The following is a 72,089-nucleotide window of genomic DNA, read 5'->3' as shown; positions in this document are numbered from 1 at the left end:
TTTAATGAGCTGAAATTCAGTATCGGGTTTTCAATAAACCTCCTAATCCCCTGTGCGTGATCAGTGTTATTAGAATCCCAGCCTCGCTGTAAATTAATTTCTGCTCACTTTGCTAATCCTATTGCACTTCCAAAGTTGTATGTCTTGGCGTCCTTCCATCTTCACCACAGCGTTCGTCTGCTGAGTCGGCTTGCAATAGTCTACTGCAGCCTGGCCTCCTTCGGGGTGGGCTGGAGCAATGAACTCGCCTGAACAGTGCCCGTGTTACCTGCTGGAGATGCAGATGCAAGGATCAGAAACCCTCCAGCAAACCACGGGAGCTAAAGCGTCAAGGGAACTCTAAAGGGAGAGCCGAGAATAAAACGCTGCCTGTTACGATGCTGCCCTTCAAAAACTTGTGGAGAAGTAAGTCTGGATTTATTTTCCTCCCCAATACGAGAGCGGCCATAGTTCTAGAAAGGGGGACACACTTCCTGTTACATGCGCGCTGGCCTAGCTGGACGGGCGCGACAATAACTGAGACCACACACTGTCTCGGTGTCGGCGCGACTCCCCACGCAGGGCGCGCCCCCTTTATTTGAACAACAACGTACGCCACCGTCAGGGCGTACGCATAGCGTCTCTGATTTCCGCGCTCTAGCGTCAAATGCTAGAGCGCTAACTGCAACATCCCTCTCCAACTTGGATGATAAAACACAGCTTCAGTCTCCGACAGTCACTCACTTACTTGGCATGCGAAGTCTCTGAGGCGGCTGCTCGGCGGGGGGTTCCCCCTCAGTCCATTCCTGGCGGTGGCTCGGGTGTTGGGGCCTGCCGGGCGATCACCTTCCGCCTCGCCGACCTCGGGAGCAGGGTGGTCATGCTCTGGTGCTGGCTCGTGCCTGACTGGGGATAACTGGGGTTCCATTCCAGGGATCTGGGCGTCGTCTTCCTCCTCGCCCGCACTTCCGTGGCGGTATTCGGTGGCTTCCGGGATTCGCTTGAACCTCGAGATGTTTCACGTGGCCGATTCCGTCTCCTTGCTGTTACCATTGTCCCATGTCTCCTCTCCACTGTCCAGCTCCCGGGCTCATACCGTGGCTTGAACTTCCCTCCGGGTCTTCGGTTTCTCACGAGGACATTGTCTCCAGGTCTGAGGTCGCGTTCCCGACTGCCTCTTGACCGGCTCACTTGTTGGTTTCGGTGTGCTCTTCGTTGTAGCGCTCGTTCTTCTTCGAAGGGTGGAGGGGCCCACCCAGGGGCAGTGGGTAGACCATCACGTCACGTCCCCTTTAGCATGAGGGCCCAGGGGGCTTGTTTGGTGGAGCAGTGGGGTGTGCTTCGATATTCCCCTAGGAACCGTTGAATCTCCCGTTCAGGGTCTTGATGCTCAGCGCCTGCTATTCGCAGGACTTTGTTCAACGTTCGCATAAAGCGTTCGACCTCGCCGTTGGCTGTGGGCCATTATCGCTTTTCAATTCTGAGGGGCGCCCAAACATGTTGAATATCTTCTCCAGAGCTGGCCCTACAAAAGTGAATGCTGTGGATGGTAACACCTCCACCAGGGGATATTTGGAAAAATTGTCGATGATGACTAGTGTCACTCTCCCGTCCGGGAGGCTTCCAAAGTCTATGCTGACTTTGTCCCAGGGGTGTGTTCCTGGTTCCTCCGTCACGATGGGAGCCGGAGGTTCGGGGCCGCTCGTCATCTGGCAGGCTGGGCAGCTTTTCACCACGTCCTCTACCAGGCTGTCCATCCCCGGGAACCATATTTTCGCCCTCATTCGGGCCTTCATTTTCTCTGTTCCCTGATGACCCTTGTGGGCGATAAGCGTGGCCTGGCGGCGCAGCGCTGTAGGCATGACAATCCTGGCCCCTCTCAAGATGATTCCGTCTCGGGTCGCACTGAGCTCGTTCCGTATTCGCCAGACCTGTTGCAGGTCTCTCCTCTCGTCATCCGTCCACGAGTTGGCAGACTGTATGAAATCGGCCCACGACCCCTTTTGGAGTGCTTCTCGGGTCTTGGCCATTACAGTGTCCTGCTCTGCTGCCCCCAGGATCTCCTGGATCGTCAGCACCTGGGGGCATGTCAGGGCAGCCAGGAGGTCAAGGTGTGCTTCGGCGTCATCTTCATCTTCCTTTCCTGTTGGGGTAGGCTCACATTTCTCTGGGTGCCTAGACAGGAAGTCCGCCGGATTCTTGGCGCCGGGTCGATACGTTATGTCCATTTGATATTGTTGCAACCCAATGGTCCACCGCTCAATTCGGGGTGGGGGGTGTGGTGCGGTCCCTTTGAAGAGGGGCACTAGCGGCTGGTGGTCCGTCACGACTGTGAACGGGTGTCCACAGACATACAGGTGGAAGTGCCGACAGCCCCACCTTATGGCCAGCGCTTCCCGCTCAATTTGAGAGTACCTCTGTTCAGTTGCGCTTTGCTTGCGTACGCCAGTGTCGCCCACCGCCCTGGTTCCTGTTCCTGGGTGAGGACCGCTCCAAGCCCCACTGGGCTGGCGTCGACGAGTAGCTCGGTCTTCCTTGTTGGGTCGAAGTAGACTAGTGTGGCCTGGTCGAGGAGCGCGGTTTTGATGGCTTGAAACGCGTCGTCTTCCCGATGTCCCCACTGCCACAAAGTGTCATTCTTCGTGAGGTGTCTGAGTGGCTCGGCAATCGTAGCCAAGTTCGGGATGAAGCGCCCGCAGTAGATAGCCATCCCAAGGAAACTGCGTACTTCGGAGGCGGAGGCTGGTGCAGGGGCGTCCTTGATGGACTGGGACTTTCTCGGGTCTACCTGGATGCCGTGGTTGGTGAAAGTGTAGCCAAAGAACTCGATCCGTTGCTGGAACAGCTGGCACTTGTCCCTGTGGAGTGTGACTCCGTACTCCTTGAGTCGTGTCAGCGTGGCTCGGACTCGCCGATAGTGCTCATCCACGGTTGTAGAGTGGATCAGTATATCGTCACTGACGTTCAACACTCCAGGCAGACCTTGCAATATGTCCCGGATGGTGTTTTGGAAGATCTCCGCCGCCGACGAGATTCCAAAATTGAGACTTCGGTACCTTCGCAGCCCAAGATGTGTGCTGAAAGTAGTGATATATCTACTTTCCTCGGCTAGTGTCAGCTGGTGGTAACCAGCATTTAAGTCCAACTTGGAAAACCAGCGGGCCCCGTTGAGGTCGGCAATGATGTTATCCATGGTGGGCGTGATGTGTCTCTCCCTCTTGATGGCTTTGTTGGGCAACCGCATGTCAATGCACAGCGCCGGTGTCGATCACGGCGTTCACTCTGGACCCTGCGACCATGATGTCACACCGAGGTTGTGGTCTTCTCGTGCTCTTGAGAGCTCTGGTGAACGAGATGAGATACGTCTCCTCTTCATCATCGGATCCGGAGTCGTCCTCTCGCAAGGCTTGCGCCTGTCTGTGGCCTGCATCGGTGTGGGAGGACAGGGACAGTTGGGACAGCTGTCTCACCATGTTTCTTGTGGGCCTCTTCCCTCATTGGTCTCTCCTTGTGGACCGTTTTCGGCAGACTGACGCAAAATGGTTCACGGTGCCACAGTTGGTGCACGTCTTCCCTTTCGCCGGGCATGTTCTGCCGGGGTGTTCATCATACCCGCAGTACCCACACTGGGCCTGAGCCGATCTCCTGGCGGCGGGTCGGTGAGCCTTCTCGTGCGCCTGCACTGCGTCTGTCCATTCCGTCTTGACCGTCACTCCTGACCCGGTGCCTTGTGTAAACGCTTGTTCCATTTCTTCAGCACGGGCGTCGGATAGATCATGGGACCGTGCGAGCACCAGGATGTCTGCCATCGGGATGTTTGGTTGGTGAAGGATGAGGCTTCGCAGTTTCTTGCTCCGGATACCACAAATTAGCTGTGCTCTGATCTCTTCCTTTGCCCTGTCTCCGACAAGGTGCGTGTCTGCTAGCACCCTCAGTCATGCGTGGAACGCGTCTACTGACTCCCCCTCTCTCTGCCTTGCTTGTCGCAGTTTAAAGTGCTCAAAGTCCGGTTTCATCTGGGGGTCGAAGTGCGTGTTGAGGGCCGTTACGGCCGCGTCATAGTCGTCTGTGTTCCCTGTGTTGGGGAGGTGCTTGAAAAGCAGGTAGATCTCTTCCCCTGCGTAATGAAGCAGGAGCGATCGCTTCACCGCCCCATCCGTCTCTCTAGTGCCACTAAAATAATTGTTGAGCCGGCCAATCCACGTCTGCCAGCGTGGGTCGGCTGTGGCGGGGTCAGCAGTCTCGCTGAAAGGTGGCAGGACACCGGATGGCGGATGGAGGGGCACAGCTGGCGCCGGACGGTCGTCGTCCCCCATGGCTTAGGGAAGGTGATGTGTCTGTAGGACGCTGGCACAACTAGCTGCGCGGCCCCACGGTGGGAGAGGGCGCAACAGGGCACGTGGTGGCAGGTGCGGGTGGTGGTTGAGAGCGACACAGCTGAGGAAGCGCCGAGGGCCTGGCCTGAGGACGCTGAGCAGAGGTTGGATCTAGATAGGCGGCAGGTTCAAACGGCAGGTTCAAGCAAGGGTGAGCGGGAATATTCATCCGCAGCTTATTGGCAGCAGTGTTGAGTGCACACGTGTGCTCACCGTGATGCAGCGAGGCTCGCAGACTCTTTGGCTCCGGGCAGCAGCGGAGCGAGCTTGATGGGGTCCGGAAGGACGTCAGGCGCGTGAGCGCGGGGCTGCCGCGAGCAGACTGGCGGGACACATCGCAGGTTGTTGCGCACGCAGTGGTTCATCCCACTCTCGTCGCCAGTGTTACATGCGCGCTGGCCTAGCTGGACGGGCGCGACAATAACTGAGACCACACACTGTCTCGGTGTCGGCGCGACTCCCCACGCAGGGCGCGCCCCCTTTATTTAAACAACAACGTACGCCACCGTCGTGGCGTACGCATAGCGTCTCTGATTTCCGTGCTCTAGCGTCAGACGCTAGAGCGCTAACTGCAACACTTCCCACACCAGTGTGGGCCAGTAAATCTAGTGACTGTAGCTGCCGACCTTGAATCACTGGCGCACAAAGGTTCGAATCCCGACTTCAGCTCAGCAGCATGTGATTTTGGGCAAAACACGTATTCTCTTTGTGCCCAGGAAATAATGTTAACGTAAACCGGTTCTGTTGTAAAACGTTCCAGTGCCCTAGGCTCGTGCTATAAATAAAATTATGTGACGAAAGAAAAAGATGGGGGAATAGATCACAGCAGCGATTTTCTACAAAAAAGTAGATTCATATATGCTTGTGCTCAGAAGGAAGCACACTCTTAAAAAGCGAAAACGAAATGCTTCAAGTTAGACTATTTTAAGAAATCCTACTTCGGATGTGGCACACAAGGGGAAAGTAATCCCACTTCAAGCCACAGTGGTAGAAACAATAAAATAAATGTGTAAAGAACATAACAGTAACAAGCTTCAAATTGTTTTGGGTAATGTGCACTGTAATTGACTAGCCTTCCAATGCAGAATCTTTCAAAAGCTAGGAAAGCTTATAGCAGAATACTAAATGATTTAAACAGTGTTTCAGAAATGGTTGTCAGAGGGATGCACAGTGTGGAACGGCTGCGGGGGAGCTATGAGGAATGCTTCCCCGTCACCTATCAGAAGGAATATTTTTTGCACCAGACGGCAAAACAGACATTGCTCTCCAAGAGCAGAAGCACGCATGACAGCCGCTGCATTTACTCCCCATAAAAAAGTATTTATGAATAATTAAAGGAGATGTGAATCAGGGCATTAAGGGGGAAAAGACTCTGCACTGAGCAGTCTGTTCTACCAGCAAATGTGACGTCAATAGAGGCGAGCGACACGCGGCAGTAGAAAGCGATATTGGCTTTTAATGAGGCTTTCGTCCTCAGTTCGCAGCACTATGTACTGTATTGCAGTGTGTGCACGATTTAAAAGAGCCTGACTGAGTAGTGAGGAGTGTGGGAGGGCAGGATGGAGGAAGCAGTGAGGCAGCGGGGAGAGACGGATGAAATGGAAAGCAGATAGTAATCAAGGTCAGAGGACAGACAGATTTTGAAGAAGAAAGGGGTGGGCGAAGGGGTCTGCAGCCGCCAACGGGAGTGAGTGCGCGCGAAAGTGGAGATCTGTGGTCGGGGAGGGAATTGAAGCGCGGAGAGAGGCACACAAAGAGCGCGCCGGCACACATGCACTCAAGCTCTAGGCCGGCCATGGCAGCATCTGGTAGCACTTTTTTTTACCCATTTACTAAAAGTCGAGCAAAAACAAGCGTCACGAAGGGCATGGATGGAGGAGAGAGAGAGAACAATGGAGGAAGTTTCTACAGATTTTTTTAATTAACACAGCACCCGCTACGCTCGGTCTCCGTGCAGCGGGGGAGTGGGGAGGGGGGGAGGGGCGTTGGGGGGTTGGTCGGAGCATAATTACCATATGAAATGCCCTCAAATAACCAATTATGTTTGAGCAAAAATTTTAATTTATTCACTATAAATAAAAAATACCTGACATCCATGTGAACTTTTTAGTTTAATCACATTCTGACCCACGCACCAGGGAGGTTCACGGATCCTTCATTTTCCTCCTCCCCCTTGTCCATGGACGGGCTGCGAGCCTGAAAGTGGAGAAGGCTGGTGTTGGGCAGCTGCAGGACCACTGACTGCAACCGGAGGAGAGGCAGCACCGTAAGTGCTGCAGAGACAGAGCGGACGGAGTAAGGGAGGGTGCAGATTTGCCCAATATACAAAGAACAAAAAACGCATACATCTTGAAGCAGACACCGCATCCCCTAAAAAAAAAAAAAAAAAAAAAAAAAGGGCATGGATGGGGGAGCAATGGAGGTAGCGTCGGCACATTTCTTCAATTAAAGCGCTGCTTCACTCTGCTCCCGTGCAGAGGGAGAAGGAGGGGGGAACGGATCATAATTAAAAGTTTTAGTGCAACGCCCATTAAGTGGGCGCCATGCTGAGTTACTAAAACACAACAAAACGGCAAAAAGTTTGGGAAGCTGTGCATACCCATGCAGACACCATGGTTACTGGTTAAATAAAAAGTAAACAAATTGTAAAAAAAAAAAAAAAATTATTGTGCGGTGAGCCGCAAATAAAACAAGCCGAGGTGACAAGAAGGGCTGGGCGAGAAGGGAGGGGGATATGCCAGCAACAGAGGAGCCTGATCAAAGCTGACGAAAAGGGAGGGGGAGAAGGGAGGAGGGAGTGCGACCAGCAGCTGTGTTAAACAAGCCGAGGTGACAAGAAGGGCTGGGCGAGAAGGGAGGGGGGAATGCCAGCAACAGAGGAGCCTGATCAAAGCTGACGAAAAGGGAGGGGGAGAAGGGAGGAGGGAGTGCGAGCAGCAGCTGTACACGTGCACGGCAACGTGCACTCAAGCTTTAGGCCTGCCAAATCATGTGGGTAGCACTTTTGAAAACCCACTTACAAAATGTCTCAAAGAGACAGCTTGCGCTGTCTTAGCGAGACCTAAAAATGAAGGCATCTTTATTGCTCATTCACCTTCTGAACTCCAGGGTGGTTATTTAAGAGGTGTTGTAGCACCCCTAATTCCGGCGCCTGTGAAGGCATACTGATACCATGCTGTATAATGCAGCACCCAGTCAACGTCGGCCATTACCAAAAAACACGTGCCTCGATTTAGAGTGCGCCTAGCTTTCCGCATTATGCGCGACTGCTTTTGCTTCCTTTCACCTCTAGACGTGTTCATCACTATACCATGACTCTCAGAGCAGCAGGTGAACGTGTGGCAGAAGCTTAAACGAAAACGACAAGATGCTGCCATGTCTGCACCAGGCACTTTGAAGCTTCTGATGCGACACGTTATGGGCGGAAGCAGGGATCAACTTTAAAAGTAACATCAAGTGTTGGTGTGCTGCATGTACACTGCAAAGAAGTCAACCCTGTGGCACTTGTTTACCCCTCCAGACACATACAGTAATGAAGAACAGAATACTACAGGAACTTACCACTGTTCTAAACAATAAAACAAAAATTAGCAATTTAAATAGTGACAAGATTCAAGTGAGCCATGATATCCATCGACACCCACCATCTACTATAAACAAACCAACATTCTATCGTTAATCGCGTCGTTGGCGGTGTACAGAGAAATGAAGCCAGGATGTAACTGCATCGAAGGTTTCAGGTGATTTGTATCAATTGCAAATCATGTGAGTTGCGGAACGCGTGCAATATCACAGTAACATATGCATTTCACGATTCTTTGAAGGGGTGTTTTGGGAACTTCTTTGACAAACACTGATTGTACAATTCAGATCACTAATAGGACGGGCTGATCAATTAAACATTTATCGGAATATCATGAAGCCTTTATCTTTCCCACACAAATATCAAACCTAGAACTTGATCGTTGATTAGATTTTTTGCAAATAGTATGTGTTGGATCTGTCAGCCTTAGGATCATCTCCCCCTACATTTTTGCCCTTTTGCCTCCCATTTGTACCGTACCTTTTTGTTGGACTTAGGCCTCTGGGCGCCTCACCACTGCTAAACAGTGCTGAGGTGCAGGTGCTCTCCCCTAAAACATTGTGACGCTGGCATATATGCCACAAGCCCCTGCTACTGCAGTGAGGCTTAACCCTCCATAGGCTAACATTGGGAACCCCCCTTATGGGATAATTTCTAATAGGGACCTAATAAGTCTATCATGTTTGGTCTTGTTGGACTCGGGGCGGGGAACCCTTTCCAATGATATATGGGATTTGGGCCCTACTACTTTAGAAATCCCACTTTTAGAAAGTGGACATTTTCCTGCCAACACTTAGTCTGGGCACTGTAGACTCCCCCCTCCCCACTGCATACTGATAGCCTGCCTGGGTTGGGCGGTGGGAGTGGTGATTCACACCTTCTCCCCTTGGATGGGCTGTGACCGGCTGCCCACTGTAGCCTTAACGGCCCTGTCTTTCGTCACTGTGACAGCCAGGTCAGGGCAGGCAGGGAACATCCCAGAACTCCCTGGACTCTTCTGGAAGCCCCTGCCCCCAGACCCTTCCAGAGACTTCTGCACCCTTCTAGTAACTGGACTGTAGGGTATGTAAGGGAGGGACCTGGCCTCACATCTTTGTTACACCACTGGACTAAGGAGAAACTCTGCTGGAGTAAAGACTGCTGCGCCAGGAGGATTGCCACTTGTGTGGAGGCTGACTGCTCCCAGGAACTGCTGCCCCAACTAGCTGAGCTGCCCTGCTGCCTGCTGATCTTGCCCTGCCAGAAAGACACTAGAACAAAATAACAGTACCAGGGTGTCTCCACCAAGAAGACTAACTGATCCCCTGGCCACTGGGATCACAAGACCAGCAAGGAAACTACATGGACTGCCTCTGCAACGCTGCGCACGGGTAGCTGCCTTGCCCCAAGGGGACTACAATGTTCTATTGTCCCTATAAACTGCCTCTGTAACGCTGGGTGCCAGGACCTACAACCACCCGAGGACCGTCCCTGCTTAAAGAGGACTTTGTATGCAACATCGTGACCACGTAGGGTGTCTGAGACTGGGCTTAAACGTGGGACTTCCACTGTGACTAAAACTGCCCCAAAATCACCGCCACAGCCCAGGACCTTAATGCTCTGTGTAGCGCTGTGACGGGGAGCGCTGCAGAGTCAAGACGCTGCTGAAATTACCCCCGAAGTCACCGCCGCCGGCCTGGAGTGAGTGCATTATTTAAATTACCCCCCGGGGGGCAGAGAGCGAGTGCCTGCACCCCACTGAGGATCGGACTTAACCAGCAACTGCCATCGTAAGGAATTGTCCCCGAGTGAAAGCGCATCAGAGACGCTTTTAAAAATCCCCGAGAATCACCACCGCGGGCAACGGAGCCTCGGGAATCCCGTGCGCAGCTCCTCTGACATCAGAGAGGAGCCGTGCTGGGATTGGTGTCGGCGTTGAGTGTTGCCCAGCAACGAGGAGCTCGTCCCAGAGCGAGGCCGCGCTCGGAGTACGGAAGGGCTGCCTGCTCGCAACCGGGTGACACCAGCAATAGCCTGGGACCAGCATCGGATTCCCCTTCCAAGGGAACGCTTGTGGTTGTGCGCACCGGGAGGCTGTGGGCGGCCGAGCTGAAAGGGGGCCGGCTGGGGATCGCTGCATTTGGCTCCGCTCGATACCGTCGCCTGCCCAACCCCTGCACTATGCAATCCTGAGGGCTCTAGCGCTACCCTGCTGAGGAACTAAGTTTACGAGTGTCTCTAGTCTGGCGGGACTACCCGGGACTGTGTATTCATGCCTCCGGTGAACGGGGCTGAGTGACGAGGCATTTCTCTTCAAGAGCGGGCTGCCGGGGACTGTGCACTTTGGCGGGGAAACAGGAAGCCTCCTTTTTGGGCTCAAAGCAGAGACTGTGCAAGCTGCTGGGGACTATTCCACTTCCTAACTGCGGGCTGGCCTTCGGAACTGGATCACCTCAGCCCGTGGCGGCAATTACTCCGTTGCAGGCCGGGCCAGTGTCTGGGACTTGCTTTGCTCTGGGAACTTCACTGAATCCAGGTGTTACCGTATTACCCCTAGTGGGAGCCCAGACCATGCCCAGAACTGGTTGCCTTAAATCTGGTCCCACTGAAGGACAGTCTGTGCAAACAAAAGGGACTCGGGCTCAGAAATATTGCGAACAGTGTGTAGCCTCCTACATTTGGAAACTGGTTTTGTTTTGTTGTCCCAGTACTTCCCATCTAAGAGACAGCTACTACCAGGTAATGGTGGCAATCTCCTCAGAGACATTACCCATTGGAAACGTTATTACTGTCCATGAATATTCGTGCCATATGTTTGGATCTTGCACAACTTTTAGATAAAGATAGATTTATTTGTATATAAAAACTGGAGTGGTGTCCCTTTTTGTGAGTGCTTTTACTGTGTCACTGTCACTGTGTGTTGCACAAATACTTTACACATTGCCTCTGAAGTTACGCCTTCCTGCTCTGCGCCAAGCTACCCAGTCGGAAGCGGTGGTCCCTACTTGGACTAGGGTGCATACACCTCCCAACTAGAGACCCCGGTTTTAACAGTATGTATACGAGCACATTGGAAAAGAGAGGAAGCTTTTATGAAGAATAGCTTACATATTTTACAGTATCACATTTGAAGTGGACATATAGGTCTTTGAAGAGCCGGAATGCATGCTTTACTCACGCCCAGGTGCACATTCACGTCATAGAGGTAGTCAGTCATACACAGAGGAACCCATGACAAGTTATAAGTGTACGAGCATAATCCTTAATATTGCATATGCTTATATATGGACACAACTGTCACCCACATACACGCATGTAATAACACGCACACGTGCTCCAATATCTATCCACGCCATGTAAGAAGCTCTCAGGGCCCACTGCTGTTCTCAGAGGAACCTGGGCCTGCGAGAGACCCCCTGGACTCAGATTCCGTTCAAGGCAAAATATTGCTCGGTGCACTCACTCTCGAAGGCCTGAAGGAAGAGCTTGTGGTCGGCTTGAAGCTGCTCCATCTTCGGCTTCTTCACCGACAGCACCGTGGCAAAGGCAGCGACCAAGGGGAGTACCCGGACCCACTGCCCGATTTACAGCAGGAGGAAGGCCCGCCGCAAAATCCTCCTGACCCGGGCCCCGAGCCGCTGCCACCATGCTTATGAGGTGCCATCCGCCCCTCCGCCTCTGTAACCCGACCAGGGATGCCATAGAAATGGGCTAAATCTATTTTCCGTGCTTTTATTAAAAAAAAATGTAAATATGCGGGATTACAAAAAATCTTTGTAGGTGTACTTAAAAATAAAGAGGCGGGTGGTGTCAGGAGGGAGGGCGGAGGCCGCTCTTTGTCCAAGACTATATTAAATAAGATAAATTCTACATATAGCAGAAACCCATAGATAGGGAATCAAAGGCGTTTACGCCCGGATCCATCAGGCAAAACTCCATGCGAGAACCCCCCCACCTCACTGTACAAACAACACACACGCTCCCCCGTCCCGACCGCCCACCTTCGGCCTGCACCGCCCCCTCGTGGTGACGCTAGGCAATCCGGCGATAGAGCTGTCGGATGCTCTCAATCCATTGGCTAAAGTCACCGTCATGTTGACGAGCCGCTTCTAGGAAGTTTGGTTGGTGTGGTGCGCGCTCTTACTGATCGCGCTCCTTTCCCCCTCTTTGAACTGAATTCGCGGGAACCGGTATCTGCCGAGGTGTATTCTGGGCATCCGTAAACCGAACATAGTTTCTCGTCATTTACGTCTCCTTCGATAACAATCAGTACTGCTCTGATAGTGCGCTGCCGTAATTGATTGACGTTTTTTTTATTTGCATCAAAGTCGAAGTTTACATTTTTGTGGCTAAAGGTTTGTGTTGTACAGCAGTATCCGGAAAAGTATGTTTGTTTGTTCGCAGAGTATTTCATTCTAGTTTTTAAAAAATATTTTAAAGTAGTCACGAAGGATGGCTACAAACCCAACAAGTGCGAGCGGCTCGCGCTGACGAGGAGAGGAGGAGGCAGCAGGGGGAGGGGATAGAGGAGTGGGCCTGCACCTGTTTCCCTTGCAGGAGCGAGCAGGACCCATATGGTTTCAAAGCTCGCTCCCGCAAGTGAACAGCCAAACGTGCATGCGTTGCCATTGAAAGCAATGTAATGCGTGCACGTTTTTGTGGCCAAAATTGAATCGATTACAAAAGGTCTTTTATCTATGCAGCGCATGCGCGCTGCGTAGGCGAGACCTAATTATTGTCACAAGCAGTGCTGTTGATCTTGGAACCACTGGAATTATGGGTTATGTTTAGTAAATCAAAAAGTTCGTATGGCACATTCACCACTCGGTTATCAGCTGCACCATCACCAATAGGCTGTCTCTCAGGTTCAACCGAAGCACAGTACAACTCCAAAACATGCCTAAAGTATACAGCTGCAGGTGGAATCTTAGGACTGTCAATTGAGACACTGGCTGTTTGTTCACTTTTCCATCAATCCGCCTATCAATCTAGTCATATTTCTTTTTACAGCACTTTGTCCAAAGAGGATTTTCAGCCCCGATAAGTGTAAGAGCTGAAACCACGCCTCTTTGGAAAACACTACATCACGATGAAGGAACAGCCCATTTCCACTATTACAACCAAGTTTCCTCTTCAATTACTCACTGACTGTATCTTCAATCCTTGAAGATACATGGATTGTGTCTTCAATCTTTATTGTAACAAACGTAGGCAAAGCCATTAGGTTTCACCTATGTGAATGCTATTGGCTTTGCCAATGTTGTTTAGCCATGTTGTACAGCAAAGTAGAGTGGAGAGGAGTACAGTAGAGTGAAGTGGAGTGGCATGTGTAGAGTGGTGTGAAGTAGAGTGGCGCAAAGTGCAGTGGTGTAGAGTGGACTGGCATAGAGTAGAATGACATATAGTGTAGTGTACCAGGTTTGAGTGGAGTGGCATGTAGTGGAGCAGAGTAGAGTTGAGTGACATGGTGTTGAGTGGAGTAGACTGATGTAGAGTGGAGTAAGCTAGCATACAGCAGAGTGCCATAGAGTGGAACAGAATGTCTTGGAGTGGCGCAGAGTAGTGTGGCATTGAGTGAAGTAGCGTAGAGTGAAGTGGCATAGAGTATAGTGCCATAGAGTGGAGTAGAGTGACTTGGAGTGATGTAGATTAGAGTGGCATGGAGTAAAGTAATGTAGATTGAAGTGTTATAGAGTAGAGTGGCATTGGGTGGAGTTGCATATCGTACAGTGGCATAGACTGGATTGGCATAGAGTGGAGTGTTGTACAGTGTAGTGGAGTGGCAAAGCATAGAGTGGAGTGTTGTAGAGTGCAGTGGCATAGAGGACAGTGGTGTACAGTGCAGTGGTACAGAGAGGAGTAGTGTGGCGAAGAGTGCAGTGGTGGTGCACAGCAGAGTAGAGTATTGTAGAGTGCAGTGGAATAGAGTACAATGGTGGACAGTGGAGAGGTGTAGTGCAGAGTTGCGTAGTGTAGAGTGGCATAGAGCAGAGTGGCGTAGAGTGCACAGGCGTAAAGAGTAGTAGCATGTAGTAGAGTAGAATAGAGTTTATTGGTGTTGAGTGCAATGGTATAGAGTGCAGTGGCATAAATTGCAGTGGCATAAGGTGGAGTGCTGCAGAGTAGAGTGGCGTAGAGTGCAGTAGTGCAGAATTGAGTAGAGTGGCGTTTAGTGCAGTAGTGCACAGTAGAGTAGAGTGGCAGAGTGCAGCTGTGCACAGTAGAATAAAGTGGTGTAAAGTAGAGAAGCAGAGAGTGAAGTGGCATAGAGTAGAGTGGTCAAGAGTGAAGTGGCACAGAGTAGAGTGGTCAAGACTGCAGTGGCATAGAGTAGTGTGTTCAAGAGTGCAGTGGCACAGAGTAGAGTGGTCAAGAGTGCAGTGTTCAAGAGTGTAGTGGCATAGCGTAGAGTGGTCAAGAATGCAGTGGCAAAGAGTAGAGTGGTCAAGAGTGCAGTGGCATAGAGTAGAGTGGTCAAGAGTGCAGTGGCACAGAGTAGAGTGGTCAAGAGTGCAGTGGCATAGAGTAGCAGTGGCACAGAGTAGAGTGGTCAAGAGTGCAGTGGCACAGAGTAGAGTGGTCAAGAGTGCAGTGGCATAGAGTAGAGTGGTCAAGAGTGCAGATGCACAGAGTAGAGTGGTCAAGAGTGCAGTGGCCGCATACTATAGGATTGCTCTTCATGCGACAGAGATCTCTCAGTGGATTTGGATTCATATGTGTTATACCACAGTGCTAGACTGCCAGTTTACAGGTTTCTTCAAGAGCGCAGAGTGTCAAGCTTGCAGTCCTGAAGAAGTCGTGAGGCACTCCCTCCTACGACGAAACACCTGTTGGCTGGCTATAAAAGCAAAGGAAGAAGCAAATGGACAGAAAATAAAAATAAACCTTTTTAATTGTGATTTTCCATTCTCTACAACTTTACTGATTATTGTAATAGCTAGACTCTTATCATCATTGCGTGTGCCAGAGCTGTGTATTGTGTTCAGATTGTCTACTCATCGATTAATGCTGATTCCTACTACATTTCTGGTCCTGAGGATGACCCTTTTCAAATTAATTTCTCCAGCACCAAAACATCTACAACCACACACGTGGACTGATTTCAATTACATTCATGCACACACTGTACTCTCGATGTGAGCCATGCTATGAACGTCTGCATTTATATCAACCCCTAGTTCTGCATTTGTGTTTTATTTATAGCACTGTGCACATCTGTTTCACCACTGTCACAATTTACTTGCACTGCGCTATGTTGAAAAACAAGCATTTGCAATGCAATAGGTCTCGAATTTACGCAAGTTTGAGCTATTGACATTGCAAATGGCAATGCCTATTATATATTTTTTCGTTTTAAAAACATAAATAAAAGGCATTGTCATTTACAATGCCAATAGCTTTAACTCGTGTAACTGCGAGACCTATTGCATTGCAAATGCTTGTTTAGGACTGTTGCCCTGGCTGCAGCCTTGAAGTGTGCAGACATAACAGGGTAGATTAAGAACTGTGCTGTCCACCACCACCTCTTTCTGCGCCCCTGAATTCCACCCTCATCTCCTCCCCTGCTGGAGAATTAACAAACGTGAGTGCCCTGTGGTTTTGTATTTTTCTTCCAGGGCTATCAAGTCTGTAACTGTTGCACAGGACCCAGGCGCTGGATGGTCTCAAGTTGCATAAACTTAAACATGTTGCCGACATAATATATATAAAATGGAAGAATGACAGCTCGTGATTTAAGGTATTCCTGAGGGCTGTAAACTGCAGAGTATGTGAAGCCAATGGCCCCTGACGATAACAGTAAATTACCTTGTAATCCAGGCGGGGACATAAACAACTCGGACCGAGGGCTTTATTTCTTCCCACAGTCCTGGCCTTGTGTAAATACACTTTATGAGGAAATGTGAAACACATTGAGGCTTGCTCTGTTTCTCGTCCATCGTGCTCGTTGTCAGGCCGTGTCCCTTTGTTAGACGGATGGGCGCATGCTTCAATCAGGCGGATTCCTTTGGTTTACAAGGGGAATGTTTGTTTGTGTGTGTGAGTGTGTGCGCGCGAGCGTGCGCAGACGTGAGTGTGTGTGTGTGGATATTGTTGTTCTTTTTAATGTCCATGACTTCTGGTGTGAAACAAAAAGTGAACACCATCCATTTAAAAGATATGCCAGCTAGACACAAAACGGTAGACCCAGACCTGCCCAGCTGCCCTTTGTGCTTGTCGTTGGTACTTTAAATTCCCACTCAGTACACAACTTGCGCTTTTTTTATGAGAAGATAATTAGGCCAATATGTGTGGTTTCAAATTACTCATTAAAATCAAATTATTGATTGCGTTAGACACAGATACGCTGCCACCATGGCTCAGTCACACACATACACGCGAGCGCGCACACAAGCAATGGCTAGACAAAGTAATCTTTGCAAGTGCGACGGCCTTAAGTCACAGTGCACAGGAGTAGGGTCGGATGAATGAGTGTGAGCAGAGCAGGCCTTGATGTCTGGCTGCGCAGGGCCCTTTCATGTGGCACAGAATCAACACAACATGATTTACAACAAAATAAACCCGGAGCTCTGCACCAGGACTCCAGGCCATTCCCAGCGTGTAACAACACACACACGTCCTGCTCGCCGTTTGCAGTGTTCGTTCGAGATTGATGAGAAATTCCGCATATGGCAAACACGCAACTAGAATTATCATAGCCAGAAGTTGTTTTGGAAAAAACTCACCTTTTTAATGGTTTTTATTTTTTGGGGGATCTCATTGACGTAATTCCAAGAAGCTCTTTACAGAGAATATTTGCAAGTGTTGATGTATTTATTTATAGCAACAAATAATATATCGATCAGGAATGGTGCACACCTTGTCACTTAGGACAATAAAGGGTTTGAGTGAATTACTAATACCAATGTGGTTATATCTGCTGTTAAGTGAGCTGTTTCATGAGGGTTAAAATCTAAAGGGACAAACAGAAATCTGAATGTAGTAGAACACTACCTACCTGCAACAGACCAGCGACGTGGGCAGCTGCCTCCTGCTTTGCAGTACACATACAAAATTAACATACTTACACTGTTCGGCTATTCACAAGTACCAGTGTAACACTCAAATACAGCAATAAGCCAAAGAAAGGTGTGACCAGTAAACATTTGCGAAGGGGTTTCCACAGCGCATCAACGCGTGTCGCTGCGTTTTACGTGACTTACATCCATTTGAGCTAGAAACAAAAATTGACATACGAGTAGCGGAAGCAGCATGTGACTTAACGGTCAGAGCTGCCGACATTGGACATGGGGAAGGTTCCAATATCGGGGGAAGGCTTAACGTCCTGTGATTTTGGGCAAATCACTTAATCTCCCTGCGCCTATTCAAAAATGAATGTATCCTTGTGAAACGTAACTGTTGCTCATGTAAAGCACTCCAAACTCTTCGGGTTGAGTTTGCGCTATATAAAACTGCAGCAAAAAATAGCATGCTAAAGCTGTCAGAATCCCTCCACCCCATTGATGCCATCATGACAGAATGTTACTATTACAACAGGTAGAGATGGAGGAGAAGGCGTCGCTGTTTGTAGTAGGGGCCGTCCTTTATCATCTGTTGTGTGCTCCCTTTTGCACTGGAGGTCCCATCTCCGATCTTCTAATGTTTCATCACTTCTGCCCTGTAGTGTTCAGCCAGATGAAAGTGCCCCGTGTGTTAAGTGTTTTGTGTGCTGGACCTTGGGCCTGCATCTCTCTCCGCAGGGGTGGAAGCCCGTCTCCTCACACTGTTGACACGGCGCTATTTAAAACACAGCTGTTGGAGGGCGCAGTGCCGAAGCGCCTATGGAGAGTAAAGCAGGCAAGAGGTCGTGGCTTTGAAGCGGGTTCCATACAAGTGCAAACAGTTGTTTAATTGGCTAACAGAACAGAGGAAGCTGCACAGAGCTCTCAGGTAAATGCTGACAGGCAGCTGAGGGTGCTGATAGCCCTTCCGATTGACAGCCAGCTGCCGCTGCGAGTGACGTCTGTGACCGGAAGCTGCTGAGCAACTTGTGGTAAAAATAGTACGTAGTAATACTGATGGCGTGATCAGAATTGGCAGAGTGAGGAAGAGTTTGGGAGCGGCTCCAGATAATGAAGAGGATTTAAGAGGAAGCGGAAGAGAGTAAATGTCTTACTGCAGTCGACAACACGGTGTATAAATTCAAAAGTAACAAGCCCGGCGGAGCGTGGTGCGCGCGCACTTGGGGGCGGGGGAGCGGACCCTTTGAAGTGCTCCCGCGCGCTTGGGGGCGGGGGAGCGGACCCTTTGAAGTGCTCCCAAAAGGCGGATTGCATGGCGGCACGATGCGCGTGATTGTGCGCGTGCTAGCCATGCAATCCGCTTTTTGGGAGCACTTTTCAAACTCGCTTTCTATAGTCTCGCTTGCGATCGCTTACGCGATAGCAAGGTCGAGACCTAATGAGTTACTTGTAAAATAGAAGTAAGCATACAAGGAATAAATGTAACTGTTTAAGCACAATATACTGGATGGCAAAATGAAGTTAGCCAAGGGAGTTTAATTCTTCTTCCGAGGGAGCCATCGTTGTTGTTTATATCATCATAAGCCACTACTAGCCGTGTGCCACAGAAAGGTCCACTCTCTGGAAGCCGTCCACGATGCTCAGCTCTGGACCCCATATCAGCAATCAGAAGACAGCCTCAGAAGTTGGAAGCAGAGGCAGCCGCAGGCAGGCGCCAGGGGCCCCCCACTCCCTCCCCTCTCAGGTCTTTTCAGGGTCGGCTTTAGAGATGGTGGCGCCCGGTGTGAAGATCATTTTTTGTGCCCCCGCGCCCCATGACCGCCTCCTCACATTCTTTCAGTACCACTGGCAAAAGTGCCCCTCATCTCTATAATCATAAGCTACTGCTAAACACAGCGCCCCTCAATCAGGTCGGCCCCCCCTCAACAGGTCAGCGCCCAGTGCGGCCGCACCAGTCCGTCCGTGGGTCTTTTTATATTCCATGGGAAACCCGCAGACGCTAAAAAGAGGCAGACAAGTGGAATATCCCAAGGGCTGGAGAGCTCGGGGCGCACAGGGGCGTGCACTTGAGTTCCACTCCATAACGCACGCAGACTGCGAACAGAATCTCCTCCGAGCCCCTGGTGGGACTGGTGCTCATCGAAGAGGCCAGGATGGAAGAAGCCGGAAAGTCCACCACAGCAGTGCGCGCCCCTCAAGCGCTAGGTTAGTCTGTTATCGTAAATGTTGGCGCTTAGAAGGCAATGCAGAAAGATATTATTGTGTATCAGACTACCGAGGGGACGCCCTGACGTCACAGAGACTGGGATGTCACAGAATTTTGGGGGCCCTTCTTGAAACCTATAAGTAGATTGTGCTCTGTAGTATTAGGCACAACGCCCCGCACGGATGTCGCAGAGTAAAGTTGATAGCAAAAGAGCAGCATGTGCTTGTCACACCACAGTGCACCTGATTAAACAGACATTAAATGGCAGATTTCCAAGGCCCTTGCGCCACTTTTGCATCACTTTTCCCATGTTAAAAATATAGAAGCGTCTCCCGCCCCCTCGCTGCTCCCCCCTCGCCCTCTGAATGCCAGGCTCTCGTTGGCGCTTGCAGCGGGTACAGTGCGAGCCTGCGATGAACTCTCGCCGCAGCAGTGTGTTTGTACTCTCTGTTCAAGGGCCAACGCTGCCTGTCAGAAGACAACGGGGCATTTGAAACACCGAGGCTGGAAGCTGCTGAACTACACATATACGCTCTTCCTCTCCGACGCCATTGTGTCCTGGCATCACAGCTTTATGTATTACTAAGTGCAAGTCCCTCTGGACTTATGCATTGGACAGACTGATGGTTAAATATTGCGACAGAGGATTGTAGCAAATAACCCTTGTTCTGGTGTTGTTGCCATTGCAAACTACTGGTGAGTACGTCATGCCAACTGAATCAAGTTGCCAAAAGCCAGTCAGCAGATGTGATTTCACCCGTGCCCTACAATTCTGTAATGTCTCCTTATCTTAATACAAGCTTATATGGTAAAGTTAAAGGTCGTTTGTCGAATGCTATATTTTATTAAACTTAAACTGTTCCGATTATCAAAAAGGAGAACAGTATTATAGGCCTGCGCATACATCCGATAAAACGGACACCAAGACCTCTGGCAAGGATGGCTGGAGCACACGCCCCTCTCTCCCTCCACCAACCCTTCCCTCTCTTTCGATTGTAACTAGAGATCGGCCAAATCAGCGGAAACACTTTCCACAATCGCCAAAAAAAGACATAATAAACCAGTTTCCAAACATATGTGAGAAAATCAATCTGCAAGAAAAACGTAAAATGTGCAAAGAAGTAAAGCAAATGTTTTACAGTTCACTCCACGTTGTTGTACAGCACAAAAGAAAACTGTTAGGGCTCTTTTGTACGTCACCTAAATCTCCCCACACAAATCATGCTTCAACCACATACATGTCCAACCAAGCACACATGTTGTCTGTAATTACTCTGCAGGGTCAGTGCCATGATTCAGTATTTGTGCCAGGACCGCGCAGCCTTAGGCGATAATATTGCGAAGAAGAAAAACTGTAATATTCACAATTTTCAGTGGTTCAAAGGGGGATACGTGAGAGCCTCCAGAACCATCAGCACATCCCAGAAGGGCAGCCATGCTGGAGTGTGAGGGTTTACATTATTACACCCTCTCAATCATTTCTGGACTACCCATGTTCATCTGATAGATCATCCCAGGCACATCTGAACGCCTGCCCTCTGGGCTCTCGGTGATGAACCTTTCAAGCGTAATGAAAACCCACCATCAAGAAAGAAAAGAATCTGAACAAAACCTGCCTCCAGGGGAAGCAACTCCCTTGATTGACACCATGCCTTGGAGCGCTCCAGGGCTTCCTATGTGCCATTAGTGCAGAAGCACTCCTGGAAGACTGGACAGATTAAGCTAACTCATCTACAAGACCCTTCTTCCTTTTTCAGTCCTTCACTTTCAACCTCCACAGCCTCAGTCTTTCCAAGGAATCATGATGGTGCGGAGGAAACTGCAGAGGAGATGGGGAGATTGAAGCAGAATCTCCTGCAACACCATCATTGAGATCAGAAGAGGATCCCAGCGAGAGTAGGGGCCATGCCAGAGCACCTGCGACACCATCATTGAGATCCGAGGAGGATCCCAGCGAGAGTAGGGGCCATGCCAGAGCACCTGCGACACCATCATTGAGATCCGAGGAGGATCCCAGCGAGAGTAGGGGCCATGCCAGAGCACCTGCGACACCATCATTGAGATCCGAGGAGGATCCCAGCGAGAGTAGGGGCCATGCCAGAGCACCTGCGACACCATCATTGAGATCCGAGGAGGATCCCAGCGAGAGTAGGGGCCATGCCAGAGCACCTGCGACACCATCATTGAGATCCGAGGAGGATCCCAGCGAGAGTAGGGGCCATGCCAGAGCACCTGCGACACCATCATTGAGATCCGAGGAGGATCCCAGCGAGAGTAGGGGCCATGCCAGAGCACCTGCGACACCATCATTGAGATCCGAGGAGGATCCCAGCGAGAGTAGGGGCCATGCCAGAGCACCTGCGACACCATCATTGAGATCCGAGGAGGATCCCAGCGAGAGTAGGGGCCATGCCAGAGCACCTGCGACACCATCATTGAGATCCGAGGAGGATCCCAGCGAGAGTAGGGGCCATGCCAGAGCACCTGCGACACCATCATTGAGATCCGAGGAGGATCTCAGCGAGAGTAGGGGCCATGCCAGAGCAATCAGAACCACTGAGGCCATCTGTTCCCTGACCCTGATCAAAAACCCAAGAATCAGGGAAAAGGAGGAAAGTCATGAAGAAGCCCTTGAGGTCAAGACAGGAAGGAGCATCCACTCCCCATGTCCCCTTTTCCTTCATCCTCAACAAAAAAGCATCACAAGGTGGCTCTGACGAAACACACACACAAAAAAACGGTTAGCAGATCCCCCCATGCTTGACAAATCCATGAAAAATGTATATCACCACCAATGTTCCCTCTGTGCGCGGCAGTGCAAGGTCTCTGTGCACTGCAGCCAAGGCTATGTGCGCAAGGAAGCTGACCGCACGTGTGGGTGCAGCGACAAATATCAAGTGGCGATTGTGTGAGTATTCATGTTAAACGCAGCGCCAGTCATGTGCTGCAATTAACATGAATTCTTTCTCAGAGGCACACAATGCGCCCCGCACAGGGATGGCCTTAGAGCTGGTGGCGGCCTGTGCGACAATGTTTGTTTGCGCCCATCAATGACCACCCTCGCCAGTGATTCCCTCACTATTACCCTTCAACAGTGCCCCTCAAGTCTCCATTACCACACTCTCTGCATTTAATTTGTTTATTAATGTCTCTCATACCAGTGTAGGGTGCACTTTACATTGCACACACATTAAACAGAGACAATCAATCATAGGTATGAAATCAGTGTATATGAAATGTTACATATGACAGAGGACTGCAAGGTATAGGAGTGACAAGTCATTCATACTAATAGGCAGTATAGTTCAAGAGTGTTTGTCTGGAGAAGCACAAACTCAGAATTTAAAATGTAACATCATGGTTAGGGTTTCTCTTTAATAAGAATCAGTTTGTACCCAAATGAACCCTTTTTGCAACATTTGGAAAATGAATGGCTGCGGAAAAAATCATAACCCTCTAATCTACACCTTGCAGTATGCATGCAGTTAGACTGGTGGCTAACAACTTAACTCCTGGTGTTGATGGCTTTCCAGCTGGGTTTTACTCAACATTTAGATTATCTTTCCATTTTGGCTAAAGCAAACTGTGGCATTTTACATGGAGGGAACAAATCTCAGTCCATGTGACTGGTAATAATTTCTGTAATTCCAAAAGAGACTAAGCACATTATGATATAGAGATACATGGCACATCTTACTGTGAGGCTGTAAACAATGAAATCCAAAAGGACCCACCCCTTGAAGTCATATTTCTTTAAAGGGAGACATATTTTGTTTTAAATGTTAGCGCTCTTTTGATTTGTTAAACCTCAATAAATGAAGTGCTATCTTTGACAAAGGTTTCTGATTGCAGTTCAGCACCATCACTGTTTATATGCCTTAGAAAACACTGGAGTGCATGTTGCGAGCTCAGGGCCTAGGATGCAGGCTAACAGGAGCAGGTCAAACAGTGCAGATCAAGCTTTAAGAAACAATAATCATTTGGTGATATTTTTCAAGCAACATCAAGTAGGAGTTGTTTTGAGGCATAGAACAGAGGCTTCGTTCAAGGATGGATGTAGAACAGTTTGCCTTTTCAATACATCCCCGATGCAGAGCCATGAGATATCCCACCAGGAGCCAGAGGCTCGGCAGTGGCAAATAGAGCCAGGGCTGACTTTAGCGCTATTGCCGCCTGGTGCGACAATGTTTGTTGGCCGCCCCCCAACGAACACCTTTGCCACGGATTCTGTCACTACCACCCTTTAACAGTGCCCCTCACGTCTCCATCACCACTCACTCACTGAGATGCATTTAATTAGGTTTATAGCGCCGCTCAAACCAGTGTAGGGGGTCAGAGCACTTTACATCACACACACATTACACAGAGACAATCAATCACACGTGTGTAAATCAGTGTACAGTAAATGTTACATCATCCAGAGAAATACAAAGTGTAGGAGTCACATGTCATCCATACTGGTAGACAGTATAGTTTAAGAGTGCCTGGTCTGGAGAAGCACAAACTCAGAATTTGAAACATAACACCATAGTTGGGGGTTACATTTAATAATACAAATTGATATTTAAAAAAATATTTTTTTACAGAAACAAACCTATTTTACAAGGTTAGAATAATGAAAGGCTGGGGGCATACAGCCCTTGATGTCAGTTATTAGCTCACTGTTGTATTTTAGGATTTGAACTTGTACACTGCAAGGAACAAAAGGATCTCTCTGACAAAAGCACTGACGTCTTTACTAATATTCACTTTGTGATCTGCATGGTACACATACTGTGCATCAGGCATATTAACCCACTGCGCTACTTTTGGTTGAGTTAAAACTTCCACAAAAAAAACTCTGATCTCACTCCAGGAAGAACATTAATCATCGGAGTTATCCAGACATTTTTATTGTTGTATTAAAATTGCTGGATGTAGGGAATGCCGTAGCAGGTGCTTTCAAAACAGTAACATACTTGCAAACACGGCGCCCCCAGGAGTCAGCCCTAGAGCCGGCCCTGAGTAGAACAGACCAGACTCACACCGGGTCCAGTATCCAGACAGGAGCAGGAGTGGCTCTGGCAATGGGCCCGCCCCAGAGCTCATTGCAGGTCCGGAAAGGACCTTTGCTTTCAGGGGATTCTGAAAGCACACGTGTGCTTGTAGACTTGCTGCATTTCTTTGGGTAATAGAGCCAAGGACGGACTGGCCGTAGCGGGCACTGGGCGTTTCCCCAGTGGGCCGCTAGCATGAGGGCCGGATTTGGGCCTCTGTGGGGCCGTTTTTGTTACTGGGGGTTGGCAATATTGGCCCCCTGTAACAAAATCGGTCGAAACCGGCCATCACAAACTGGTCATCTGCACCCGCCTCACCCCAGGGGGGCCAGCCGAGCAGTTTGCAGGGCCGGTTTCGGTTCCCAGTCCGGCCCTGCTGCTGAAAGCCTGATCTCTAGCAGTCACAGCCTGGTCAGGAGAGGTGGGTGAGTTAGACAGAGCGCACGAGGCCGCCTTTTAGAGAGTGTGTGTCGCACGGCGCTTTAGACCCCAGCAGTGCAACCGGACACCTGTGCCCCCCTCAGCCTCTCTGCACACGTGGATGGGAGGTGATAGTTTATTTTAATCTGGTGGAGGGGGCTGTAGAACAACCTCCAACCAGATCCGATTAAACAGTAATTTGCAAATCGCGCTCCTTGTTACCAGCTGCTTTACTCTACTTTGGACCGTGGCTTCTAGGCACTAAATATATTTTCACCTTTGATTCCTTGTTCTCCTAAAATAACAACATTCATTAAGAACAGTCTGCGGTTGCAATGAGGAGAAATCATGGAACTTTTGTGATAAAAGTGCATTTGCATAGTTACTTTAAACCCTTCCCTTTTCCGAGAATGCGTTTCCATGGATATGGTGGCCATCATGTTAAATTCGAAACATTTGCTTCTAAATCACGCTCTTGTCCGTTTCATGGCAGAGCCATCAACATTTCATTCCTCTCCCATTACACAAAAAAGAACTGCAGACCTTTTCATGAGCAGAACATTTGCATTTCATGCTATTACCGACACCGGCTGTTGCAGAAAGTACAAGACAAACTCGACCTTGCTGGAGGACTGCATGTGTATATTTTAATCAGCATTCCAAACGCGCACTGACATCAATTATCGAATGCACATTATTTTGCTGCATTGACCCAGGCCAAGTTGAGCCAGGCCTAGATAACAAACTGAAGAGGGCTCTGCATAGGACGAGGGCCTGGCACCATCGACTGGTATTACCCATGTAGGCTGTCTCCTCATTAACAAATAGGGCAGGTTTGATGAAAATCTATAAAGAATGTTTTAGCAGGAGTGGGGGCCTTTGGAAAGCAAGTGGCTTTGGGAATATGGACCCCTCTGCAACCCTCTCCCTCCCTTCTGCAGGACTGTCAGGATTGCAGGTTTGCTTGGGTATGACATTAACATGTTTGCAGTGAGCTTAAGTGTGGCCTTTCATGAATTAATAGTGACTATTTCCATGACTTATGTGTGACACTGTTAGAAGGTGGTTCTGACACTATGGGCCGCCCGGATTTTTTGATTTTTGAGCACCTAATTGTTGAGCTTTTACTGTGGGGGAGCCTCATAAGTTGGGACTCACCCACTGTGAACTCAGGATGTGAGAGACTGCATGGGGATTTTACTGGTGTTCCCCTGGCTTGACCAGGTCACTGCGCAGCAGCTGGAGTAAGGGACACCGGGCTGGTTACATGCAGACACATGTGTACATGCGTGTGTGCACGTGTACGGGCTGCGCAGGGGAGATTCCTAGCGTGCGCAGTCCAGGAGCAGCTACAAAGTGAATGGTGTGGCAGGACTTATGCAGTATTGGGTGGTGATATGGAATAGGCTTTATACGCTGGAAAGAAACATGCCAGGGAAAGTCAGTGTGTTTTACTGTGTTTTCACTTCATTATTTCCCTAAGGGAATGTGGGGCCCATGGCTAAATTAACTTCCACAAGGCCTACAGTTTCCAGACATGCACTAAAGTCCATTGTATTGGAGGTGAAAAGAAGTATTCTGCAGAGTCCAAAGTCATATTTGTACTGCTTTTGGGTCATCCAGAACTGTCATATTTCTGTGAGCCAGCCAGGACCAGACCCAGGCTGAGGGCTGACCTCAGCTGGATGGATTGATAACCTTTCTTCCACAAGCTAGGGCCTCCTCTCCACGAAGAGAAGATGGGAGGGGCTACAGGCTCATCAATTAGCAGCTGTCACTGGGTGCCAGACACCAGGCTGCACCAAGGAGGGAAGGCAGCGTGGGGGATGAGGCTTCAGACATGTGGCCAGAAACCCTGGACGACCCCATTTTGATCAAGCTCAGAGGCTGGACAAGAAGAAGGGAGCAGGGGCAGGGGCAGGGACGTGATGTGTCGCTGTTTGATAGGACCAACAGAGACTTCCTGCCAGCCCTCTACTCAACTTTTAAAAAGTGCTTGCACAGGAAGAGAAGGTCTCTCTGGGGTGTGTGCTCGGCTGAGGCTGAAGGTGCTGGAGCCTGGCGCAATGGGCAGTTGGAAGGAGAGACACCCTGACTGCCCCCAGGACCCTATCAGCACCAGAAGAAGAGCCCAGGACTGGTGCACAGAAACAGGGGCCTCTGCGCAGGGACAAGAGGGGCCCAGAAAGAGAGGCTGGCGAAAGGCTGGCGCAGGGAGCCAGTGAAGACACCACACTGCTGAATCTACCCTCTCAGAGACCCAGAGGGCAGAGGAGAGTGTTCCCAGTGGCGGGGGCTGGTAAAGAGGAGCAAGAAGCGCCCCATAATGCCTCGCCAGGAATTTGGAAATCTGCCGTTTTGGTGCTTTGTGGCCCCCAGAGGAGGGGGGTCACCCTCACTTGTGAAAAGGTGCTGGGGGAGCTGCTGGAGAGGCCCAGTCTTTCCCCGCCCAGCACGAAGAAATCTGCCATTTTGGTGCCTGGTGGCCCCCAGAGGAGGGGGGTCACCCTCATGTGTGAAAAGGGGTGCAGGGGGGCTGCAGGAGCACCGTAGCCTCCCCCAGCATAAAGAAGAACAGTCCACCCATAAGTTTCACAGGGCATCTGAAAGAATAACCCCTCAAGGGCTCAGCGCCAGCCTTTAACACCTTCTAGGCTGGAACTTATGTTCTACAGCTGAGGGTGTACTATGAAGTGCATCATGGAGTGAAGGGCTGAGTTGGGGATGTCTGGCGAAGGGCATCCCCTGGAGGTGAAGTGGTGTAATTGCACCGAAATGCATTTACTATTGGGTATTTCTTTTTAGGTGGACTGAAAGTCACATGTGTAAAGTGAAGTACCTGTGTAAGGTGATGTTAAGCTAAATGGAGTTATGTTGCTGGACCTTCCTGCTAGGGGGTCTGGCTGTATTTACGTAATCCCATGCTTTTACCTGGGATTCCTTTTAAAGTGAAGAGGCACACTGAGGAGAAGTGTAGTTGCCAGGAGTACATCTTTTGAAGGGACTGTAAGTCACATGTGTAAGGAGATGTCATAAGCCAAGTGGGGTTATGTTCCCAGACAGTCCTGCTAGGGTGTCTGGCTGTATATGCGCAATCCTGAGATTTCATCTGTGATGCCCTTAGGGGCTGTGATTGCAATGCATTCAAATGATCAACCAAGGTGATGAGTACTGTCATTCTAAAGTGTGCGTAAACATGGATTCTTGCTGCTGCGCTTAGGTGAAGACCCCAGACTGCTAGCCCTTAAGATATAGAGGTGCATACTTTATGGTCAGTAGGAGATGCTCAGTCAGGGTCATGTGTCACCAAGGCAGGTTTACCCCTTTTTAATGCTTGTTGAGGTGGTAATGGGGTGGGTCGCCACTGGGATGGTGCCAGTGCGCAGGGCCTTCGCTCCAGGTTATGTTCAACTAACTGCATTGGGGGCAAGTTGATGTGCATACATGGGAGTGGTGGTACTAGACCCCACCCCCCCCCTGCGGGAGGGGTGGAGATGTTATGCAATGTCACAAAGTAATTCCAACAGCTTATGTATATTTGTAAATTGGTGCATAGTATTGAGTGGTGTGTGGGTTTAATAAATGTACTCTTACTTTTATAAAGCAAAGTACAGACTGGACAATCAATTATTGAGTGTTATTTTTGTGCACCTGCAAATGGCGATTACTAGCCCACACCACCTCCCTTGAGTAAGCCTCAGACTGCTCTGCAACGCTACCCTCTGAGAGTCAGGCGCTACAATTGGGTGTTTGGTTCCAAGTGAAGGACAAATGTAGTCATGTTATTTGTGCAGGCCTCACAGATGCTGCCTCGTTTTCCAACATTGGTGTCTAGCGGCGGGAAACATAGTATCCCATTCTGGTGTGCATTTATAGCATTTGATAAGTCCAGTTTTGCCACACATTACCTATGCAGCAATGAGCAAATGGAAGAGTGCAAGGCTCGGAGAAAGGTTCAAAGTTTTGGTTATGTGAACTAAAGGTATGGGAAAGGAAAGCCCAGCGCCCATATGTGTCATGTGAAGTTATTATGGTTTAAATGTGAGCTGTATTGATATGACCGCGCTATGTTGATTATAATGTGCTAGCGGGATGGTTCTTTCCAGGAAATGATTGCATACAAATGTTCTAAGCCATATTGTACACCTTTGAACCCTAACACTACATACACTACACCTGCATGAGGAGGGTGTCTCCTCAAGAGATAGGGACAGCAACTGATACCTACATCACAGGTGGGGGTGTAGGGGTGGATTGACCTTCAAGGGGGACAGGAGAAGTAGGGGTCCTGGGAGGTTCCCGTGCTTTTTAAGGGCAGGGAGGGTTTCCACAGGAGGGGCCCCAGATATCCTTCCCCCACTAGAAGTTTCTTGCTAATGGCGCAGGCCAAAACCACTGGAAGGGTGGGGCAGGAGGTTTATTTACCCCGGGTAGTAGCGCCCCAGGGGTTCCCATGGTGGGGCACCCCAAGAAACTTTTCCCACTGTGGGAGGAGGGTGTGGTAGAGTTGAGAGTCCGGCAGGTCCCCCAGGTTAACTGATGGGGAGGTGAGCAACCCAGGGGTGGCCGCTGGTAGTGGGTGGCCCCCAAGGAGGGTAGTTCTTTAGTGATGGTGTGTGGTGGTAGCCCCTAGGTACCCTAGGTGGGCTAGGTAACTGACCCAGTGGAGATCTGAGTGGGGGCGATGTGCTCCCTAGTTTCCAGGGAAAGGGTTAGCAGTGGACCCTGAGGTGTCAGGGTTGGGTGGCCGGTGACCAGTCCGGTAGGTCCGGTGGGACTAGAACCCCAGGACCAGGAGCTGGTGGAGGGAACCTGAAGTGGTGGCTGGGGCGATGCCTAGCCGGTAACCAGTCAGGTAGGTCCTGTGGGACTTGGACCCAAGGACCAGGAGCATGGGGGTGTTACCTAGCTCGAGGCAGGAGGTGGACTTCTGCAAGGTAGTACCACCCTGGACACAGGTGGGGCCCAGCTTAAGTGAAGGGACCCTGTGTTTCCCCAAAGGGGTGGTGCAGGCCTAGCCGGGATCTTTAGGGTCCCTGGCTGATGGAGGTAGTACCGCCCTGAAGCCAGGTGGGGCCTATCTTAAGTGAAGGGACCCTGTGTTTCATGAAGGGGTGGTGCAGGCCTAGCCGGGATCTTTAGGGTCCCTGGCTGAGAGTGGTAGTACTACCCTGAAGGCAGGTGGGGCCTATCTTAAGTGAAGGGACCCTGCTCTTCATAAGGGGTGGTGCAGGCCATCCAGGGACCATGTAGGTCCCTGGGCGGTCTCCCAAGGCACTGCAGGGAGACCGGGGAGAGCCATGAGAGGTGGGCCTGGGTCTAGCTAACTCGGGACCCACAGGCTCTCTAAGGGTACTCCGGGAGGAGAGTGCACCTCTCGGAGGGAAGGGTACATAGGCCCTGTTCTCACAGTGGAGAACAAGGAAGGGGTCTAGGTTCCCAGGGTAGTTTCCGGGTGGAGCTACTGACGGGGGGAATGAGCTGTAGGATGTCTGATGAGGCACCCTCAGTGTTCCTCCCTGGCACTGCCAGTGTGGTTGTGAGGCCGGTCTGAGGTCCTATCAGGGAGCCAGGCCAGTGGGTGCTTTTCTGTGTGGGGAAGCACAAGTGGCTGTGCTTTCTTTAGGGAAGACAGTCATCCCGAAAGGGTGGTGGCAGCAGAATGACCTCAGCGGCAGGCTGAGGGTGAGGGTCCAGAGAGATTGCATCTTTGGGGTGCAAGGACCAAACGGAGAGAGGGTACTGGTTGGAACAAACTCTGGAAGGGAGACCAGCTAGTGACCCAGGGGATGGGATTTAGACCTATCCCAGAAGACCGCATTGGTGCTGAGGCACTGGACCCTTGTCCGGAGAAGTGGTAGGCATAGTGTTGCATGCCCAAGGGCAAAGGTGAGCATAGTTAGGCTGAGTCCATGTAGACCATGAGTGACCTAGAGGTATCTAACCTAGAGCCCGGAGGGTTCTTAGGGTAGTCTGGGATCCCTGTCATGGGTGGAGATTTCATGGATGGAAGGAGTAGGTGGTCTAAGGGGATAACTGGTCAGTAAGGGGGGTCTGGTCAGAACCCCTTATAACTAGTTATCGCTGACTACGGGAAGTGTACCCATGTAGAGTGGCTACTTCTTCCCTGTAGGAATCAGCTGGGCGCGGCGTGTGTTAGAAGGTGGTTCTGACACTATGGGCCGCCCGGATTTTTTGATTTTTGAGCACCTAATTGTTGAGCTTTTACTGTGGGGGAGCCTCATAAGTTGGGACTCACCCACAGTGAACTCAGGATGTAAGAGACTGCATGGGGATTTTACTGGTGTTCCCCTGGCTTGACCAGGCCACTGCGCAGCAGCTGGAGTAAGGGACACCGGGCTGGTTACATGCAGACACATGTGTACATGCGTGTGCACACGTGTACGGGCTGCGCAGGGGAGATTCCTAGCGTGCGCAGTCCAGGAGCAGCTACAAAGTGAATGGTGTGGCAGGACTTATGCAGTATTTGGTGGTGATATGGAATAGGCTTTATACGCTGGAAAGAAACATGCCAGGGAAAGTCAGTGTGTTTTACTGTGTTTTCACTTCATTATTTCCCTAAGGGAATGTGGGGCCCATGGCTAAATTAACATCCACAAGGCCTACAGTTTCCAGACATGCACTAAAGTCCATTGTATTGGAGGTGAAAAGAAGTATTCTGCAGAGTCCAAAGTCATATTTGTACTGCTTTTGGGTCATCCAGAACTGTCATATTTCTGTGAGCTAGCCAGGACCAGACCCAGGCTGAGGGCTGACCTCAGCTGGATGGATTGATAACCTTTCTTCCACAAGCTAGGGCCTCCTCTCTACGAAGAGAAGATGGGAGGGGCTACAGGCTCATCAATTAGCAGCTGTCACTGGGTGCCAGGCACCAGGCTGCACCAAGGAGGGAAGGCAGCGTGGGGGATGAGGCTTCAGACATGTGGCCAGAAACCCTGGACGACACCATTTTGAACAAGCTCAGAGGCTGGACAAGAAGGAGGGAGCAGGGGCAGGGACGTGATGTGTCGCTGTTTGATAGGACCAACAGAGACTTCCTGCCAGCCCCCTACTCAACTTTTAAAAAGTGCTTGCACAGGAAGAGAAGGTCTCTCTGGGGTGTGTGCTCGGCTGAGGCTGAAGGTGCTGGAGCCTGGCGCAATGGGCAGTTGGAAGGAGAGACCCCCTGACTGCCCCCAGGACCCTATCAGCACCAGAAGAAGAGCCCAGGACTGGTGCACAGAAACAGGGGCCTCTGCGCAGGGACAAGAGGGGCCCAGAAAGAGAGCCTGGCGAAAGGCTGGCGCAGGGAGCCAGTGAAGACACCACACTGCTGAATCTACCCTCTCAGAGACCCAGAGGGCAGAGGAGAGTGTTCCCAGTGGCGGGGGCTGGTAAAGAGGAGCAAGAAGCGCCCCATAATGCCTCGCCAGGAATTTGGAAATCTGCCGTTTTGGTGCTTTGTGGCCCCCAGAGGAGGGGGGTCACCCTCATGTGTGAAAAGGGGTGCAGGGGGGCTGCAGGAGCACCGAAGCCTCCCCCAGCATAAAGAAGAACAGTCCACCCATAAGTTTCACGGGGCATCTGAAAGGATAACCCCTCAAGGGCTCAGCGCCAGCCTTTAACACCTTCTAGGCTGGAACTTATGTTCTACAGCTGAGGGTGTACTATGAAGTGCATCATGGAGTGAAGGGCTGAGTTGGGGATGTCTGGCGAAGGGCATGCCCTGGAGGTGAAGTGGAGTAATTGCACCGAATTGCATTTACTATTGGTTATTTCTTTTTAGGTGGACTGAAAGTCACATGTGTAAAGTGAAGTACCTGTGTAAGGTGATGTTAAGCTAAATGGAGTTATGTTGCTGGACCTTCCTGCTAGGGGGTCTGGCTGTATTTACGTCATCCCATGCTTTTACCTGGGATTCCTTTTAAAGTGAAGAGGCACACTGAGGAGAAGTGTAGTTGCCAGGAGTACGTCTTTTGAAGGGACTGTAAGTCACATGTGTAAGGAGATGTCATAAGCCAAGTGGGGTTATGTTCCCAGACAGTCCTGCTAGGGTGTCTGGCTGTATATGCGCAATCCTGAGATTTCATCTGTGATGCCCTTAGGGGCTGTAATTGCAATGCATTCAAATGATCAACCAAGGTGATGAGTACTGTCATTCTAAAGTGTGCGTAAACATGGATTCTTGCTGCTGCGCTTAGGTGAAGACCCCAGACTGCTAGCCCTTAAGATATAGAGGTGCATACTTTATGGTCAGTAGGAGATGCTCAGTCAGGGTCATATGTCACCAAGGCAGGTTTACCCCTTTTTAATGCTTGTTGAGGTAATGGGATGGGTCGCCAATGGGATGGTGCCAGTACGCAGGGCCCTCGCTCCAGGTTATGTTCAACTAACTGCATTGGGGGCAAGTTGATGTGCATACATGGGAGTGGTGGTACTAGAACCCACCCCCCCTGCGGGAGGGGTGGAGATGTTATGCAATGTCACAAAGTAATTGCAACAGCTTATGTATATTTGTAAATTGGTGCATAGTATTGAGTGGTGTGTGGGTTTAATAAATGTACTCTTACTTTTATAAAGCAAAGTACAGACTGGACAATCAATTATTGAGTGTTATTTCTGTGCACCTGTAATGGGGATTACTAGCCAACACCACCTCCCTTGAGTAAGCCTCAGACTGCTCTGCAACGCTACCCTCCTAGTCAGGCGCTTCAATTGGGTGTTTGGTTCCCAGTGAAGGACAAATGTAGTCATGTTATTTGTGCAGGCCTCACAGATGCTGCCTCATTTTCCAACAGACACTTTACCGCAAACTGAACGAAGGAATTGGGTCTTGGTTTCATGATTACAGAAACAACATCATTTCCACGATGGTTGCGGCTCTTCCACTGGCGACAGACATGCCCTCTTTTCTGTACTCCTCAGGTGTTATCTCTCCATCACACTACTGAGGTACTTTCTTTCAAGTCTGTTTCTTGTACACTCTTCCGCATCCCAGCTCATGGACCCTGCAATCCATGCATCTGATAATCTGCCCCCGTCCCCCCCCCCCATTTGACAGCAGTTGGTCCTCTATTCTCTCACACATTCCTGCATCCAGCTCTCCTCAGGTGTTATCTCTCCATCACACTACTCAGGTACTTTCTTTCAAGTCTGTTTCTTGTACACTCTTCCGTATCCCAACTCATGGACCCTGCAATCCATGCATCTGATAATCTGCCCCCCCCCTCATTTGACAGCAGTTGATCCTCTATTCTCTCAGACATTCCTGCATCCATCTCTCCTTGGGTGTTCTCCCCTCTCCATCCCTATATAAGGAGGGACTCTGTCAGCTCTGTGACAGAATCCCTCTCAGTGGTTTCAGTAAAGTGTCTCCGGCACCCTTACATTAATCACAGATATTATCTACAGCACTCAAGTACCTTTTTTCCCTGTAAGGCACTTTACTCCATTTTTTTCCCCACAGAACCTCTCCCTACCTCTGTAACTCTTCATATGAAATATCTTTATTCATGCCATAACTACACTTTCACAATTGTCTTATAAACCTTCTTGCTTTCTCAAATGTGCTTGAAAATGTGCTGTTTTCTCACTCTCTTTCCCAAAATGTCTAGAGGGAGAATTCCCCCAAACACCCCTTCTAACGCTTGGACTCGCTCGTGGCCTTCGCTCATTACAGGTCACTCATAATAAACTTTTACGCCTCACAGCTTTCAAATGTCACCAGCCGCCACTGCTTGCCACACCTCAGCTTTCACATGCAAAAAGCTGCCTTCTGCACCAGTCACACCCGAGCTGGCCCGGTGCCCGCAGCGCCTACTGTAATTTAGCTGGGTGGACTCCGTGGAGGAGCTACGGGTGCCCCTTTCACTGGGGCGACAGGTGATTTCTCACAGTAGACATACCTCCCCGCTCTACCCCCACCTCCACCGCCCCCCTCCCGTCCCACAACTCGGGCCGTGAGCCACCCACAATGAATCACTCTTTGCCTGCAGCGAGGAAGAACAAGCATTGGCATAGCCAATAGGTCTCGCCTTTGCGACCTTATAAGTGTTTAGCCATGCAACAGTTGCCTAACTAAATACTTATAAGGTCCCAAAAGCGAGACCTATTGGCTATGCCTAGCCGCCCTGCGGCCGTGAAAGTGAACACGATCGCGACAAACATCAAAGCGGCCGCGAAAGTGAAAGTAATCGCGGTAAAGCGCCACGCGCGCGCCCGCGCACATGCACTGTAGCTCTAGGCTGGCCTGGTAGCACTTTTTGGAGCCCTCTCAAAAAGTCTCGCCAGACCAGCGCATGCTAAAAAACCACGAGCTATCATACCAGCGGGCCAATGAGAAATACCTCAGAAAGTTGGCATGGACGAGGGGGCCGGTTTAATTGCACTTTTGTTTAGATGTCCTCCTCTATGCCGACAACACCCTTTGTCGCGGGGATAAAAGGAGGGGGGCGGACTGGGAAAGGCTGCACTCCTCCTGCTCTCAGACCAGTCACGGTTGCACCGCTACTGCGCTCCAGGCCGAGCAGTCTCTGTCTTCCCGTCCTTTTATCAGCCTCGTCCACCATGTCGTCGAGCTACAGGCAGAGCAGCAGCTCCCTCAGGGGGCCACGCGTGGTCACCTTCAAGGCCCCAAGTGTCCATGGAGGCTATGGGGGGCAGGGGGTGTCTGTCTCCTCCGCTAGGCTTGTCTCCTCGGGGTATGGGGGTAGTTATGGTGGGGGATTCGGCGGCGGTGTTGGTGGTGGCTATGGTGGGGGATATGGCAGCGGTGGTGGCGCTGGCTACGGGGTAGGGTTCGGTGCCGTCAATGCTGCTGCAGGAGGCATCTTGGGGGGCAGCGAGAAGGAGACCATGCAGAACCTCAACGACCGTCTGGGTAACTACCTGGATAGGGTGTGCTCGCTGGAGGCCGCCAACAGCGACCTGGAGTTGAAGATCCGCGAGTGGTACGAGAAGCAAGGCCCAAGCCCAACCCGTGACTACAGCCACTACTACAAGACCATCGAAGACCTGCGGGACAAGGTACGGAGCGAGCTGCTGGGTGGTAGAGCTGAGCACCGCCCAGGCAGCCTCTATGCCCGCACACAAGAGGTGGCATCCCTAAATGCTTTATTCTGTATCAGGCCCGGCTCCAGGAATTTTTATTTGGGTGGGCCAAGGGTGCATTGGGGTGGGCCCTTGCGAGCCCGATTTGTCACATGTATGTCTAGCCAGGCCTGCTTCCGGGCCCTCCTTTATCTCTTCTTAGTCTTACAAGGCCCAGTAAAATGCACTCTTTTCCAAGTCTCTTTCTAAATGTTATCACTCTCAAAAAGTGTCTTTTTCCATGTGATGTCCCTTTGATGGGAAGAGGAGGTTTCTGAGGAGGGAGTACCAGGCAATTGACACTACTCAGGCTCCCTCTGTGCGAGCCTTTAGGGAGAATCCCTCTTCATTACTACCTCCACCTGACCACTGACTCTGCAGCGTGCTCCCTTACAGGCTTGATTATCAACTTTTCTACCACCCCTCGCCATTGCACCTTATCTCACAGCTGACCTTGGGCCCCAGCCCCATGTCAGCCACCATCCAGTTCCACTTTCATTGTTTCAGGGGGAAAAAAACATTAGTAAAATCACCTTCAAACTTGAAATATTGAATATAGCAGTAAATGTAATTAGCATGCACTTTGAAGTATGTTCCACAGTTGCCCTAATGACTCAACTGTTAATTAAATGACCAAAAACTGAAAGGCCATGACAGGGCCGGCTGTAGCGCTGGTGCGAAAGTCTTTTCTGGCACCCCAAGGATCTCTTGACAAAGGCAGTAACCCACTGAGCTATCCACATAAATACAGTCTATCTGCATTTAAAAACTACCAACAGACAAATGACTGCTCTCCAGCAGGATCATAAATCACCAGTTATCTGAACATTTTTTATTGTACATCGATGGCAGATTCACTGCGAGGGCCAAGGCTCATGTTTAGGTGGGCCTGACCCACCCGGCCCACCCTCTAGAACCGGGCCTGTTTCTGTCCAGGGTAATCGCAGCCCTTCAGACCGTCATGCCTACAGTTCATTCCCATTATAGTGTGCTGGTCTAACTAGTTCAATGGTAGCAAACCTAGACGGCCATAGCAAAAATGCGTTTGGTTCCCATATGAAAGCTAAGGACTGAAACTAGTGTCTCTGATCACATTGCATAGGTTGTCAGCTGAATTACCTACGACCTGCAGTGAATGCCATAAACGTCTGCACCGGGTATTCTGAGCATCACTACCTCAGGGGACATGGGGCCACATTGTGGGTGATGTTTGATGCCATAGAAGTGCCCCGTACTTAGAGCTTAACAGGCCACTCCCCACCCTGATGTATACATTTGTTGTTCCTTCATCTGTACTTAAAGTTACCAGATCACTCTGTCATTAGGAACTTTATTTCGCTGTCACAGGCCTTCCAGTATCAATCTAATGCATTCTGAGAGCTGTAATCTTGGCTGATTTCAACTGAAATAACTGAGTGAACAATAATTTACAAAAGGCAAGCCCTGGCCTGGATCTGGTGAACCTGCTGACATGTAGGCATCTGACAACCTTCAACCCCACCCTCCAATGTGCCCCCCACCCCCTTTGATTATATCCTCCCTCCATTCTGCAGTACTCCAAAGCTTCGTAGCCAGGTGTGCTTTTCATGTCCCTCACATACATGTATACATACATATATGCTTATCTAGTCATTTTTTACCGATTGGTGAAGTTGTCATCACTGGAGAATTCGACAATGCAGGAAATGGAACCTGAGCAAACTCGGCACTCCATGTAGGCGAAGTATTTGCTCCAAAATATTTTGGGGCTAATTTACAAACCGCTTGCGCCACTTTTGCGCCATTTTTCCCATGTAAAAAATGACGCACGGGTGGCGCAAGGGGCTTGTAAATAAGCCCCTTTGTTTTTCTTTGTGTCGTGTCCAATGCCTTCAGCCAGCCTTGACGTTTAATAAACAGCCCCCTGGCATGCTGGGCTTTTTGAACGGAAGACCGAGCTTTTTGAACCCATGCTTCCCATGTTAAATATCAAAACTGCATGTCCTAGAATGAAACATGCTGTTGGCTGACAGGCCAGGCGTGGCTGTTGGTGTCACGCATAACGCGGACAAACTCGGCACCTATTTGCAAGTAGTGTTTTCAGCTGCTCTCCATCTCCCATAGAGCGTGCCTGGTGTTAAATGGTTCCGAAGTTTGTAAACAGTGCGCGAGCGCAGAAGAGCTCAGAGAACAGGTACCTTCCATCCGCCGCCTCCTGCCCCAGGGGAAGGCGGCTTCTCGGCTCGGCTGCCTCGCGTTACCGTTAGCTGCGCACCTGTCGTCGCCGCTCAAGTACAGCTTAGGACTTTCCTGGCAACTATGACGTTCCAAGGCTACAAAGCGCCCCGAAGCTGCGCCACATGAATAGCCCCATTACAAAGAGTCACGCGCAGAAGCCTCGTTCGACATAAACAGCGCAGGCGCAGCAGCGCGAGCGCTCTCGTATAAGACACACCGAGCAGGGGACTGCCACGAGCTCTGTGCCGCCCGCCGCCCCTTTCCACCCATCAGAAGTTCCTTCTGTGAGTTCTGTCCTAAGCTATTTCACATAAACAGCGCAGGCGCAGCAGCGCGAGCGTGTAAGCGCTCTCGTATAAGACACCGAGCAGGGGACAGCCACGAGCTCGGTGCAGGCCGCCCCTTTCCATCCATCAGCAGTCCATCACCTGTCCCAAGTTATTTTTACCATTCTGTAGTTTTAGTGCTGTTTATTCCTGTAAAACTCCAAATTCCTGGCTTCAAAATGCAAGAAGAAAAAAACAGAAGGGGCGAAGCTACTCGCACATGGTACTGTGAAACGTGAGCGCTCCATCCGACTCTAGGCGCTTGAGAGGATACACGGTATGACTTTGCACCATCAGACTCATTGCCTTCCCTCGCTCATCCCTTAGATGCGATTGCATCAGAGAAGCCTGCGCGTGAGCAGCATTCTGAATGAGCTCCGATCTCGCCCCAGAGAGGCCAAAGAGTGAATGTGTGGCTCCATTTGCTCCAGTTATCGAGCTCCCGGTAAAATAAGTGGGGGGACGCCGTCCACCCGCGTGGTACCCCGACTCGAGCCCTTACAGTGCTTTGAGGTCTCAAACGTGTTAGTAGAAGAAAACTAGACACTGCTACCACAGAGCACAATGAAAACTCCGCTCATTCCTGCCTGCCTGTTTCCTTTGGTTTTTGGAGCCTGTTCAAGTCGTAACAATATGAATTTCTGTTTTTTCCTCCTCCTCGAACATTACACAGTTTAGCTTGGCAAGCAAACAAATGGCCTTATTAGGGCTTGGGGTTGCTGCCAGTTTGACAGCAGCCTGGCAAGTGCCAAGAATCCATTGTACCTATTCAATCAACAAGCTTTATTTCGACATTTAATATCATAAAAGCACATTACACATAAAAACACAATTCAATGAAATACATTTAAGAACAAGTCGTAAAAAAAGGTTTTGAATACAATAAATAGTTAAAAGCTATATTAAACTTAAGCAGCTTTGTGAATATTATAAAATGTTTAAATTAATCAGATAGCCTTCTGCCTGATCATCCATGCCCAGCCGAGGAATTTAGCCACCCCGCATGCTATAGTAGTATTAGCATCAGTCTTAAGAATTCTGAGTGCTACAGAGTGGTCCCTCGTCCCCAGCTGCAGGCACAGAGGTTTAAGCCATTTCAGTCTGGGTTTTAGATAAGCTGGGCATATAAAAAAGAAATGGGGTATATTCTCAATTGCGCCTGGACAATTTGGGCAGTCAGCGGAAGTTTTATACGGAGGATTCCACTTGCTAGTACGGTCACGGAGGGGAAGGGTCCCAAACCTAAACTGGACAAAAAGCGAACTATCCCTAGGCTTCGTGATAAAATCTAGATAAGGTTCCAGGCGGGGCATAACCTTGTGTTGGCGAAACTCCTCAGTGAGTCTGCCTGGGTTTAGATCCCTCTGCTCCTGGAGATTGACCCATGACCAAAAGGCTCTCTTAATAGCTTCCTTTGATAGCGGTGCCCCGGAGTCCCTAGCGGTTGTGAGGCCTTTTGCCACCAGAAGTTTCTTTATGTTAGCAAGCCAACCTATTTTGTGGGCTCCCTGGAGGTTCATGACCTCTCTTAGGCCATCAGCATATCTGGAGAGCTCAGGGGATAACCGTGCCCAATATAAAAGGGGACGCAGGGTGACTAGGTCTTTGATAGATCGCCGTCCCAAGTCACTCAATAGTGGCTTGGTTGGGGTGCCCCTAGGGAGCGACACAAGCTCCCTGAAAAACTTATTTTCTCCAGTAACAAGTGCATCAACACAACCGAAACCCCATAGTTCTGCACCGTAAAGGGCACAACCTACAGCTTTGGCAGCGTATATTTCTAAAGCTGGAGCGATGGGTTTAGTAGAGGAGGCACGAAATTCCCTCCCTATGGCTCCCATTACCCGCCTATGGTTTAGGACCATTTTGTCAATGTGAGGCTGCCATTTGAGCTTGTCAGAGATTCTAATCCCCAAATAGTCAAACTCTCTGACATGCTCCAATGGCTTCCCTTCAAGAGTCATGGTGGATCTAGATGATCTGCTCGGGTTAAAATAGAGGAGTTTAGTTTTAGCAGTGTTAATAACGAGGCCCCTCGACTTGCAAAACAAAGAGAAACGGTCCAATAGTTTCTGTAATCCTGCTGGTGTTTTCGATATAAGAAGTGTGTCGTCCTCAAAAAGTAGTGCAGGAACTTTATCCCCCGCCAGGACAGGGACATCAGCATTAACTTCAAGCAGGAAAGAGACAACACCATTCACAAAAAGTGTGAAAAGTGTAGGGGCCAATACACAGCCCTGGCGAACCCCTCTATTCACCGGGATTTTATGAGTTTTTGCTCCTGAGACCCCCATCTAATACAAGCATAGTTGCCTTCATCCATCCGAATGAAAAGATTCAGAATGTATGAAGGAATCCCCATCTCCTCCAAAATCAACCACAGGCGGTCACGAGGGACCAGGTCAAAGGCGGTCTTTAAGTCAATGAACGCCAAGTACAGGCCGCCCTTGCCAATGGTGACCACCTTCCAGTATAGGAGCACCAGCCTGAATGCCTGGTCGATCGTGCTTGTGCAAGTCCTAAAACCCGCCTGAAACTGTGAAATTATATCATTGGCATCAGCCCATGCGTGGATTCTCCAGGAGGACCCTACCAGCCAACTTTTGACCAGTGTCAATAAGACTAATTGGGCGATAGTTAGCTGGGTCCCCCCTTGGACCCCTCTTGTAAATGGGGATTACCTCGGCTCCCTTCCAAGAATTCGGTACCGGCGAGCCCTCCAGCAGGGCATTAATAAGAAGCTCAAAGAGGCCCATCCCTCGACATTGGCTTTAAATAGGTCGCCCGGGATGCCATCTGGACCCGGGGCCTTTGCAGAGACAATGTTGTTAACTGCTGCCTCGACCTCCCTTTTCTCTATCTTAATGAATGGGGCCTGAGCAGGATCAATAACTGTGGACACAACTCGGGGACATGGGTCACCCGTTTGCTCATCCCCTACATATAATTTCCTGAAGTGCTCAAACCATTCCCTATCTGTTATGTGGTTGGGAATTTGGTCCTGTTCGCAACTATTAGATCTTCTCACTGTAGACCAGAAGAGCTCAGCGTTTTTTGAATGGCACGCAATTTTTAGGCTGTCCCAGCGCAGCTCTTCCCATTCTTTCTTTGCAGCTGCGAGGGCCTGCCTATAAAGTAATCTTGCCAGCCGAACATCACCCGGATAGTTGGATTTAATGGCAAGGACCAAGCTATCTTTTTTCAATCTACAATCCCTGTTGAACCACTTCTGCGCTGGCTTGGCACTTGACTGACGCTTTTTGGTGTGGTCTAGGAATAAAGTGCCGATCGAATCAATGGTTTCCACGTAAACTTTCACTGCAGCAGCAGGGCCAACCTCATCCCTGCAAACTGGAGAAAGCTTAAGAGTCTGATCAGCAAGAATTTCTTTAAGAGTGGTTAGTTTTACGTCACTCAAAATAAATTTAGGCCATTTGAGGAACCTTTTACAGTTGGACGGTAGTACTGTCTTGGTCAGCATTCGTGTTTCAGGAATGGGGATGAGCTCTTTCCCATGCCACACGTCTAACATTTTAAGGGACAAAGCGTTGTGATCGCTATTTATTGTTGGTATAATAACCATGTCTACAACAAATTTCCATGCCCTCCTGTCAACCATAATATAATCTATTCTGCTTTGGGAGGGGACCCTGTTAAAGGTATTAGCTCCCAATGCATCAGAGATTCTGCGCCCGTTGGCAGCTCTTAACCCGAATTCTAACGATAGAGCATTTATTTGGATGACAACTGGTGACCATCTCTTCACTGGCTTGAGTGACAATGATGGAATGCCCCATCTAGCATCCTCATCATAGATTCCTAGGATATCCTCAGTCGCAAGGGGCTCAAAAGAACAATTAAAATCACCAGCAACCAGAAGAAGGGAGTCAGTGGGGCAACTGTGGAGCAGATCTGAAAGGGCTGAGATAGTACGAGATTTGGCACCCCCTTGTGTTCCTCGTGCATATACGTTAAAGAGTTCCCAGTTATAGTTGCTCTTAGAACACTTAATGGAGAGTCTCATTACATCTAATGTAGGACAAGTGTGCTGAGTGACCTTAAGATTAAGTTCTACCCTAATCCATACCATGAGTCCACCAGATGGGCGGCCTCGACCTTTCGAGGTGGCTGGGAGAAAAAAACATGAAAAGCCCGGCTTATACAGTGGCTCAAGGCTCCAGGTTTCCTGGAACATACACAGGTCATAACCATCAATAAAGGCATTCCAATCCGGAAGAGAAAGGTTGCTGCGCAAACCTGCCACATTCTACGAAGCAAGCTTAAGGTGGCTGGGAAAACCAACACAAGGAATTGGAATGCTTGGGGGATAATCCAAATGTAGAACAGTGTTATTAGTAACCCTCTTTATTGGTATAACGGGGATAGGTAGTTCTGGACCCAGAGATTTTAATGATGTTCTAGAACCAGAGGTACAGCAACCTGGGGGGGGCAAAGGACTAGTTGATGCTCCCCCTTTGCCCTGGAGTCAGTCAACAGCCTCCAAGGTGCTGAAACGATTTTGGGTGACAATAGAACCTAAAGGTGATATGGGTCTGGACCAGCCCCCTTGGGGGAACCCCCTCCCATTCCGCTGAACCAATGTCCATCCATCCATTAATGGAGTAAAGTGACCAGGGGGATAAAAATAGGTCAGAGGAAGAGGACGTATGGATGTTCCTAAACTGGGGTGTCTCCAGTTACAAATATACTCCGCTATTTTGGGGTCTTTAAAGTTGATTAAGATACAATCCCCCCTTATATTTTTAGCCAAGTGACCTACCCATGGGACCCTCCTAACCATGAGTATCTTACACACTGTGTGCATTGGGAGTGGTCTATTTTTATTGAGCCAATGCACAACCCTATTCTTTAAAATTGTAGAAGATTCAACTTCATGGTTGCCCAGTTCGGGGACCCCTGATAAGATTACCACGAAAGGAGAAACCTCCGGGGGCAGATTTGGAATGGTTTCCCTCCTAGAGATCTGGGGGGAAGTGATCCTCCCGGCCTCCTTAGGCTGGGATATGTCATGCTGGGGAGGAATAGAGGCTGGGGGCACAACTGTACCCTTAGTGGCTTCAGTAGGGGCCTGATGATCTACAAACAGTGCTGTGGGATCATTTAAAGAAGAGGGAACATTTACTGGTCTGGCAATATCCAATAATTTGGAAACCCTAGGGTGGGGAACGTACTTTAAAAAAATCAGCAATTCCCCCAAGACCTTGTTCAATCCTAGATAAGGATTGCTCGATCTTAGAAATTCTGTCCTCCATAGGACGAAGGAGAAGCCTAATTGTATCATAAATATTGGGCATCTCAGTGGCTCCCTCAACCTTATCATCTACACTGGTCCCCCCACTTGCAACTTGGTGTGCCGCTCTGGTGGATAATAGATGGTCTAAAGGTGCAACTTTATTTGCTATAGCAACAGTAGCAGGTTGCTCCTGTAAAGGAGGGGGTATTCCAGAGTTTCTAACGTGGCTTACAGCTTTCTGTTTCTTTCTGCCAGTTTTGCTCTTCCCACCATTGTTAGTAAGGGGCCCTTGCTTGTTTTTAGGAATAGCGCCAGGATTCCTCTCTCGTAATTGACTGGTGCTGGGCTCTGGCACTAAACTGGAGGCAAACAGCAGCAAACAGGGAGATATCAACAATGAGTCTGAAACCATGGAATGGTCCCCCATAGAAACAGCGGTTGTGCCACTAGGTGTTAAATCTGTGGTCGGGGAATCAAAGTGTAAGCAGGTAGCATCATCACCATTTAGGGCTTGGTGAACAGGGGACTGCACATTAGCAATATGACCCATTGAGGACCTCCTTGCCATCGCAAGGTCCTGTGAGACTCTGCGTTCCAACAACGTAATCTCTTGGTCAATGACACAGTTTACCTTAGTGATAAACTGGTCCATAGTTCCAGTGAGATGGACGTTGGCCCCTCTACCTTTAATGTCTTTGGGGGGCATAGCAGAGCCGGTAAATCAATCAAAATAATATGCTTACAAGTCAAACAGGCACCAGAATTAGAAGAAAAGTCCCGGCTTTTACTGGTCTGAGATGAGTCCGCCCTTCGCCTTAGCGGGTGACCCTGTGCGCTTATATCAGTTCCACGGCGCTGGGTGATGGCGCTATTGCCAGACGCTGTGGCTTTAAGACGTTAGGAACAATGTATTATTAAGGGGCCATTCCCATTCCCCTCGCGGTGGGCACAATACTACACCAACAGCTCTCAGTGAGTGTCAACACATAAAAAGTAGGCAGCACAGGACCAAGTACTTTCAAAAATAAGAGCCCCAACGGGTGCACAGCACAGCACTATCCCGTAAGGAATAAGCACGTCAGTACCTTGAGTCCTTTGGGCAGCGATGAGTTGTTGGGGGGGTGGCCCAGCCCAGCCAGTTCCTGTCAGTGACGGGCAAGGACGGGCCCAACCTTGGCCCGGGCAAGCCCGCGCGCGTCCCGCGCAGCGGGAGGCGCTCCTCCTATTTATGGGCCTTGGCGCCCTGTTATGACGCTCTTCGTGCGCCTCGCACAGCCCCCTGGGTAATGCAGTCCCAAGGCAAGCCGTTCCCCTCACGGCGCTGGCGCTGGCGGTTGGTTGCGAGTGACGCGAGACCCACAGCAGCAGGGCAGATCTCCAGCCGTTCCCCTCACGGCGTGTCCGGGTTCAAAATCAGGTAAGGCGCTTGTACCTATTCCAAAAGGGAGTTCCTGTAAATATTAATCTAAGCGAAAGAAACCTTCACGCTGGAGAAAAATGGAAATTCATTGATAGACATTGTTATTTTATACGTGGAGTGGGGGAGGGAGGCAATGCCACTTTTCAGGTGCCACATATATTTCTTTTAACACCCTGCAAATGAGTGTCACTCTTACTTATAAACTATATTATTCAATAGCAGTTAAAGTATGCCAAACACAAAATGTACAAGCCCGCTCTACATAGCTTCATCCTTTACCTGGTCTCGCCGTGTACTCTTGTTCCCCCATTTTCCACCAGAGCTGCTTACTGTGTCAATGACACGATAGTGACTTTCGGGCAGTCCAACATTTTTTAAGCAAGCATCTCAAAATATGCCCAGACCTATAGGCACATCCTTGTAGTGTGCAATAAGAACCTACAAGTCCCAGCATGCTTTATACTGCTCATTGCAGCACCTACCAAAGGCTGAAAGTCCCACTCTAGATTTAGGGTGAGGCGACAGCTATGCCCAGCGGTCTCACTTCTATCTGCTAGCCTGAATGGTTTCATAGACTGCTTTGGAAGATGCTGCTTTTCTGTACACGAAGCAACACATTTTGACCCACAAGCATTCAGCTCTCATATCCAGTGACCCTTACCCACCCCCAGCATATACAGTGCAACAACAAAGGCGCATCCAAACTGGACCCATGTCATGTGTGACACTTTCAGTAAGTCCTTTTTAGGTCTCGCCTGGCTATCGCGTAAGCGATCGCGCAGCGAGACTTCTGTAGGGGCTTCAGAAAATGCTCCCAAAGGCTTCCCAGGTGGATCGGGTGGCGTTTACGCACACAACCACTCGCATTCCATTTGCCACCAGCTACTTCCTGCGCGTGCGCCGCCTCACGCATTCAGAGAGATTTAGTAAGGGGCACAAGACCTTAGGAATGCGGTTTATGGCCAGTGCATGTGAGGCATTCAAGTGCGAAGCTGGCATCTGGCATTGGACTTGAAAGCAGCAGACTGCTTTCGCCAGCGCGCGCTCGGCCTCACTTCCTGCATACCCTCCTACAACAATTAACTTTCGTTATAACTCACACCCCATATGCTCGCTCCCTCCCACCCTTCCTTTGATGTCCGCTTTTCTTGCTGTTTACAAACCACGCCACACACTGCTGCACGCCGCACACTACTGCACGCCACACACTGCTGCGCACACTGCTGCATTACACACTGCTGCATTACACACTGCTGCATGCCGCACACTGCTGCACACCTCACACTGCTACACGAAGCCACACACTGCTGCATGCCACACACTGCTGCACGCCACACACTGCTGCACGCCTCACACTGCTGCACGCCTCACACTGCTGCACGCCTCACACTGCTGCACGCCACACACTGCTGCACGCCACACACTGCTGCATGCCGCTGCATGCCACACACTGCTGCATGCCACACACTGCTGCACGCAGCACACTGCTGCACGCCGCACACTGCTGCACGGCACACACTGCTGCACGGCACACACTGCTGCACGCCACACACTGATGCACGCCGCACACTGCTGCACGCCACACACTGCTGCACACTGCTGCATTACTCACTGCTGCATGCTGCACGACACACACTGCTGCACGCCTCACACTGCTGCACGCTGCACACTGCTGCACGCCGCACACTGCTGCACGCCGCACATTGCTGCACGCCGCACACTGCTGCACGCCGCACACTGCTGCACACCGCACACTGCTGCACACCACACACTGCTGCACGCCACACACTGCTGCACGCCACACACTGCTGCATGCCGCTGCACGCCACACACTGCTGCACGCAGCACACTGCTGCACGCAGCACAATGCTGCACGCCGCACACTGCTGCATGCCGCACACTGCTGCACGCCGCACACTGCTGCACTCTGCACACTGCTACACGAAACACTGCTGCACGCCACACACTGCTGCATGCCACACACTGCTGCACGCCACACACTGCTGCACGCCGCACAATGCTACGCGAAACACTGCTGCACGCCACACACTGCTGCATGGCACACACTGCTGCACGCCGCACACTGCTGCACGCCACACACTGCTGCACACTGCTGCATTACTCACTGCTGCATGCTGCACGACACTGCTGCACGCAGCACACTGCTGCACGCCGCACACTGCTGCACGTCGCTGCACGCCACACAGTGCTGCATGCCTCACACTGCTACACGAAACACTGCTGCACGCCACACACTGCTGCACGCCGCACACTGCTGCACGCCACACACTGCTGCACGCCGCACACTGCTGCACGCCTCACACTGCTGCACTCCACACACTGCTTTTATGCGAGTTTATGCTACTGACATTGTAAATGGCAATGCCTTTTATTTGTTTTAAAACCAAAACATAAATAAAAGGCATTGTAATTTTACAATGCCAATAGCTCAAACTCTTATAAATGCGAGACCTATTGCATTGCAAATGCTTGTTTATTTATTAAACAGATTGCACCCTGGGACTTGTAGTTTTAGTTTGAGCACTGTAAGTATGTAATGAATAGTTCCACAGAGAGAAGTGTCGCTGCCTAAATTTCCAGGACTGGCTGAGGGGAAACCCGTGGTATAGGGCCAGTAGGCAGCTCTGAAAAATTAGACACAGTTGGATGCGGTGTAGGTTTTTCGAGTGCTCAAACAGGCAGAGTTGTACGACCCGGCCTCTATCAGCAGCCAAACACTGTGTGCTTAAGAGGAGAGCTGCCTTTGTGCCCGTGCGTAGGTTTCCTCCGCGTTTCCCCTGTGTGCACGTGTGGGCGCACCCTGAGTACACAGAACCTGGCAAACATCCCAAATCCAAGCTTTTGTCTGCCTCCCCACTCCCACTCCCTCTCCTGCCTCGCTCTGCTGTCCTCCGATCTGATTGGCTCACTTTCTCCTGGCGGTCATTGTTTCCTTAAAAGTTCAACAAAAATCTATAGAAACGGAGCCAGCAAATATTTGATCATCTGCCTTTTGAGCAGCAGCAGAGCAGATCGGGCAGGTTGGGTGAGTAAGAAGCAGCCCAGGCCAGCCCTCTTCCTCAGAGGAGATCCGGGGCAATGAATGAATGAAGGGCAGGATGTGCGCGAGGCTGACCTGCACCTGAAGGGACTGGGATGTCCCCGATGAATGCGAGACTTAGCGGACTCCGTAGGCGGGAGGCGGGGAGGATATGTTTGTAAAGTCAGAAGCCAGAACCTCCATTCACTCTTTGACTAGGTCTTCACCATTGACCCTGTATAGTACTCCCTTTGTATAGGTTTATACTACACAAATACCACTTACACACAGTGGTCGAAGTGCATTAAAAAAAGTATGGGAACTGTGATGCTGTGCGCAAATGAGGGGAAGTGATTGAGTGTGGGGGTGGGGTCAAAGGCGTGGCTAAAAAAACAAAATATTCTGTAACTTTTTTCGGTCTTTCAGCTTCAGGTGCATTTGATACGGTCAAACATGAGAACCTGATAGATCTTCTGAAACACAGAATGAGATTATCAGAGTCAGTGCTAAATTGGTTTACCTCATTCCTCCAAAACCGGACACAACAATTCAAGGTCAACAACTCCCTGTCCAAACCCGTCCCAGTAACTTTGGGAGTCCCGCAAGGGTCCTCACTATCCACGACATTGTTCAACCGTTTCACGGAACCACTCACCGAAATTCTACACGTGTCTAACGTGCAATATCACATGTACGCTGATGACACACAACTATACCTTAAGATCCACACCTTAGAAGACATCAAATTGCTTAACGCAACTCTTGGGAATACCCAGACATGGTTGGCAGAAAACCATCTCAAATTGTATGCCCTAATAAGTGAATTCCTCCTAATAGCTCCACCCGCCCAAGTCCCCATAATACAAGACTGGATCAAACATTTTACGGCACTCAACGTTCAACCAACCATCGTGGATTCAGTGAAATCACTGGGAATAACTCTTGACAGTAACCTCAATATGCAAAAACATATCAGCAACGCAACAAAGGGAGCAAACTTCCAGATAAACACACTGAGGAAGCAGAAATCCTTCCTGCCAGACAATGACTTCAAGCAGGCAGTGCAAGCTCTAGTTATCCCTAGAGTGGAGTACAGAATTGTCTCTCTTTGTGGCCTGCCCAAAGCTACAACGGCACCTCTAAGAGCCTCAATCAATGCTGCAGCCAGACTCATCACTGGTTCTAAAAGAAGCGCCCACATCTCCCCGGACCTACAATCCTTGAATTGGCTACCTCTGGAAGCCAGAATTCATTTGAAAATAGCGTATATGACGCATAAAGTCATGCATCACAAGCCACCCACCTATCTGGCACAGAAACTGACGATCTCTGGTGGGATCAGATCCTCAAGAAGTGCGGAAAACCTACTACTGAAACCGCAAAGATTGAACAAGAAGAAAACATATACCCGATCCTTTTCGGGGATGGCGCCCAGAATCTGGAATGCCTTACCCCCAGAAACCAGACTTAACTCCTCTACTGCATCTTTCAAAAAGGAAGTAAAATCAATTCTCATTGCCAAATTCACCTGAGCATGGTCTAAAGAAATTTTGAGACCAAACGTACCCTCGTTACTAACCCTTATTTATGACAAGGGACCATCTTGGCAACCTAGACATTATATCTACCCGTTATCTGACTCACCGGGATAGTTTTGTGATGTACCTTACTACTTTGCTTTTACAGGATGTTATGTATACGAGCTTTGATTTGCATTTAACTGATGTATAAAGAACTTTACTTACTGTAAAGCGCTCTGATATCCGCAAGGGTCTTGTTCGCGCTCTATAAAACTTTCAAAATAAATAAATAAAATAAATACATATATAATAACGCACTGCTTAAATGAAAAATACGTGCTTAAATGAAAAATAAATGCAAGTTAAGTTAATCAGTGGAAAATGTGTTTGTACATTATGAAATCTCTATTTGTTAATGCACTGCAGCGGTCCATGTCTGTAACCAGACAGTCACAGAAAAGAATCCTAGTTGGTGCAGTGGAGAATGATGCCTTGTGCATGTTTAGTACTACAAGGTCCCAATCTGTGACAGATATCACTGTGAATATGTAAGTCATTATTTTAAACTTGCATTACACACGCTAGAAGATAGGCTGCTGTAAAATGAGCAAAAAGGTTTAAGATAGAAAAGGGCTTCCAAAATATAGATTTAGTAATACCCAGACTGTACATAATGCAAATCATTTATAACTGTTTTTTAAAAGAACACACTTCACCGCTCAGCTCGAAATTTGTCCCTTGCAATACTATTCAAAAAGAATACATCTCTGTCATCAGGAAGCTTGAAGTGATTCCATCAATTAAAGCCAATATCGGCTTCCAAGCAACCTTTACATTTGCAGATTAACCAGTTGCGCACATTTACATTTCTTTCAGGTAAGCCTACACCCTGGCAAGAAGGCTTGATTAGCTGTCTGCCGCACCCTTAGTTACACAGCATAAGGGACTCACTGCCTTGCGCTTCAGCTGAAGCATTTCAACTTTCAGAATTAACCGTTCCGAGACAGTTGCCTTTTTACAAAATGAATGGGAACAGTTTTTGTTAAATTACAAAAGGTATGGGCACATTGTGCCCCTCAGAAGTTGCCCAATTTTAACAATATTTCCACACAGGTTGGTGCCTCAGATAAACCCTTTGTCAGGACCAGAGTTCATTGATAGATTCTGCCCCTGCATTGCCAGCTTTTCAGAGGAGCCATCCTGGCACGGCCTATTTCAATTTTTCTGTGGATTCTTGTCATCTTGCCCAGCTGTTTGTGTGGGTTTTTTTTAGCAAAGAAATGCAAGAATTTTCACTGCTGCAGAAAAATTGTTTTTAGGTCTCGCCTTGGCAGCGCATGCGCTGCATGCGCTGTCTCTGCGAGACTTAAAGTAATCTATATGTTGGCAAGCGGACGGTAGTTTCTCCTGCCGCTTGCCATTTGCTGAATGTTTGTATAGCTTTTGTAAGCTTGGTTTTGATTGGCTGTTGATGGCAAACTGACTTCCGTGTAGTCCGGAAGCAGCGGCCACCAACTACAGTTTTCGTCTGCACTGTTAGCACTTTTTTGGTGTGTCGCGCATCTCTGCCTGACGTAAACATGGCAGCGGTGCATGCGCGTTCTACACCATATTAAGTGCTGTACTAATCGGCCCTGCGACGATGTATGTTTTAACCTGGGCCCAGCTGGTGTCTGTCACGGAGGCTGCTTTGCCTGCACCTAATTGACCCCACGGATCACCCATACGGCTTGGTGCGCTTGTTGGCGCACAGCTGTTGTCTGCCGATCACCGCTCTGGCCCGAGTTCCTGGAGGAGGACCGCGTCACTGGAGAAGCTGTGCCGTTGCTGGGTAACCAAGGACTCCTCAGCGAGGAAGCGCCGACAGCTTTGCACCCCGCCCAGCAGGACGTCAACAACAGGAAGAGGAGCTGCGCTCAAAGTTGGGATGCTACAGGCAGCGGACACTGTTGGGCGGGCAGTGGGCACAAATGCTCTTGTATAGGGATTTTTCAGTAGGCTCAAATGTTCTCACTCACCTGGAAGGAATTCACTTCACTTTGGATACTATAGAAAAACATCCGACATGCACAGTAAAAGTATTAATTAATGCATTTTTTGAGATCCATAAGATTCTGTTCATGCTAACGAGGAGTAGTTGGCAGATATGCCTATTGTGAAAGGACCCTTTTTTTACTCCTCTACTGTCCAGCTCTTGACACTTAAGGTTTCGTATCTTATGTTTCTTTACTAGATCTACAATGCCACCATTGACAACTCCAAGGTGGTTTTGCAGGTGGACAACACCCGCCTGGCAACAGATGACTTCTGAAGCAAGTGAGTATTTACCACCTGTTGGCCAGCAAGCATAGGTATGACATTAAAGGTCATCTGGGTGAAACTTTGAACTCATGCTTTCTCATTTGGATAATTAAAGGTGGGGTGGGCATTCGGACCATCACATTGACGTGCATGAGAATCTATACAAAATGTGTCCCTAGTAGGACATGTACCCAGCATGTTTTCTTGGAGGCTTTTCTTCTTGAAATCTTGCACCTTGGAGCGCTGGCGCAAAAGGATCTTAGCAAGAAAGGTTTTGTTGGTCCGACATGTCATTGTTTTCCATCCCCTTTCACAGTCCTCCATACATTTCAGAGGCAGACGACTGTCACTTAAACACTTTATGTCCCCATGGTGCTCTGTTGGCGCTCACCTAGCCGGACCTTAAACAAACGCAAGTGGTGCCTCAGTAGAAAATACAGAAGCCTGGATTTGTGAACACAGGATGATGTTCCCCATTCATGAATCTACATTTTTTTAAATCCTAAACGATAATTTTCCCCCCAAAAAATTCTTAAGTGGTCATGTCTGTTATAGTTCGGGTTTTGGTAATTGTACCTGTAGACCAGAGAGCCTACATAGACCCTCAGAAAGCAAGAATAACCTTCGATTTCTTCCCTTGTTTCTGATTTCAAATCTGTCTTTCACAAGGTTTGAGACTGAGCAGGCTCTCCGTGTCAATGTGGAGGCCGACATCAATGGACTGCGCCGGGTCTTGGATGAGCTGACCCTGTCCAGAACTGACCTGGAGCTGCAGATCGAGAGCTTGAAGGAGGAGCTGGCCTACCTCAAGAAGAACCACGAGGAGGTGAGCTCTGCCTTGCACCGCGTGTGAAGGCCTCAATGGGGAGCAGGTGCGTCAAGACTAGCCGCCGAGTTAGAGAGGATGCTGGCAATGGTAAACCCCCCCCAGAACCACCCTATTTAGAGTTCCTTGTATGGCAACTATCTCACGGTAGAGGCTCTTCAGCTTCTATCAGTATGCCAAGGTAACTCTGCCACAAATCACATCTCTGTTGACAATTCAAAAACGGACCCATAGCAAGACCCTCTTGCGGTATCTCTTTTCCCAATCCTTTTAAGCTTGTTCAGATATTATCTTGCATTGTTAACTACAGCCCACTGCTATGCATGTCTTCATGCTCTTTGTTTCATGTGATGCATCATAATACCATCTTGTCCAAGCGTGCTATATAAGAGTATTAAATAAATAAATATTGGTAGGCACACAGCCCCATATAGATGGCTGATCTACTTCCAAATCTGGCAGACTGACCTTTGTGAAAGACTCCACAGGACAGGATGACAAATGTTCTTATCACAGTTGTGTTGGGCAACTGGTCTCCACATAATACAGAAGCTAAATATGTGGGCACTGACAAAGTACTCTCGCTATGTGGGTACATTTTCAATGCCTATATTTATGATGAAAATTCTACCAGTACCTGACAAGGAATTGGAGGATTAGACACCAGAGGTTTCAGTCAAAGTGGCACATTCAGTGGTGGATGCAGCCGTGGTATGGAAGAAACCCCGAGCACACTGAGACAGAGAGTTCTAAATCTGCGTGGATCTTGCTAGAGGAGGTAAAACCTCTGTCATTGAGACTGAAAATCAGTCGTCCCTTAGCTTCTTCTACTGTGATCAAGATGATATGACGGGGGCCTGTTTGCTGAATACGCCAATCCATTTTTTAGCCAGTGGTAAATTCAGCCACATCACTCAGCAGAGCTACCCCATCTGCCCTGAAGTGGAGATTCAATAAGAATACCATATTTCCCTCTGATACATTGGCAGAAGTGGCCAATCTGCACATATGATAGATAGAAACTCCGATGCCGAAACCGTGGTTGAGACAGAGCCCATGAAAGACTGGGGACAAGATGTGGCCTAATGGCTAGGGGGCCAACCTTAAATCTGGGGAACCAGGGTCGAACTTTGGCAATGACCGTCAACATCCTGTGATTCTGGGCAAATCACTTAATCTCCCCATGCCTAGCAAAAATGTTTCCTTATACAACGCAACTGGTGCTCATGTAAAGCGCTCAGATACCTGGTACCTTCAGGTCAAGCTCATGCTATATAACCTCCCCCTCCAAAAGAAGGCTATAGGATAATATTATTTTCCTGGCTACTGCCAGGATTAGCCAGGATACCTGTATAGGTTCTCTAGTGTCAGAGTTGGAAAGTTTGAGAACCACTCAGAAAACACCCAAGGTATTCCATATAATCTAAGGGCGAGCCCACCCAACGTGGCCCGCTAGAAGGCCCTGCCTTGCACATAATCCACCTATCGGAGTAGGGCCCCTTAACACAACTTAGATTCCCTGTCTTGGGGGCTAAACATTGGGCTGTATCTTTCATCAGTAATGTATCTGAGGCATCTTTAAATATGTTCCACTTTATTTGCAGGAGCTCATGGCTCTGAAGGGACAAGTCGGCGGCCAGGTCAGTGTTGAAGTGGATGCTGCTCCAGCTGTGGACCTGGGCCGTATTCTTACGGAAATGAGGGACCAGTACGAACAATTGGCCCATAAGAACCGCCTGGACGCTGAGGCCAGGTTCATGAGTACGGTAAGGTACCACCAGTCATCTGCCAGAGCAAGCGAGACTTGTCGATTCACATCTAACGTAACTTCTTCTTCTCTTTCCCAATATCCTACTTTATCCCAAGACGGACGAGTTGAACAAGGAGGTGGCCACCCACACGCAGGAGGTGCAGTCAAGCAGGACAGAGATCACCGACCTCAGGCGCACCATGCAAGGCCTGGAGATAGAGCTGCAATCACAGCTTAGCATGGTACATCCTTTTTGCTGGTAGTTGGAGATGTTATGTTATATGATTTTTGTATAGCGCAAATCACCACAGGTCTCTAAGCGCTTCTAGAGAAAGAGAAGGAGATGAGCTGGTAGCTGGTGCAGAGGTATAGCAGCGGCAGAGAGGCAGGAAGATTACGTGGTGGTAACCACCTCTTTGAATAGGAAGGTTTTTAACTGTTTCCTGAAAGTGAGGAGGTTCGGTTCCCTGCGTAGATGTTCTGGCTGATCATTCCAGATCTGCGGGAGAAGAACCGAGAACGCTCTGCCCCCCTTTGATTTAGAGATGTACCTAGGGGGAGCTAACCTGCATGCCTCAGAGGATCGTAGAGTCCGGCCGGGAACGTATTTCTTAAGGCGGTCTTTTATGTACTTAGGTGCCTGGCCGTAGATTGCTTTGTGAGCAATACATAGACCCTTGAACTGCGCTCTCTGTTTGATAGGAAGCCAGTGTAACTTATGCAGCAGGGGGGTGGCATGTGTCTTTCTAGGGAGGCCAAAGATAAGCCTGGCCGCATCGTTCTGGACCACCTGCAGTCTCCCGATAAGTTTTTGAGGGAGGCCAATGTATAGGGCATTCCCATAGTCCAGCCTAGAAATGACAGTTGCGGAAACAATGGATTGTAATGATGATGTTGACAGGACAGGGACAAGTTTCCGCAGTTGCCTGAGTAGGCCAATGCAGGTTCCTACCACCGTGGTGACCTGACAGGACATGGATAGGTCAGAGTCAATTTTCAGGCCGAGGCTCTTTACGACCGGGACAGGTCTACACTCAAAGCCCCTTTCTCTGGGTTAGGGGCCTTATTATGAGTTCAGGGTTCTACAGCCTTGCCCACATCTTCTCGATTGCCTAGCTGAGCCTAGGCTCAGTCTTGTAGAGGAAAAGCATATAAGATTTCAAGAGTTTTGCCATCAAAGCGGTAGACCTGGGGAGAAGTCCTGTTGACAAATGACTGTCTCTGTTAAACAGAACCTGAATTTTAGGGGAAGTGGTCTGCATTCCCTTTGCAGCCTGTCCTCCACTGACATGGTTCCACTTTGCCCTCTCCTCCCACCAGATTCCTCAGTCATAGAGATCATCCTCTATGTGTGTTATTTTCTTCTCTTTCTTTTAGAAAGCCTCCCTCGAGGGAACCCTGGCAGAAACTGAAGCCCGCTATTGTGCACAGCTCCAGCAGATCCAGGGCATGATATCGCAACTAGAGGCCCAGCTTGGCGACCTTCGCTCAGACATGGAGCACCAAAACCACGAGTACAAGATGCTGATGGACATCAAGAACCGGCTGGAGATGGAGATAGCCACATACCGCCAGCTGCTCGAGGGGGGCGATGCCCAGTAAGTAAGACTGGCTGATGTGCAATGTTGTAGCCATGAGGGGCTTTCTTGTCATATCGTATTAGAAATTAACCTATAATGCCTGTGAGCATGGAGGGGCTGCTGGTCCTATCACATTAGAATTACCTTATTAGAATGCGTGCATCCCATCGCAGATGAAAGATCGCCCAAGCCGATGGGTCAATCTATGAGAAGCCACTTCGTACCGAAAACGTATAACTCCAACCTATTTCGATTTGGGTTTGATTTGTAGCACTAAAGGGGTTATTTAAAATCTGGCAGATGTTGGACAGTAAACAAAATGTGCAGGGTGTCCTGTCCACCCTATTTAGAGTGTCTACAAACTCTAAATAGGGCATATGAGGCATCTGCCAATTTTTGTTAGATCTCCTGCTTGTGCAAAACTCCAAATAACCCCATAAACATGTACTAGTACCCACCTAGTGAAAAGTGTTTAAACATAAAATGTCCACTTGCAGGGCTCTGTCTATAGCTTGAAGTGGAGAATGTGACTATAGTGAGGCCCTGTATTCAGGTAATGGCACAATAAGGCTTCTTGTAACCTGGGCAGCCATTGTCATTCCGGAGTTTTTATTGTGCAGCAAGCACCCAGTAGTTGTGATCTTGGCCACTTAAGTGCAGCTTTTGGGAATAAAATGTCAGAAAGCAAAAGTCTGGAGGAGGGAACATCAGGACCGGAACATGTCCCCGGTTGCCGGGGTGATCTAGAAACCATATCCTTGACGGATATCACCAGGCTCTTTCGTGCAGTGGCTTCTCCCTTAGCGGGTAATGGCTGTCTCCATATGCACCTCTTGAATCCCTTTCCCCCGCAGAGGTTGGGAGACCCTTCAAACAAACCCTCTGTTCACCAGTTGTAACTACATGCACGACCTGCTCTGTTGGGATCCAGAGCCTGTTCAGGTCATCTTTAGCACTTCTAGCTGACCATTGGTCCATCAATTCTCACCTCATTCCTTTGTGCTCGGAATTGGTAGACTCACTCAGGCATGTGTCTCCTCTCCAATTCTGTGTTTTTTGGGAAGTGTCTGGAAGAAGGTTCCTGCTGCACAATATGGACCAGGGCCGTGAACAATGGCCAACTTCGCTTCTGCACATATTTTAAAATCTGGTTAATCCCACCGCTAATTTCAAGAAATGAGTTTAAAAAAAAAAGAAGAATGTTGTGACCAATTATTTTTTTTTTAAAAAGAAGAATTTTGTGACTGAGCTAGCTGAAAAAATGTTTTGTGGGTATCTTGTGTGACATTTGTGTGAGCCATTCATTGTCCACATTCTGTAATTCAACAAAGTGGCAAACTTCTCAATGTTATGCAGCAAGGAAGTGAAATTTACACAATTTCACCGATAGAATAAACAGTTAGCGCAGACATAATTTCTACAACTCATTTTTGGCGACAGGAACTTATGTAACTATCAACATCAGACTTTGACCCAGAGCAAGAGAGAGAAAACTTGCTTAATCAAAACTTTGGGCCCTTGCACTTTAAATTCTACTTATTTTTGCCTGTTTAGGCAATGCCATCACATTCTCCCAATTCTAGGTACACCTGTGTTAACTGTTTGCTCTTCCTCCCCATGCAGCCCCATGAACTGCTGCAGGAAGTGGGCGGTTACTTTTCTGCCCCGCCAATCATCTCTCTGTCAAGTCCTTTCTTACTGCCCAGTTCATGCGCTCAGAAGGCAGGGGCGGCTCTAGGCTCATGGTGGGCCTGTGCAGGGAGCGCAGCTAGGGGGCCCCGGAAGAGGGGGTCCGGGCGGGGCGGAGCTCAGGAAGGTGTTTTAATAAAACGTCCAGAAAAGGCGTTAGATGACCAGTAACATGGTAACAGGAAAACGACGTTTACTTTTTGAGTGCTCATCACTTGGATACTTTGTTTTAGAATCTGGGTCTCTGGAGGGACCCCTTTCAACAAGAAAAACACGTTGCGCGTCCGTAAGAGAGTTCGGCCACAAAGTAGGATCCCTCCAATCACATAAATCATATTCAGAACACGGGTCTGTAACATGGTCTTGCTCTTTGGCTTCCTTTTCAATACCAGCATCATCCGTCTGTAAACTCTGAACCTCCTTCAGAATGCCAGATGTTGATGGACCGATGAATGATGTTTCAGTTTCTCTGTCTGAGGGTCTTTTGTAATAATCCTCATCCTGAGTTGGTAATTGCTGCATGTTTGTATCAATTTCAGAGTCACCTTGTTCATTTTCATTGGTCTGCTCATGAGTATCATTCTGCTCATGGATATCATCATTTTTTTGTTCTTCTTTATGGTCGTCAGCGCCTGTTTTACCTAGTGCATCAGCAGTACTCTGGCCAGAGGATTCTCCATCTTTAGGTTTCCCTTGGGTGATAAAGTTCAGGATTGCTCCTTCCTGTGACACTACGAAAGCCTGCTGAGCCACCTTTCTCTTTCGTTTCGAATAACCAGATTTGTGTACTCGAATTCTCTTCATTTTGCTTGCAATGCAGCGGGCGAGGCTAGCAGTGGGTAGGGAAAAAAAGAAGACAATCAGCAGTGGCGGCTGCTGAAAGATTTTGATGTGTCATTTTTATTTTCTTGCAAAAACAACAGTTGATGGACAGAATGCAGAACAATGTCATACATTCACCCCAGTACAGAGATCTGGGCCTAAATCCATCGTTTTTTTGCTCACCACACCACCCCAGTTCAGACATGGCCATATGCAAATCAGCCTTGACCCTGTGCCTCATGGGAACAGTCCAGCCCGAACTGCCAAGCCATGTCTTCCCTGGACTACACAATGAAGGACCAGCATACCTTAATGAACGAGTGAATTTCCACGAACCTACCAGGAAAATATGTTCCAGAACCATCTCCCTAGCAGCCACCCAATGCAGCCGCTGATAAAACAGTGGAGGCCGCTACTTCTCCCACCTGGCAGTGAAGACCTGAAAACCCTCCCCTGCACCTCAGAGCCTCACCATCGCTCCAGCAGTTCAGGAAGGACCACAAGACCTCGCTGTTCAACCAACAAGCAGCATGATCCAGCAGCATGAATCCCACACCGCCTCGAGACCCTTATGTGTGAAGCAGCTGAGCTTTACAAACCCTGACTGATTGATAGTAATTATCCTTCCCACTACATGTATGACACATTATGAGGACTAGCCACATATGGAAGGTTTTTTTGAAGAGTGTTATAAAACTATAGGGTAGATCATGTGACTTGGCATACAAGGTCTGTTTTATCAGTCCACTGAGAACAGTAGAGCCTGGAGAATAGTTCATGATCTATTTGGGAAGTGACCTTAGCAGGAAGAGAGTAAGCTACCTTGAAATCATGGCACACAGAGACCTGTCTCAGTACGTCACTAACTGATCCTGAAGACAGCCTACAGGCAACCAAAGACTCGTCCACTTTACCACATTGTCAAAAGACAAAATACAATATATTTAATTAAGGTTTCTTGTATAGTGCCATATTCCAGCAACCAGTTCTGCTTGCTTTACAGAGCACCTATTAAACAAGGATTAATTACAGTGAGTCCTAAGGCTATGAAAAGGCACTAGAGGTTCACTGAAGCAAAATTAATGTGCAAGGAACATCCAGTCAGGAGACAACTTTCAAGCAGACGTACGAATCACTAGCACAGCGTACCAACGACCCCATGGGCCGTGGCATAAGCAAGGAAAATGGCCCCTTTGGTTGCTGCTCAGGAAGTAAAATATAGCAATTATCAGGGTTCAATGGGCCCCTGAGGGTTTTGGGTCTCAGTACCACTGTACTTGCTGAACCAATGGTAACTATGCCACTAGTATGGACAGAGAAGGCTGCTTCACCAATTGCAAACTGAGGACTAGTTAAAATAGTTTTCTCTGCTAGTCACATAACAAGCACTGGAATGTAATTAAAGAAATGATCAAGAAGCCAGTCTCCTACCAAGGTCTCTGCAAAAGGGCATTAGATTGAGTTAACATGGGTAGGCACTGCCATCCTATTCCAGGCGTCCATCCATAGGTGCTTGCATTTCATGTCTGCCTCAACACCATATAAGCAGACATATCCAAATGCCAAGTACATTCGAACACTCGATGTTTTAAAAGATTTGTGCAGGCAGATCCACTCATTAGATCACAAGTATCAGCTTCATACTCTGTTTTCATGATTGTTGATAAGTAATTGTAATCATTTTAATGAATCCTTAACATTACGTCTAACACCTCGTACCCTGCTCTCCTTTTCCCCCCAATACGACCGTGCCTCCCAAGTTACACCTCCAAAAGTCACCATGCCTCCCCTCAGCCACAAGTAAACACCGCCCCTGCACTCCTGACTCACATTTCCCTCAACATACAGCGCCGATCTGTACCACTCCCTACCCCTGGCGCACAGTGACCACCTCTCCGACCCGCGCCCTCTCAGAGATGAATCGTGAGAGAGAGGCTCTCTCTCACGATTCATCATGCCCTCCCTTCCCATGACCACCAGAATACCTCCAGCTCGCCACCTCACATGGCTTACCTCCACCCAGACCCAAAGCACACACCATCTACAATAACATCCTCACCCAACCTTCCCCACGCCCCCGGCTCCTCACCCCCACGGGCTGGGATACATTCCTACGCCTGATCTGCCCTCCTCCCCAGGGCTCCCCACACCCTCGTCTAATGGCTCACCTTCCCTCGGGTTCACTCTGCAGTGGCACACGCTGACCTCCTCACTCCCCCTCCCCATGCCCTGACCCTCGGGCTGCTCACCTCGCAGCTGGCACCAAAGGTTGCACACTGGCATGCTATCCTCTGCAAGGCGGCCTTTCTTGCCCAGGGTCTCTAGGCGCGCCGGTGCATGGCCTCGGCCGGTCTCGCTGCTGCTCGCTGCACGCCGGGCACGGGTGCTGCCACCCCTCCTGCCGCCAGTGATGCATGGTGCTTCTGTAACCCCTTCGCTGCAGGACTCGCGGGCACTGCGCATGCGTGCGCATGCGAGCCTCCGGAGGTGCCAGATCTGGACTATTAAAACAAGCTTGATTCTCCTGGAAAAAAAGTTCTTAACAAGCACAAGACCTACCAGAAGAGCCCGAAACAAGGCCGACCCCACACAAAGACGAGACTGGGTTAGAAAGGAAAAGAGTATAAGAACAACCATTCAGCGTGCATCACATTAGATTTAGCACGCCTCAGTCGTTCATGCGCCAAATCCCTGCCAGGGGCCGCCACGAATATGTATTGTATCCGATTCCTCGTGGTGGCCCCTGGGGTTTGATGGCCCTGTGCAGGTGCACAGCTTGCACATGCCTAAGGCCGCCCCTGCAGAAGGATTCCAGGAGTTTGCCTGAAAGGCGAGAGTAGCTTTGCCAGGGACACTGTGCGCTTTCGTGTAATGTAAATTAGAGGTCCTGCTGCACGTGTCGGCCCCTGGAATGGGTTAAAAGCAGACATCGCCCTCTGTGTGTGTGGGGAGGGGGCAGGGGAGGGCCCCGCGGGATTAAGAGCCGAGAGTGATGCGTTTCTATGCTCTTCTCCCAGGAGTGTATCCGGAGGCTCGCATTCCACACATGGTAAGCATTCCTCGTTACTTAATCTCACATTTACAAAACGCAGGCCCCTTCCAGGTCACTTTGAACACACGGGTATATTTGGTAAAGCTATGAGCATTGAATAGCGCTTGGAGGACTTGGCTACCTTTCCAGAGTCTAGCATTTCTGGTTTAACTAGCCTTGCTCATGATAATGGGAGGCAGCCTGGAGCACAGACCCGGGAATTCAGGGCTTAAGTGGGATGAAAAAACTGTGGGGTCTCTCAAAGTGGCGTGGCCAGTGTAATTAAGGGTGTGTCTTATAAATACGTAAATTAAAAATCTGTACTTTTTCATAGTGTGCCGCCCGACTTGTATTTTGCTGTTTCTGTCATTGCATTCAACAAGTAACATCATACCTACAAGCCAGGATTATTGGCTTTGTCAAATCTGTACTTTTTCATAGTGTGCCGCCCGACTTGTATTTTGCTGTTTCTGTCATTGCATCCAGATATATGATACAAGTAACATCATACCTACAGCAAGTTAGAACTATTGGCTTTGTCAATGGTTGTTAGCTGCCAAATATAAATAAGGAGCAACTATGGCTTGTAATTAATATTGAAAAAGCTAACACTCAAAGTCCCGGAGACACCACGACAACGTTGCTGCTCCGGAGTTTCAAAAAGAGCAGGGAAATCCAGAGAGGAAATGACTCTCTTTAAAGGATTCCCCTTCCCCTACAGCGCTCATGCCGTAACATCCCTTTGCGAGAAGTGAGCAGTGCACAGCGATGTGCCAGCTGTCACTGTAGTCCGGCGAAAAACAGACCAGAGCCCGATAGAGACCCCTTTCGAGGCCCCTTTTAAAAAACTGAGACCCGGCCCACTTAAAGCCCCGCGGCAGGGGCGGCCTTAGGCATGTGCAAGCTGTGCACCTGCACAGGGCCACCAAACCCCAGGGGCCACCACGAGGAATCGGATACAATACATATTCGTGGCGGCCCCTGGCAGGGATTTGGCGCATGAACGACTGAGGCGTGCTAAATCTAATGTGATGCACGCTGAATGGTTGTTCTTATACTCTTTTCCTTTCTAACCCATTCTCATCTTTGTGTGGGGTCGGCCTTGTTTCGGGCTCTTCTGGTAGGTCTTGTGCTTGTTAAGAACTTTTTTTCCAGGAGAATCGAGCTTGTTTTAATAGTCCAGATCTGGCACCTCCGGAGGCTCGCATGTGCACGCATGCGCAGTGCCCGCGAGTCCTGCAGCGAAGGGGTTACAGAAGCACCATGCATCACTGGCGGCAGGAGGGGTGGCAGCACCCGTGCCTGGCGTGCAGCGAGCAGCAGCGAGACCGGCCGAGGCCATGCACCGGCGCGCCTAGAGACCCTGGGCAAGAAAGGCCGCCTTGCAGAGGATAGCATGCCAGTGTGCAACCTTTGGTGCCAGCTGCGAGGTGAGCAGCCCGAGGGTCAGGGCATGGGGAGGGGGAGTGAGGAGGTCAGCGTGTGCCACTGCAGAGTGAACCCGAGGGAAGGTGAGCCATTGGACGAGGGTGTGGGGAGCCCTGGGGAGGAGGGCAGATCAGGCGTAGGAATGTATCCCAGCCCGTGGGGGTGAGGAGCCGGGGGCGTGGGGAAGGTTGGGTGAGGATGTTATTGTAGATGGTGTGTGCTTTGGGTCTGGGTGGAGGTAAGCCATGTGAGGTGGCGAGCTGGAGGTATTCTGGTGGTCATGGGAAGGGAGGGCATGATGAATCGTGAGAGAGAGCCTCTCTCTCACGATTCATCTCTGAGAGGGCGCGGGTCAGAGAGGTGGTCACTGTGCGCCAGGGGTAGGGAGTGGTACAGATCGGCGCTGTATGTTGAGGGAAATGTGAGTCAGGAGTGCAGGGGCGGTGTTTACTTGTGGCTGAGGGGAGGCATGGTGACTTTTGGAGGTGTAACTTGGGAGGCACGGTCGTATTGGGGAGAAGAGGAGAGCAGGGTACGAGGTGTTAGACGTAATGTTAAGGATTCATTAAAATGATTACAATTACTTATCAACAATCATGAAAACAGAGTATGAAGCTGATACTTGTGATCTAATGAGTGGATCTGCCTGCACAAATCTTTTAAAACATCGAGTGTTCGAATGTACTTGGCATTTGGATATGTCTGCTTATATGGTGTTGAGGCAGACATGAAATGCAAGCACCTATGGATGGACGCCTGGAATTGGATGGCAGTGCCTACCCATGTTAACTCAATCTAATGCCCTTTTGCAGAGACCTTGGTAGGAGACTGGCTTCTTGATCATTTCTTTAATTACATTCCAGTGCTTGTTATGTGACTAGCAGAGAAAACTATTTTAACTAGTCCTCAGTTTGCAATTGGTGAAGCAGCCTTCTCTGTCCATACTAGGGGCATAGTTACCATTGGTTCAGCAAGTACAGTGGTACTGAGACCCAAAACCCTCAGGGGCCCATTGAACCCTGATAATTGCTATATTTTACTTCCTGAGCAGCAACCAAATGGGCCATTTTCCTTGCTTATGCCACGGCCCATGGGGTCGTTGGTACGCTGTGCTAGTGATTCGTACGTCTGCTTGAAAGTTGTCTCCTGACTGGATGTTCCTTGCACATTAATTTTGCTTCAGTGAACCTCTAGTGCCTTTTCATAGCCTTAGGACTCACTGTAATTAATCCTTGTTTAATAGGTGCTCTGTAAAGCAAGCAGAACTGGTTGCTGGAATATGGCACTATACAAGAAACCTTAATTAAATATATTGTATTTTGTCTTTTGACAATGTGGTAAAGTGGACGAGTCTTTGGTTACCTGTAGGCTGTCTTCAGGATCAGTTAGTGACGTACTGAGACAGGTCTCTGTGTGCCATGATTTCAAGGTAGCTTACTCTCTTCCTGCTAAGGTCACTTCCCAAATAGATCATGAACTATTCTCCAGGCTCTACTGTTCTCAGTGGACTGATAAAACAGACCTTGTATGCCAAGTCACATGATCTACCCTATAGTTTTATAACACTCTTCAAAAAAACCTTCCATATGTGGCTAGTCCTCATAATGTGTGTTAGACCTGGCCCCTTGGCGTGAGTCTCCCTTCCTCTTTTTGTCGCTGTGCCTCATGTGTTTTTATGGTGTCGGCCGCTCAGCGCGCTGTGCCGCTGCCAACCAGTGTCGCGGTGCGAGTGCTCCCTATGTAACTTGTATATGTTGGTTGGATTCCATGATTGGATTGTTTGATTTACTGTCAGACCCCAGTAAAATGCGCCGGGGGCGCCAGGGCATGTAAATGCGAACAACGCTGGTGGGCTTGCAGCACTGGTTGTGCCACCCACAGAAGCGGCCGGTAAAATATGTCTGAGGTCTGCCATCGCAGAACCTGCGTGCAGTCTGGTACTGACATGCTGACCGGCAAGTGCCCACACTTGCCAGTCCCTAAAACCTTCCCTTAGCTGCATGTTAGTCACCCCTCTGGTAGGCCCACGGGCAGGGTGCGTTGTAAGCCTAAGGTAGGACAAGCCCGGATGCGTGGCATGTCCTAGTAGTGAATTACCGCCATCTTGTTGTTCACTACTGCAAGGCTACCCTGTTCTCATAGGCCAGTATGGGCGGCCTGGATTATTACACCCTATGATCCTAACCGACCCAGGGAACATGGTAGAAGATCGAGTTTAGTATGCCTGAACTCGGAATAATAAGGTACATCTTTTCGCAAGGTTTATTTTAATATTCCGGGTTTGCAAATGCCGCTTTTAGAAAGTTGGCCTTTGCTGGCCTAAACCTTTCAGCCGCCTCTGCGTGATGTGTATCTGATGTCTGGCTGGTATGAGTGACAGGGCTGGGGGAACCCAGATGGGCAGGGCTAGGTAGCCTGGTAATGAATAGGACGATCGACAGGTAGATGGGTGGGAGGAGTGCTCCTAGGCTCTGAATAGGACAGTGCTCTGCTACCTCAATGCCGGCTCTGCCCCCTGGGGAGCGTCTGATGACTCTGCCCTGCACTCTGAAAGAAGAAGCCTGCATCGCGTAAACAAAGTGCTCAGAAACCGGACTGAACTAGGCAAGGGCCCCCCTGGCCTGGGAGAACAAAAGATTTGCTGTATAAATGGAGGAGCCCTGCTCCTGAGAAACTAGATCCGCTTTTGACCAAGAAGAATCTCTGCCTGAGGAGGAGGCACCGGGAAAGCTGTAGGAGGAAGACTGTCCCTATCCTGGGGGATTGGCCTGCAGTGGTGACCTTGCTGCCAAAGGAGAGAAGAGAAACTGTTGCTGAAGACTTTCACTTTACTTTTACTTTCAAGACTTGTGCTTTTCCAAAACGATCTCCAAAGGCTTGGAACTGAGCTTGCCCCCTGAACTGAGCCCCAGGACCATTGGGCTCTACCTGATCTTCACTCGCCTGCTGCTGGACTGTGGTGTCCTTTCCCTCGCCGGAGCTGTGACCCTCGTGCCCCAGTCCCTCCTTGAGCCGTGACCAGGACTGCTTAGCCGCCCCCGCCTTGGGAAGAGCCTCGCTTGATCGGAGCCGCTCCCCCTACGCTGTGCTGGGCTGCCCCGTCACCTCGCTCGTTGGAGGCTCGCTGTGCACCTTCACCCTCCCGCCGGAATCGGCGTTTGTGAGCATCTCCAAGCCTCGGACGGCCCGGACGTATCTGCGTGCCCGGCTGCCCCGCTTTGTTCACCCGCCACCTGCAACACCCCGCTCTTGTCGTGAGCCTGAAGATCAGACCCCCATCGTGAAGTGTGGGAGCCTCGGACGCCGCCTCGCCCTTCTGTCGAAGGGCCGCTGAAATCCCGCACCCGCCTTTGCGTCAAGAAACAAGGTACTGTACTCACGAACTCGACCGCGAGCTCGCATCGGATCCAGGGTCCGCAACGTTCTTATTTCCCTGTCATCTGCTGTGTGCTTCCTGGGCGCTGCCTCAGCCCAAAGTGCGCTGAGGCCTACAGTTACCTTGTGCCCGCCTAAAGAACTTTCCGTAAAACAAAGAGAACTTTACCGTATTTCCAAGAATTGTGGCCCCATCAGTTCAACGTTACTGGGCCTTGTATTTGAATCTGCTGAATCTACATAAAAGCTTATTTTTATATACTTCCTGATTGGTGTCCGTTTGTGGTGCATGCAAGGGGTTTACTGTATGTGTAATTGCATTTGCTTAACCGTGTACGCCTGAGACTTAGCCTAGACTGCTCGCGCCACACACCTAGAGGGTGAGCAGGGGTTATTCTGGGGAGTCATCCTTCGCCCTGACAAGAAGTAAAGGGTCCCTGCTTGTTGTGGGTTCACACCTGCGTCAACCGGAGCCCCCTCATTTCTAACATTGGTGGCAGCGGTGAGGATTTACGGATTTGCATTTGCGGTTTGCGTATAGTGAACCACTGATCACCACGTAGTGAGAGCAGACCAGTAACACAGCCACAAGACTAGAATTTGTTTTTGTTTTGCCAAGAATCTCCGTTGTTAGAACCATGCCTGGTTCACTTTCCGCCGGAAGGGCAGCTTCTATAATCTCTGGATTTGAGGACATAGATTGGGAAGAAAGCGCACTTCGGAATTATAGCAATGAAGAATTGAAAGGTTTTTGCTCCAAGTTCAGAATTGCCCAAACTGGATTGAAAAACAAGACCCAATTCGTGAAGGCGCTGAGGGCCTGGTATGAGTCAAAGGCACCAGAGAATCAGGTGGAAGTGGTTCCACCAGAAAGTGTCCATGAGTTTGGCCGAGGCCTGTCGCCAGAAGAGTTGGCAGACAGGGCAGCAACCCGGGCACACGAGGTGGAGATGGCAAAACTTCATGGGCAGATGGATATGGAAAAACAAAGACTAGCCATGGAAGAAAAGAAACTACAATTAGAGCATGACATGAAGCTGAGGGAGCTGGAGCTGAAAGCAAAAAGTTTGGAGCTTAATCCCTCTGGTGGCAGCACACCGCCAGTACCGGCGGAACCAAGAGTTTACATTCCCAAGGATGTGGTGAAGGAGTTCTTCAAGAATGACGACATCGGGCAGTGGTTCAGAGCCTACGAGGTAGCCATGTCTTCCCACCGGGTCCCTGAGAAAGATTGGGGAGCGGGGTTGTGGGGACGGTTCCTGAGTGAAGGGCGGGACACACTGTTAGATTTACCTGCTGATGTTCATAATTCTTATGCCCATATGAAGGAAGCATTGATGGCTAGGTATGGGTTGACCCCTGAGTTATATAGACAGAGGTTTAGGGGTTGCACTAAGATTCCCAATAGTACGTATGTGGAGTATGTGACTTTCTTTTGCAGAGCGCTGGATGGTTGGGTAAAGGGTAGTAAGGTAAATGATTATCAAGGGCTTCTTGATTTAGTGGCATGGGAGCACTTGTCCAGTAATTGTTTTCCTGAGCTACGCCAGCACCTGATCGATAGTAGGCTGACTAACCCTAGGAAGCTTGCTGAGGAGGCGGACCGCTGGGTCAGTACCAGGGTCCACAAGGGTACCGTGGGGGATTCCGCCAAAGGTGGGCAGGGTCCCCAGCAGAAGAGTGGGGGGGACAGGGGTAAACAGAAGCAGTTCCAAAAAGGGCCCCAACATAGTCCCCAAGGGAACCAAGGGAAGGGTTCTCAGCCTCCCCCACCCCAGAAACCGACCGGGGCCCCGACAGGTCCTCCTGTTCAAAAGGGGCCCGTAAGATGTTACAGGTGTAACAATTTGGGGCATTTTGCCTCTGATGTAAAGTGTCCATTGTTTGGTAAACCAGCGCCCACTGGTGCTCCACCCCGGCAGGTGGCTAGTGTAGCCTTGGGGGAGGAGAGGGATGTCCAAGGTGGGTGGGGTCCCGCAGAGATGTCCCTGGTCTCGCTAGGAGACCGTGAAGTGGTCCCTCCAACCCAGCTGCCTGAGAACACTAAGAAGTACAGGCAGTGGGTGACCATAAATGGCCATAGAGTGGAAGCTCTTAGGGATACAGGAGCCAGTGTGACAGCTGTCAGGTGTCACCTGGTATCTCAGGAGCAGGTGGTCCCCAACGCATTCTATCCCGTTGTTGCCGCTGACAACACAGAGAGACACTGCAAGGTGGCTCAGGTTCCCTTTGAGTGGGGGGGGGGTCTCTGGTACTCTTCAGGTAGCTGTGAGGCCCGCCATGCCTGTAGACTGTTTGTTAGGGAACGATTTGGAGAGCTCACCTTGGGCTAAGGTGGAGCGGAGTGCTCACCTGGAGATGTTGGGTATGCCGGATTGGGCGTGTGTCACCACACGGTCCATGGCAGCCAGTAGAGGTACTCAAGAGGTCCTGGAGCCTGAGAGGGAGGCCCAGGAACCGGCCTCAGAGAGAAGGAGCAAGGGGCGCGGGAAGCCAGCCCCTGAAGTTCCCACGGTCCAGGAGGAAGCAGACCTTGAGGGGGATGCCCTGGAGCCTACAGGGGAGCAGATAGCTGAACTGGGAGACCTGCCGGAGCTGACCCATTGGCAGCAGGAAGGGGGTCCCACCAGGGAGGACTTTTGCAAGGCACAGAAGGAGTGCCCTTCTCTCGTGGGTATGCGGCAGCAGGCTGCAGACCAGGCCGCAGGTGATCAGTCAGGATCACATTTTGTTTACTGGGAGAACGACCTCCTATATACAGAGCCTAAGGTTGCTGAGCCTGGGTCAGCCCGTGCGCTGGTGGTACCCCAGGACTTCAGAGCCTTCCTACTGGGGCTGGCTCACGATGTGCCATTGGCAGGGCATTTGGGGCAGGACAAGACCTTTGAAAGGCTTGTCACCCACTTTTATTGGCCTCAAATGCGCAGGAGTTCAGATACTCACTGCAGGACATGCCAGACTTGCCAGGCAAGTGGAAAGAGTGGAAGGAAGCAGAAGGCTCCACTCCAGCCATTCCCTGTGGTCGGTACCCCATTCCAGCGAGTGGGGATTGACATTGTAGGGCCACTGGACCCCAGGACAGCGATGGGCAATAGGTTCATCCTGGTCCTGGTGGACCATGCCACCCGGTACCCGGAAGCCATTCCTCTAAGGACAGTGACGGCCCCCGTGGTGGGACGGGCACTGATGGGAATTTTCTCCCGAGTGGGATTCCCTCTAGAAGTGGTGTCTGACCGAGGTACCAATTTCATGTCCAAGTACATGAAATCTCTTTGGCAAGAGTGTGGTGTAACCTACAACTTCACCACCCCTTACCACCCCCAAGGAAACGGGTTGGTTGAGAGATTCAACCGAACCCTCAAAGGCATGATAATGGGCCTGGAAGGAGCCATGAGGCGTAAGTGGGACGTCCTCTTACCATGCCTTCTCTTCGCTTACCGTGAGGTGCCACAGAAGTCTCTGGGGTTCAGTCCCTTTGAGCTTCTGTATGGTCACCCAGTCAGAGGACCTCTAAGTCTGGTCAAAGAAGGCTGGGAGCAATCTCCCAGGAAACCTCCCCAGAATGTATATAGTTACATGCTGGCCTTCAGGAATCAGACTAGGCGATTCAGGCAACTTGCTGAGGCAAATCTGGAAGCCAGCCAGGAGGAGATGAAGCGGTGGTACGACCAGAACGCCACTCTGGTAGAGCTTCAGCCTGGGCAGAAAGTATGGGTCTTGGCCCCCGTGGAGCCGTGTGCGCTCCAGGATAAGTGGACCGGTCCCTTTGAGGTGGTGGAGCGCAAGAGTCCTGTTACCTACGTGGTGGACCTAAAGTCTCCTAGGAACCCCTTAAGGGTCCTACACGTCAACCGCCTCAAGCCCCACTTGGAGAGGTCCCAAGTGGGCATGCTCTTGGCAACAGATGCTGGAATGGAAGAGGAGACAGAACCTCTTCCTGACCTCCTGTCAGCCAAGGAGCAAGATGGGTCAGTGGATGGTGTCATCCTCTCTTCCACCCTGACCCCTGAGCAACAGAATGATTGTCGCCAGTTGCTGGGACAATTTTCTGACCTGTTTTCCCTGGTCCCTGGTGTCACTGATTGGTGCGTCCATGATGTGGACACTGGGGATAGTCCACCTGTGCGGCACAAGGCCTACAGGGTGACTGACAGGGTGAGGACATGCATCAAGGAGGAGGTCTCCAAGATGTTTGCACTCGGGGTAATTGAGTCTTCTAGCAGTCCTTGGGCCAGCCCCGTGGTCTTGGTCCCAAAAGCTGCAGCGCCGGGAGCCACACCCGAACTCCGGTTCTGTGTGGACTACAGAGGACTCAATTCGGTCACTAGGACCGACGCACACCCCATCCCCAGAGCTGATGAGCTCATCGATCGGCTAGGGGCTGCCAACTACCTCAGCACGTTTGATTTAACGTCTGGGTATTGGCAGATCGCCTTGACCGAGGGGGCCAAAGAGAGGTCAGCATTTTCCACCCCAGATGGGCACTACCAGTTCCGGGTTATGCCATTTGGGATGAAGAATGCCCCTGCCACCTTCCAGAGATTGGTCAACCAGGTGTTGGCTGGGCTGGATTCGTTCAGTGCAGCCTACCTGGATGACATCGCAGTGTTCAGCTCCACTTGGGAGGAACACTTGCGTCACCTCTGGGAAGTGTTGATGGCGCTGCGCAAGGCAGGCCTCACGATCAAGGCGAGTAAGTGCCAGATCGGGCAGGGTTCCGTGGTGTACTTGGGACACCAAGTTGGGAGTGGCCAGGTGGCACCCCTTCAGCCCAAGATAGAAACCATCCTGAATTGGGAGGCGCCCAAAACCCAGACGGAGGTGAGAGCCTTCCTAGGTCTCACCGGGTACTACAGGAGGTTTGTCAAGGGGTATGGCAACATGGTTGCCCCCTTGACAGCGCTGACTTCGAAGAAGCAGCCCAGGAAAGTGATCTGGACTGACACCTGTCAGAAAGCTTTTGAGGCCTTGAAAACTGCTATGTGCACGGCGCCCGTGCTCTTGGCTCCCAACTTCTCCAAAGAGTTTATCGTTCAGACAGACGCTTCAGAGCATGGTGTGGGGGCTGTTCTTTCACAGATTAATGAGGAGGGCCTAGATCAACCCGTAGCCTTTCTTAGCAGGAGGTTACTTCCACGGGAACAAAGGTGGAGTGCTATTGAGCGTGAGGCATTTGCTGTGGTCTGGGCGCTGAAGAAGCTAAGACCCTACTTGTTTGGGTCTCACTTCCGGGTTCAGACGGACCACAGGCCCCTCAGATGGTTGATGCATATGAGGGGTGAGAATCCAAAGCTGTTGAGGTGGTCCATTTCCCTACAGGGTATGGATTTCACGGTGGAACATCGCCCTGGTACAGATCACGCCAATGCTGATGGTCTGTCCAGATTTTTCCGCCTTAGTGATGAGGAACTCCCTGGGGTAGGGTAGTTCTCCCCACTTTTCAGCTGGAAGGGACACGTGTTAGACCTGGCCCCTTGGCGTGAGTCTCCCTTCCTCTTTTTGTCGCTGTGCCTCATGTGTTTTTATGGTGTTGGCCGCTCAGCGCGCTGTGCCGCTGCCAACCAGTGTCGCGGTGCGAGTGCTCCCTATGTAAATTGTATATGTTGGTTGGATTCCATGATTGGATTGTTTGATTTACTGTCAGACCCCAGTAAAATGCGCCGGGGGCGCCAGGGCATGTAAATGCGAACAACGCTGGTGGGCTTGCAGCACTGGTTGTGCCACCCACAGAAGCGGCCGGTAAAATATGTCTGAGGTCTGCCATCGCAGAACCTGCGTGCAGTCTGGTACTGACATGCTGACCGGCAAGTGCCCACACTTGCCAGTCCCTAAAACCTTCCCTTA

The 72,089-nt window shown here is 49.9% G+C and overlaps 1 protein-coding gene across 1 annotated transcript; it reads left to right on the top strand.

Moving 5' to 3' along the window:
• Window positions 1-35,144: 35,144 nt before the first annotated feature.
• Window positions 35,145-55,922, top strand: LOC146870297 (keratin, type I cytoskeletal 19-like). Its single transcript, XM_085599662.1, is given in 6 exon segments — window positions 35,145-35,603; window positions 51,677-51,759; window positions 52,414-52,570; window positions 54,175-54,336; window positions 54,437-54,562; window positions 55,698-55,922. Coding segments are annotated over 6 exon segments (1,212 nt in total).
• The last annotated feature ends 16,167 nt before the right edge of the window (window positions 55,923-72,089 follow it).

Source organism: Triturus cristatus, chromosome 1_1 (assembly GCF_964204655.1).
Source record: "Triturus cristatus chromosome 1_1, aTriCri1.1, whole genome shotgun sequence".
Taxonomy (NCBI): domain Eukaryota; kingdom Metazoa; phylum Chordata; class Amphibia; order Caudata; family Salamandridae; genus Triturus; species Triturus cristatus.
The sequence above is the reverse complement of the archived record's forward strand: the minus strand, read 5'-3'. Positions and strand labels throughout refer to the sequence as shown.